This window comes from Gossypium hirsutum, chromosome A05 (assembly GCF_007990345.1).
Source record: "Gossypium hirsutum isolate 1008001.06 chromosome A05, Gossypium_hirsutum_v2.1, whole genome shotgun sequence".
NCBI lineage: Eukaryota > Viridiplantae > Streptophyta > Magnoliopsida > Malvales > Malvaceae > Gossypium > Gossypium hirsutum.
This window is the reverse complement of record NC_053428.1, coordinates 85,145,742-85,217,830: the sequence shown is the minus strand read 5'-3', so window position 1 is coordinate 85,217,830 and position 72,089 is coordinate 85,145,742. Positions and strand designations below refer to the sequence as shown.

The 72,089-nt window shown below is 35.7% G+C and overlaps 1 protein-coding gene, 2 non-coding genes and 1 pseudogene across 3 annotated transcripts; 2 read left to right on the top strand and 2 right to left on the bottom strand.

The window, feature by feature from the left end:
- Positions 1 to 24,537: 24,537 nt before the first annotated feature.
- Positions 24,538 to 24,644, bottom strand: LOC121229976 (small nucleolar RNA R71). Its single transcript, XR_005927927.1, has one exon. It is a non-coding gene; the product is annotated as a small nucleolar RNA R71 (small nucleolar RNA).
- Positions 24,645 to 41,623: 16,979 nt separating this feature from the next.
- On the top strand, positions 41,624 to 46,365 carry LOC107957021 (glucose-6-phosphate 1-dehydrogenase, cytoplasmic isoform-like; annotated as a pseudogene).
- A 1,572-nt stretch (positions 46,366 to 47,937) lies between these two features.
- Positions 47,938 to 51,423, top strand: LOC107957020 (F-box protein SKIP14). Its single transcript, XM_016892447.2, has 3 exons — positions 47,938 to 48,255; positions 48,499 to 49,441; positions 50,467 to 51,423. Exons 2-3 carry the CDS (start codon positions 48,527 to 48,529, stop codon positions 50,989 to 50,991), a joined length of 1,440 nt encoding a protein of 479 aa, XP_016747936.1. The 5' UTR covers positions 47,938 to 48,255; positions 48,499 to 48,526; the 3' UTR covers positions 50,992 to 51,423.
- An 8,738-nt stretch (positions 51,424 to 60,161) lies between these two features.
- LOC121229951 (small nucleolar RNA R71) lies at positions 60,162 to 60,267 on the bottom strand. The gene has a single exon (XR_005927902.1). It is a non-coding gene; the product is annotated as a small nucleolar RNA R71 (small nucleolar RNA).
- Positions 60,268 to 72,089: the final 11,822 nt, after the last annotated feature.

The window sequence follows — 72,089 nt, the reverse complement described above, 5'->3', positions numbered from 1 at the left end:
TTGCAGGATTTTTTATTCTAAATCTAAAGTTACAAGATTCTTTTAAGTTTTTTTATACATTTTAAACTGAAAAAAAAATAATTGTTTTGAAATCTTAACTGGACCCTCCTAATCAGAGCCGTCCATTGCTCTTTTTCATCACGTCTGTTGATTATAATTGATATTATTTGGATCTTGAAATACCTGATGTCATTTTTATTTTATTCCCAGCGAAGGTTAAAAAGTGAGAGAACCGTTTTCATGATTCGCAAATTTGTTAGCGCCATTGTGTTTTTCTACGGTCCTCTCCTTCGTATATTATTGTATTTGCAATATACACCCTTTGACTCTTCTATTTTAATGTTTAAGCTTATCCTTATCTACTCTCTTTGGATTTCAAGCTCATGCTATTTAGTTTTTGTTTTTAATTGCCATATGAAAATTATACACAATTTCAATATTTTTTTATTCTTGCATTTTAAGTATGAGTTTGGCTAACTAAAGCTCCATCAAACGAAAAGGAAGCAAACTATTTTCATAATTCAAAATGTAACAACCTTTTTTTTTTAAATGGCTTTCATTGAAAAAGAGAAAAAAAAACCACAGGGGCAAGGCCCAAGTTCAAAGATAAAGGCAACAGAATACAACAGGGCCCCAAAGCAACTCGAAAAACACAAAAGGGAAAAACAAAAAACATATAGAAAAAAACCCTAAAAACTGCCTCAAAATCAGTAGAAGGAAGCCAAAATCCCCAAAGCTAAAATTGTTGAACCTGCAAGCATGACAGTAGTGAAAAAAGAAAACAAAGCAAGGTCAAACAAAGTAAAGCTGTAACACTCCTTACTCGAGTTCAACGCCAGAACAGGATACGAGGTGTTACCGTACTAAAACACATGCTTACAAACATTTCCGTGCCATAAATCTTCATCTAAAGTAATTTTTTTTGAAAATCAAACATAAAGTCCCTAATATGAGCCCACGAGGCCCAAAACACACTTCAAAAAAGATTCGGGACTTAACTGAGTACTTTAAAAAACTTTGAAAAATTTCAAGGTAAATAGGGCACACGCCCATGTGTCGTCTTAACATGATTGTGCTGAAGGCCCGTGTAGCTCACAAGGCCTGGGCATATCTGCACACGCCTATGACCCTAACCCGTGTATATTTATTTTTCAATTCAAACCTACAGGGGTTTTTACACGGCCTGACACACGCTCATGTCTATGGCCCGTGTTCCTCACACGGCCATGACACGCCCGTGTCTCAGCCTGTGTACAAAAACTTTGGCATTCTGCTTCTGACGCCATCAACCCATTAAGGGCACACGGCCAAGGCACACGCCCGTGTGTTAGGCCGAGTCCTCTACACGACTAAACACATGGCCGTGTCTCTGCCCGTGTGTTTACTACCATGCATACTGACTTGTAAAATTGAGGTGCTGGGGACACACAACCAAACTACACACCCGTGGCGCAGACCGTGTGTCACACACGGTCTAGGAACACGCCCGTGTGTTTGTTTGTGTGGACAAAAATAAGGCTATTTACCAAGCCTTTTTGCCACCCTTACTTGCACCAACCTACACAACATCAACCAAAACCAATCCAAGCATAACACATATAACCAAAACAACCACAACCATGAGAAATTTGCATCAAATGCATTTAATAATAATCAATATTAGCCAACATTAATGGCCTATACAAAATAAATATCACATCCATCATATGAGCCAACTCTTGTGGCTAAACTAACAAGACACTAAACAAAAGATTCAAGTCCCTATACATGCCAAAATCAAAATATTAAACTAGCTATACCAAAGCTTCAAGTGATAGTGTGATCGGTGCCTCCGACGTCCCTTGATCCCCGATACTAGCTTGGAAGCACTATAAGAAAATGGAAAGGAGAGGGAGTAAACATAGAGCTTAGTAAGTTGCATGTAAATAAATAACAACGTCAACCACATATATTTAAAACACATAGTATATAATAAATCAACATAACATTCTTGAGTGCACAAAGGTAGATATCACCACATACTTATACATCACAAATATAAGCCAAAGATTTCAAAATCATTTTCATAGATAGAACTTACTCATGTTATTCTTACCATTAAGACATCATAACTAGACTCATATCTCATGAGTTTCAAATAAGAACCTGTACCACTCACAACATAATTATATCATTCCATATCATTGTCATAAGCTTTAAAATAACTTGTGAAACTATTTGGAATACTAAAGGATATCTGACAAGCTTTACACAAGAGGGTGAATTGCTGATGCCATGTTCCAAACATGGTCTTATACTGGCTCACATGTCGAGGTCGATGCCATGTCCTAGACATGGTCTTACACTAACTCTTGTCTCAATGCCGATGCCATGTCCCAGACATGGTCTTACACTGGCTCTCATAATGTGGTTAATGCTATGTCCCAGACATGGTCTTACACTAGTGCACATATCAATGTCTATACCATGTCCCAGACATGGTCTTACACTAGCTCTCATTACATTGCTGATACCATGTTCCAAACATGGTCTTACACTGGCTCTCATATCGTGGCCGATGCCATGTCCCAGACATGGTCTTACACTAGCACACATATGACCCAAATGTCATGGCATGGATATCTAATCTATTCCTATGCTCAACCAGGAATTTACCACATTAATTTCATCACTCATTATTCATAATCATATTCAACCATATTATGTAAAATCGGTCATTCAACATATAATAGTGATAAAGTTGTCTTACTTACATACAACTTACCTCGGTATACAAAAAGTGGGCGACTAGTTGAATTTAATCTACTTGCTTAGCCTCCCCTAGTCTAGGCCCGGATTTTGTATTTCTTGATCTAAAATGATAAAAATTTGCTAATTTAATCGTCATATTAATCAATGCATTTTGTAATTCATATTTTGGAAAAATAACCATTTTCCCCTAGACTTTCACAAAATTACGATTTTACCCTTCAGCTCGTAAATCAATTTTTATTGAATTTCCTCATTAACCAAGCTTAGCCAAAACTAATTTAAGCCTATAGCATCTTACAATTTCAATTATTTCACACATTTACCACATAATTATAACTTATGCAAAATGGTCCCTAGTTAGAGTTTTCATAAAAACTACTTCACAAATGTTGTTTATTTAACAACCAAGATTCATTTTCTTCCATAAAAATTCAGCAAACAACATGAATACTCTCATGGAAAAACCTTATAATTTCAACCATTTTGCAAAATAGTCCCCTCATTAGTTAGATTATGCTACAAGGGTCCCAAAAGTACAAAAATTATCAAGAAAGACCATCAAAATCACTTACTTGCAAAGGTAAAGAGTTGCTGTAATTTTAAGCTTCCAAAACCCTTATTTTACTGGTATTTTTCGGTGGAGAGGAGAAATATGAGAGTTGATAAATTTTTCTCCTTATTTTATTTTATTTCTAGTCAAATTAGTCACCAACATTTTACCTAACTTTGACTCTATAATATTTTTGTCTTCTTGATTAGCCACTAACATATTTATGGTATATTTTCTCAATAAAGACCCCTAATTTAATGTTCTATAGCTATTTGAAACCTTTAACTAGTAGAACAAAACTTTCGCACTTTATGCAATTTAGTTCATTTTTCAAAATTAAGCATACAATCGCTAAAATTATTTCACCAAAATTTCATGCACTCATATAAATATAATATAACACATAAAATAATATTAAAAATAAATTCTCTAATCTCGGGTTAGTCATTTTGAAACCACTGTTCTGACTAGGCCCAAAATCGGGCTGTTACAATTCTCCCCCCTTAGGGATTTTCGTTCCCGAAAATCTTCCCGTTAAAAAATTTTGGGTAGTGGCCTCTTATAATTCCTCGGGCTCTCATGTGGCCTCTTCTACCCAGTGTTTATGCCATAATACTTTCACAAGTGTATACTCTTATTTCTCAATTGTTTAAACTCCCGAGCTAAGATCTTAATCGGCTCTTCACCATAAGTCATGTCAGACTAAATCTCAATCTCTGTTGGCGAAAGAACATGCGAAGGGTTAGAACGGTAACGGCACAACATCAACACATGAAAAATGTTGTAGATCTTCTCTAATTCGGATGGCAAGGCTATTCGATAAGCTACCGGTCTGATTTTCTCAGTCACCTCATAAGGTCCAATAAAACTTGGACTTAATTTTCCTTTCTTACCGAGTCTGAGGACTTTTTTCCATAGAGATACTTTCAAAAACACCTTATCACCGACTTGAAACTTAATTTCTTTTCGTTTCAAATCCGCGTAGGATTTCTATCTATCTGAAGCAGCCTTCAAACAGTCACGAATCACCTTCACTTTCTCTTCAGTCTCTTTAACCAAGTCAACCCCGTGAATCTGATTCTTACTGAGTTCAGTCAAATACAAGGGCATTCGGCACTTACGCCAGTAGAAAACCTCATAAGGTGCCATTTTCAAACTCGACTGATATCAATTATTATAGGCAAACTCTACCAGCGGTATATTTTTCCCAACTGCCTTGGAATTCTAGGACGCAACACTGTAACATGTCTTCAAGAATCTAAATTACTCTTTACGACTGACCATCAGTTTGCGGATGGAAAACTGTGCTAAAATTCAACTTTGTCCCCAAAGTTTCTTGTAACTTTTTCCAAAACCTCGAAGTAAACCTCAGATCTCTATCTAAAATAATCAAAAAAGGTATTCCATGAAGTCTCACAATCTCAAAAATATATAACTTGGCTAGCTTATCGAGTGAGTAGTCGGTACGCACCAGAACAAAGTGAGTTGATTTCATTAGTTGATCAACTATGACCCAAACAACATCTTTCTTTCTGGGTGAGAACGGCAATCCCGTCACAAAGTCCATAGTAATTCGATCCCATTTCTATTCGGGAACCATCATAGGCAGAAGTAAACCCAAAGGTACTTGGTACTCAGTTTTCACTTGCTGACAAATTAAACATTTCGACACAAACTCTGAGATGTCTTTTGTCATGCCCGGCCATCAATACAATCTCTTCAAGTTATTATACATCTTAGTACTACCCGAATGGATTGACATACAATTACTATGTGCCTCGTGAAGAATTTTGCCAATAAGCTCATCATCTTTAGGTATAGAGACCTTATCTCAGAACATCAAATAGCTGTCGGTACTAATCCAAAAATCTGATTCGTCAACTGTCTCACATTAAGTCATCTTAGCTTACAAATCTTTATCACTCTTCTAAGCTTCACAAATTTCTTGAAGAAACATAGGTCTAACTCTCAACTCTGCTAGAATCCAACCATCCTCGATTACAGACAACTGAGTATTCATAGCTCTCAAGGCAAACAATGACTTCTTACTTAATGCATCAGCGACCACGTTCGCCGTTCCAGGGTGATAGTCAATTACTAATTCATAATCTTTAATCAATTCCAGCCACCTTCTTTGTCGTAAATTCAAATATTTTTGAGTAATCAAGTATTTTAGGCCTTTATGGTCAGTGAATACCCGACATTTCTTGCCATACAAGTGGTGTCTCCAAATGTTCAGGGCGAGCATTATGGCTGCTAACTCTAATTCGTGAGTCGGATAATTTTTCTCATGCGGTTTCAGTTGTCTCGAGGTATATGCTATCACTTTGCCTTCTTGCATGAGCACGAACCCTAATTCAATCAAGGATGCATCGCTATACACTACGAATTCTTTTCCCAGTTCTAGTTGCACTAAAATCAGGGCTTCAATCAACAACGTCTTAATTTTTTCAAAGCTCTATTGGCATTTTTCTGTCCACTCGAACTTGACATCCTTCTATAGCAACCTTGTCATCGGAGTAGCAATCATGGAGAATCCTTTAACGAGTCTTTTATAGTAACCTGCTAAGCTTAGGAAGCTTCTAATCTCTGATATATTCCTTGACGATTTCCACTCAACAATAGTCGAGATCTTACTCGGGTCAACTCTAATCCCATCACTCGACACAATCTGTTCTAAGAATCTGACCTCTTGGAGCCAAAAGTCGTTTTTACTAAATTTGGCATACAACTGTTTATCTCTTAAAGTCTGCAAAACAGTTCTCAAATGCTCCGCATGATCACTCTCATCACGAGAATAAATTAATAAATCATCAATAAAAACCACAACAAATTTATCCAAGTATGGCCGGAAAATACGATTCATTAAGTCCATAAACACGGTGGAAGCATTTGTTAAGCCAAAGGGCATGACAAAGAACTCATAGTGCCTGTATCTCGTCCGAAACACGATTTTCGACACATCTTGCTTCTTAACTCTTAGCTGGTAATAGCCAGATCTCAAGTCTATCTTAGAAAACACCGTGGATCACTTTAATTGATCAAACAAATCATCGATCCTTCGAAAGGGATACTTGTTCTCCACTATCACCTTGTTGAGTTATCTGTAGTCTATACATAACCACATCGACCCGTCTTTCTTTTTCACAAAAAGTACCGGAGCACCCCACAGGGAATAGCTTGGTCTCGCAAAACCCTTATCAATTAATTCTTGTAACTGTACTTTTAACTCCTTTTAACTCCATCGGATCCATCTTCTACAAAGCAATTGAGATATGTACCGTACTAGGGACTAACTCGATACCAAACTCAACTTCCCTAGTTGGAGGTAATCGGGGCAATTCTTCCGGAAACACATCCGAGTACTCACATACCACTGGCACTAACTCAATCTTTACTCCCGACTCTTGGGTATTCAACACAAATGCAAGATAGGACTCATACCCTTTTCTCATGTATTTCTTAGCAGTCATAAAAGAAATCAGTACTGGTAAGTTGTTCGATTCACCTGATTCAACCCGAATAATATCCCTATTTTCACATCTCAATTCAATAAACTTACTACACAGTTTACTAACACGTTTTGAACAGTCAGCCAATCCATGCCAAGAATTAGGTTAAATTCATCAAACGATAGTAGCATGAGTTAGCCGAAAAATAGTGGCCTCTAATTATTAAAGGACAGTTTCTACACATTTTGTTAACTAATACATGTTTGCCTAACAGGTTGGACACTTTTACCACAAATTCAATAGACTCCACTAGTATATTCGTACAAGGTATCAATTTCATGCAAATATAAGAGTGGGTAGACCCCAGGTCGATCAAAGTAACCACAGATATATCATAGATAGAAAAGGTACCCATAATCACATCGGGAGACGCAACATCTTTGCGGGTGCGAATGGCGTATGTCCTTGCAAGTGCACTACCCTCGGACCTCACAGTAGAATCTTTAGGTGTACCTCTGCTGCCAGCCTCACTCCCAGGGTTCTTCTGTGGTATACCCCTCGAGGGAGCATTACTCGCTCTCACATATTCCTTTTTGTCTTTCTCCTCCATCTCAGGTTAGTTTCGAATAAATTGGTCTAATGAACCATAAGTGAAGAAACCTCTATCATTACCTCAGCACTCACCGAAGTGTCGTCTACCACGCTGCGAACACTCTGGTCTATTCGGTCGAGCACTACCAATGCTTGCAATGGAAGTGGTCTGAGCTTTAGATGCCACATACTGCTTATTTTTATTTTTTCTCGAGAATCCTGTTGACGCATTTGTTCGAGTAGGAAACACCCTCGATTTCTTGGATGAGGTCTGAAATGATCTTCCCATTTGTCTTTTCTTTGAGTCACGTGCTCAATGTCAGTTCTCTTCTTCTCTTTGGCCAATTCTGTCAGTTTTACATGTTCTCTAAACAAGTACTACAAGTTTTCTTAACTCCAAAATGCCAACCAACAATCTGATATCTTCGTTCAAACCATCTTCAAACCTCTTACACATAGTGGTTTCGGTAGATACGCACTCCCTAGTGTATTTGCTAAGTCTCACGAACTCACGCTCATACTCTATTACCGTTATTCGGCCTTGCTTCAATTCTAAAAATTCTTTCCTCTTCTGGTCTATAAACCTCTGACTAATATACTTCTTTCGAAATTCCTCCTAGAAAAACTCCCATGTAATCCTTTCCCTTGGTACAACCGACACAAGGGTGTTCCACCATTGGTAGGCCGAGTCTCGCAGGAGCGACACAACACATTTCATGCACTCCTCAAGGTTGCAAGACAATTTATCGAATACCCTAATGGTATTTTCCAACTAGAACTCTACTCTCTTTGGGTCATCATCAATTTTAGCCAGAAATTCCTCAGCCCCATGCTTACTAATTCTATTTACAGGAGGTTTTTCTCTTCTAACCATTTCTAATCCTTAGGGAGCCATATGGGTAGGCAGAGGAATCAGAAAAGGTGGGGGAGGCGGAGTGTTTAGATTTGCACGAACGGACTCCGAGTACCAAGCATCCATCATATAGAGGTAAGCTCTTCTAGCCTCTCTACCCTGACTCAATGTCACAGGCCCATATTCGACTGGCACGGTTCCTTCAGCGGGAGCCGCCGCATTACTTTCCACATCATCCACCATAGCTCCGTCAGGATCTATTTACTATATGAAAACACAATTTAAATTTTTCAGAAGTCGTCACACTATCACAATATATTTATGGCATGTATAGCTAGACTCGTACTCATGCTAGGTTAGTCTGAGAATTGACTAAATCATAGCTCTAATACCACTAAATATAACACCCTTACCCGAGTTCAATGCCGGAACAGGATACGAGGTGTTACCGTACTAAAACACATGCTTACAAATATTTTCGTGCCAAAAATCTTCATCTAAAGTAAAATTCTTTGAAAACCGAACATAAAGTCCCTAATATGAGCCCACGAGGCCCAAAACATGCTTCGAAAAAGATTCAGGACTTAACTGAGTACTTTAGAAAACTTTTAAAAATTTCAAGGTAAATAGGGCACACGCCCGTATGTCATCTTAACATGATCCTGCTGAAAGCCCGTGCAGCTCACATGGCCTGCGCATATTTGGACAAGCCCGTGTCCCTAATCCGTGTGTATTAATTTTTTGATTTGAACCTATAGGGGTTTTCACGCGGCCTGGGACACGCCCGTGTCCATGGCCCGTGTCCCTCACACGGCCATGACACACCTGCGTCTTAGCCCATGTACAAAAACCTTGGCATTCTGTTTCTGACGTCATCAACCAATTAAAAGTACACGGCCAAGGCACAAGCCTGTGACTTATGCAATGTCCTCCACACGGCTGAGACACACGGTCGTGTCTCTGCTCGTGTGTTTACTACCATACATACTGGTTTGTAAAATTGAGGTGCAGGGGACACATGACCGGACTACGCACTCGTGTGTCTGTTCCTCTAGACAAAAACAAGGCTATTTACCAAGCCTTTTTGCCCCCTTACTTACACCAACCTACACAACATCAACCAAAACCAATCCAAGCATAACACATCTAACCAAAACAACCACAACCATGAGAAATTTACATCAAATTCATTTAATAATAATCAATATTAGCCAAAATTAATGGCCTATATAAAATAAATATCACATCCATCATATGAGCCAACTCTTGTGGCTAAACTAACAGGACACTAAACAAAAGATTCAAGTCCCTATACATGATAAAATCAAAATATTAAACTAGTTATACCAAAGCTTTAGGTGATAGTGTGGTCGATGCCTCCGACATCCCTTGATCCCTGATACTAGCTTGGCGGCACTATAAGAAAATAGAAAGGAGAGGGAGTAAGCATAAAGCTTGGTAAGTTGTATGTAAATAAATAACAACGTCAACCACGCATATTTAAAACACATAGCATATATAATAAATCAACACAACATTCTTGAGTGCACAAAGGTAGATATCAACATGTACTTATACATCACAAATATAAGCCAAAAATTTCAAAATAATTTTCATAGATAGAACTTACTCATGTTATTCTTACTATTAAGACATCATAACTAGACTCATATCTCATGAGTTTCGAATAAGAACTTTGCCACTCACAATATAATTATATCATTCATATCATTGTCATAAGCTTTAAAATAACCCGTGAAACCATTTGGAATACTAAAGGATATCTGACAAGCTTTACACAAGAGGGTGAATTGCCAATGCCATATTCTAAACATGGTCTTATATTGGCTCACACGTCGAGTCCGATGCCATATCCCAGACATGGTCTTACACTAACTCTAGTTTCAATGTCGATGCTATGTCTCAGACATGGTCTTACACTGGCTCTCATAATGTAGCTGGTGCTGTGTGTCAGACATGGTCTTACACTAGCGCACATATCAATACCGATGCCATATCCCAAACATGGTCTCACACTAGCTTTTATTATATTGCCAATGCCATGTTCCAACATGGTCTTACACTGGCTCTCATATCGTGGCCAATGTCATGTCCCAAACATGGTCTTACACTAGCACACATATCACCCAAATGCTATGGCTTGGATATCCAATCTATTCCTAGGCTCAATCGGGAATTTACTATATTAATTTCATCACGCATTATTCATAATCATATTCAACCATATTATGAAAAATCGATCATTCAACAAATAATAGTGATAAAGTTGTCTTACTTACGTACAACTTACCTCGGTATACAAAAAGTGGGCGACTAGTTAGATTTAATCTACTTGCTTGGCCTTCCTCCGGTCTAGGCCTAGATTTTGTATTTCTTAATCTAAAATGATAAAAATTTTCTAATTTAATCATCATATTAATCAATGCATTTCATAATTCATATTTTGGCAAAATGACCATTTTGCCCCTAGACTTTCACAAAATTATGATTTTATCCCTAGGCTCGTGAATCAATTTTTATCAAATTTCTCATTAACCAAGCTTATCCAAAACTAATTTAAGCCTATAGCATCTTACAATTTCAATTATTTCACACATTTACCACATAATTATAACTTATGCAAAATGGTCCCTAGTTAGAGTTTTCATAAAAACTACTTCACAAATGTTGTTTATTTAACAACCAAGATTCATTTTCTTCCATAAAAATTTAGCAAACAACATGAATACTCTCATGGAAAACCCTATAATTTCAAACAATTTACAAAATAGTCCCCTCATTAGCTAGATTATGCTACAAGGGTCCCAAAAGTACAAAAATTATCAAAAAAGACCATCAAAACCACTTACTTGCAATGGTAAAGAGTTGTTGTAATTTCAAGCTTCCAAAACCCTTATTTTTCTGGTATTTTTTGGTGGAGAGGAGGAAGATGAGAGTTGATATCTTTTTCTCCTTATTTTATTTTATTTATAATCAAACTAGTCACCAACATTTTACCTAACTTTGACCCTACAATATTTTTGTCTCCTTGATTAGCCACTAACATATTTATGGTCTATTTACTCAATAAAGACCCCTAATTTAATGTTCTATAGCTATTTGACACCTTCAACTAGTAGAACAAAACTTTCGCACTTTGTGTGATTTAGTTCATTTTTCAATATTAAGCATGCAATCGCTAAAATTATTTCACCAAAATTTTCACGCACTCATATAAATATACTATAACACATAAAATAATATTAAAAATAATTTCTTTGATCTCGGGTTGGTTGTTTCGAAACCACTATTCTGACTAAGTCTAAAATTGGGCTGTTACAAAAGCAGCTGCTTCAGCCCATGGCACACGACAAATTTAAGGTGAAAGAGGAGTCGACCCATTCTCCTCGGCCTTCGCTTGTTCCACCTGAAATGGAACCTCCTCTGTAACATCCTAATTTTAATGGTGTTGAAAATAGTGATTCGAGATCACTAAATCCGACGAGTGAGTTTAAAATTTTTTATTATTTAATTATTATTTATGAGTTAAGTATGATTTTAGAAGACTTTTGAATTAGTAATTTGTGATTTAGAAGAATTTATTATGTAAAATGGTTTTGAAAATGAGGAATCGAGACCTTAATTTCATAAACTGAGCCGTAAATATTTTTATAAATATTTACGGAGTGCCATTGAGTTAGTATTGAAGTTTCGTTATAAAATTTTAACGTTTTGATAGTTAATTAATTAAAAAGGACTGAATTGAAAAAGGTGTAAATTTTTCTAAAATGACTAAATAGTTCAAGTGTTAAATAAATGAGGACTTAAAAGGCAAATTAGCCCAAAGATGATGGCTTGGGTGACATAGGCAGAGAAAAATCAAAGAATCAAGTGAAATAAGGGAAAAATTGAAAGATTGAAAAAAATTTAGCTTACAAATTGAAATAAAAATAGAATTCTAGAGAATTTCTTCATAATTCTTAGCCAAGAACACCATTAAAGGACCCTTAAGAAGCTGGTTTTCATATTTTTCTATAAGTGAGTTCAATTCTTGCTCTTTTCTTGAAATTTTTATGTTTTTAATATTTTTACAACTAGGTCCAATTGTCTATTTCATTAATTTTTTATTTTATGGGTAATTTTGAAAGTTAGCATTGATGAGTGTTAAATTTTCATGATGAATTAAAATTGATTTGAAGCTTTAATTTTGTTATATGATGATTTTATCAAGTAATTTCAGTAGAAATTGATTTTAGGACTAAATTGAGAAAAAGATTAAATCTTAGGGTTTGATATTAAATTCTATTTATCAAAGGTTGTGTAATAGCTTAGAATATTTAGCTAAAGTGTTAATTGAGAATATTTAGCTCATTTGATGGGTTAATTGATGATGGACTAAATTGTAAAAAATTTTAAAAGTTAGGGTAATTGTGTAATTTTAAAAATTGAGGGGTATAAAGTGTGAAGTGAATTAGAATTGAAATATGTGCTAATGAATGAGTAATTTTATATATATTTTAGATTAAGAGCCTGTAGATCAACGAGAAAAAAAGAAATTAACAGAATAATATCTGAACTACTACAAATTCTACAAATTTAACTTAGGTAAGTTCATATAGTTAAACTTTCATGATTATTTGTTAATTTAGGAATGGTATAATGTATTTATTCATACTTTTTTGTTGAAAATAAGATTATTGTAAAAGTATGAAAATTGAATTGAATGTTTTAAATGAGTAAAACACAGGATTTAGTACGATCGTTCTGTGGCAAAGAATGAATTGACAGATAAGACCATGGTTGGACTATGGCAGTGTTTAAATGGAAGACCATAGCTGGGCTATGGCATTTTAATGAAAAGACCGTAACTGGGTTATGGCACCTTGAACGTAAGACCATGATTAGACCATGGTAGTATATATACATGTAAAAGACCATAGCTACGCTATGGCATTTTGATGATAAGACCATAATTGGGTTATAACACTACAAATGTAAGACGATGGCAGGACCATGGCAATGCACGTGTAAGACCATAGTTGGACTATGGCACAAAGAGAATGATGTACTCATATCCGTAAGTCATTCTTCGGTAGTAAGAAATGGTAAAAGACTTATGTGATTGAATTGAAAGATTTATAGATTATTATTGATATTGATCTGAAGGAAGTGTGTTTATTGATTTATATTGTATTTGACAGGGAAAATGTATGATTTATTTACAATTTAATTTATTATTTTAAGTTAGGTAAGATCAATGTTTAACCTATTGAACTTACTAAGCTTCATTAAGTTTACTCGTGCTGTCTAATGTTCTTGTAGATTAACGTGTAGTCAGAGATCGGATCAACACATCAAGCTACACTATTTAGTTTAATTCGGTAGTTTTTGCAATGTAAATTTTGGTTTATGTGCCATGTATAGGGTTGGTTTAGAAATGAAATAGTTTGAATTGTGGTTGTGAATCTTAAATGTTTGTATGTATGTAATTAATATTAGAATTTGATAAATCAGTGAAATGAGTTAAATAGGTAAGTATAAATAATTGAAATATTTTTGATGTTATATAATGTTGAGAGCATGTTTTAGCTTGTATTGATTGCTTGGTTGTGATATATTGGTGTATGTGAATGTTGTGTGTAGATTGATGTCAAAATTTGTGAGAAAAGTGGCCTTAAAATGGCCTATTTTCGTCCACACGGGTAGAGACACGGGCGTGTGTCTCAGCTGTATGTGAGACATTACTGCCTCTTAAAATTTCAAAATAGAATACCGAGGTTTTTGCAGATGGCCTAGCACACGGGTGTGTGACTTGACCGTGTGACCCCTGTACCTTGCACACGGCCTAGCACACTGGCGTGTGGATGATCGTGTGACCCAATTCAAAGAGTTACACGGGTACGGACACGAGCTAGGAAACGACCGTGTGCCTCACATTAAATGCCCACATGGCCTAAGACACAGGCATGTCTCCTAGCCGTGTGAGCCACACCGCTGACCACACGGGCGTGTGTCCCCTGCTTCTAAGAAAATTTTTAAAATTTTGGGAAAAATTTCCTATGTATCCAGTTTAGTCCCGAATCACTTCTAAGGTGTATTTTGGGTCTCGAGGGCCCATTTAAGGGACAATATAAGTAATATATAATTGATTCTTGATATGAATAATAAAGGTGGAAAAATGTTCATATTTAGTTCGTAAAGTCTGGTAATGCTCTGTAACCCTGTTTCGATGAAGGATAAGGGTTAGGGGTGTTACATCCTCGACCCAAAAATGATACGATGTCCAATGAAATCCCAATGTTGCTAGCTTTTGGGAAACCTGATTCTGCTATCTGTAGCAATGGTAGACTGTAACCGCTTCAAAAAATGTAAGTAATTACATTCTTCCCTCTGTAATCAGTTTCTGGATCTTTGACCTATCTTCTTGTGTGCTATTGAGTTTGTTTATCGCATGTAGAGAGTACCCTTCGAACACTACACAAGATAATCCCAAGTCCCGAGAAAAATCTATTGCCAATAAGAAAGCCAACGTTTCTACTGCAAAAGCTGAAAAGACCTGACCATGGGTCCCGCACCACAATCCCTGAGCAAAAAGAGTGTGTTCTCCCTCTGTATGTAGCATCGAAGTTGGCCTTAACCAGAGGTTTAGCTGCAGGTTGCTGCCGTGCAATACATAAGACCACAGGGGCCTTTTTTAGCAAGTCTAACACCGACAGCCCACCCAGGTAGGAACGAATGAAAGAAACCAACTCATAAGATGTTGAACCAAGGCCTCCATGATAAAATCTATTATGTGACCACCATAGTGCCCAAACTATGGTAAGGATGAGTGCTAAATTGTCCCAAGTATGTGCTTGACATAGATAACCCAACCAACTTACCAGATCTGAATCATTGTAGGTACCAGCCTAGGAGATGAGCAATTGCTTCCAAACTGAAATGACAAATGGACAATCTCGAAGTACGAATAAACGTCTCAGGTAAATTTAGACATCTAGGGCAGAATTGAGTAAAAGATATGGAATAGTTGAAGAGGTTATGTAATGTGGGTACATAGTTGCAAAGGAATCTCCAAACTATAATGTGAACTTTAGGAGGGACTCAACATTTCCATAACTTTGTAAACAACTCATGTAAACTCAATGAGTGGGAGGGATTAGAGGGTATAGGGGACTGTTGCATAGGCCAATAAAATAATCTATAGCCACTACAAACAGAATAACAACCTATCGAGTCACCTTTCTAGAAAACCACATCGTCACCGGCTGAACAAGAGAGAGGAATGTTAAGAATGCGATCAGCCTCAGCGGCCAAAAACAACTTGTCGACCAAGGTATGATTCCACTAGGCTGAATCCTGTTGTAACATCCCGAATTAGGGTTTAGTTAGAACAGTAGTATCAAGATCACAAATCCGAAATAGAAATAATTATTTTATGATTATTATGAGGTCTATGACATGATTGCATGCTTATGTGAAAATTTCATGGAGAAATTTTGTGGATAAAGTGTCTAATTTGACACTTGGGACTAAATTGCAAAAAATTGCCAAATGTGATTTCAAGAAGCTTTAAGTATGAAATAGCTTTGGATTATTAATTAGAGGTCCTTAAATATAAATTTTCCTAATTTCTATTTTTATGGAAAAAAAATGGGCATGCATGGATAAAATTTGAAAGAAAGGCTTTACGGGCATTTTTGTCATTTGGTTAATAAAAGAATTAAAAGGGGAAATGAAGTGAAAATCTTGTCCATCTTCTTCAAGGGTGTGCCAAAATTTCTAAGGACCATAGCTAGGGTTTTTCTTCAACTTTCAAGCTTGATTGTAAGTACATCCTAGCCCCGTTTTTATGTTCTTTATGTTTTTGAGATCCTTGAAGCATGATTTAGCTATTTCTACCATTATTTTGAGCTAGGGTTTAAGTTCAAAAACTTACCCATGTGTGACATGCATGTGTTTTTATGTTTAATGGAGGAATAGGAAAGTTTCATCCATGATAAACATCTTTTACTAAGTGATTTTTCATGGAAACCCCTAAAAAGACCTTTTTGTAAAAGTTGTAAAAATGAGTAGTAAAAATTAGAATTGAAGGAAAATATGGGTTTTTATGAGCATGTTTTAGGTTCGGTTAGGCTTGGGTAACAAAGAAAATGAGTACATTTTATTTTACGAGCCTAGGGACTAATTTGTAATTATGTAAAAGTTTAGGGGTAAAATTATAATTTTTCCAAAGTATGATTTATGGACCATTTTGAACAATGCAAAAATTAAATAAGTTAAATTTTCTATTATAGATCAAGAAAAATAGAGTTCGGGCCTAGACCGGGGAAAGAGCAAGATCTTGGACTAAATCGAATTAATTGTCCATATTTTGTACCGAGGTAAGTTTGTGTGTAAATAATTCAACATTATGTTATTATGTATTTAAATGCTTTAATATTGCATGAATTCTATGATTGTTTTTGTGGATTGATTAATGATGATTCGATGACGATTCGACGAAGAATTGGTACTATGATATCCCGGTTAAACTTTAGGAATAGTTGGGATACAAATGTCATAACATTAGGGATATGAGTGATCCCATGTAAGATCATGTCCAGGTCATTGTATTGGCATCGAAATGTGATCCCATGTAAGACCATGTCTGGGACATGGCATTGGTATCGAAATGTGATCCCATGTAAGACCGTGTCTGGGACATGGCATTGGCATCAATATGAGACATCGTGTAAGACCATAGCTGGGCTATCGGCTTCGGTATGCATGATCTCATGTAAGACCATGTCTGGGACATAGCATTGGCATTGACATTTGATCCCATGTAAGACCATATTTAGGATATGGCATTAGCATCCTACTATGTGAATGTGATTTCCCGAATATCCTTTAGTATTCCAAGTGGTTCAATGGGTAATCCCAAGATTTAGCCAACAAGATGACAAGGTATGATCATGTTGAAAGGGTACAGGAATGTACACCAAGCTCATAAACATTGAGCATTGAGATTATAATAAACGATGAGACCTCGGTAAGAAGTGGATAAATGAATTATGATAATGGGTTTTATTGTACACTATGTAAATGACATGTTTTAAAATGTATTTATGATACTTGATGACATTGTGATAAGTTATATTATGTTTATGTGTATAATAATGCTTGGTTAATGTTGTTAATTATTTACATGCAACTTACTGAGGTTTATGCTTACTCCCCTTTCTTTTTCCATTTTTCTTATAGTATCACCAAGCTAGCTCTGGGATCGAATGACGTTGGAGCTCAATTCACACTATCAAACTAACCTTTTGGGTATAGTGAATTTTAGTATTTTGAGTATGGCATGTATAGGGACTTGGTCTTTTTGTTATATGTCATATTGATTTAGCCAAATGTGTTGGCTTATCATGATATTTGATTCATTTTGTATAAAGCCATGTGATGTGGCTCATAATGAATAATGGGTTGTAAACCAATTCATTCATGCATGTATGTGCCAATGCCATTATGATATGGCTCATAGTTATTGATGTTTGAATGATGATGGTAGCTTGGTGTGTGAATACGTTAATATGATAATGCATGCATGCAATCTAGGAGATATTGTTTATTTGTATACATATGTGTTGGTAAAATTGGTTTCTCCATGATATGGAGTCTTAATTAAGTACAATGTGATGAGAAGTTGTCATGCATGAGCTATGTTTATGAAAGTTTAAGTACATGAAATTATGTCATGTGAGGTGCCATTGAAGACATATTTGTGTATGTACAATTAAGGGTGGCAATTGGCTTGGCAAATAGCCTAAAAAATTATCCATACAAATAGACACACGGGCATGTGTCTAGGCCGTGTGTGACACACGGTTTGCCCTATGGGCGTGTGGTCCGACCGTGTGTCCCCTGCACCCTAATTAATGTAAAACAGAATGTCGAGTAGTAAACACACAGGTAGAGACATGGCTGTATGTCTCAGCCGTGTGGAGGACATGGCCTTGGAACACGGGCGTGCGCCCTAGCTATGTGAAGTCTACATTTAATTTCGAGAATTTAATTCGCCACACGGCCTAAGCACACGAGCATGTGCTGTGGCCATGTGACCTCATTTTGCTGATGACGTCATAAACAGAGAGTTACACGGGCTGAGGACACGGGCGTGTGACTCTCTAAAACATGAAAGTTTTCTAAGTATGGTAAAAGTTTCGAAAGTTCTCGGTTTAGTCCCGAATCACGTCCGATGCATGTTTTGGGCCTCGTAGGCCCATAATAGAGACGATATGAATATAAATGAAAATTTTTAAATTTGGACAGAAATTCATGTCTCGGTCTTGTATGAATGCATGTGTTTAAGCCTGCTAATGCCTCGTACCCTATTCTGGCGTCGAATATGGGTAAGGGGTGTTACATTTAGTGGTAACAAATTGCTCACCCAAGTAACATTAGTAGCAATAGATGTGTACGATACGATAGGGAACATTGCCTAAGAGCCAATTGTCATTCCAAATGGGGATGGATTTTCCATTGCCCACCCACCAACCAAGGCCCATTTCCATCAAACCCCGAGAGCACCAGATACTACGCTAGGTATAAGAAGGGCGAGATCTTAAGCCCGATTTAATAAAAATCAACAGTAAGAAAGCAATGCGCTTTAAATACCCGACTCATAAGACAATCCAGATCTATTAATAAACGTTAATCCTACTTAGCTAGTAATGTAACATTAAACTGAGCCAAATCATGAAATCCCACACCCCCAACACACTCAGATGTGCATAACGAATACCAAGAACACCAATAATTCTGTGAAGACTCCCTGATTTCTACAACCAAAACCAATTCATAATACATTCAAGTGCTTGGTAAAGGGAAGAAGGAAATAAAAAAACATTGCATTGCAAACGTTGGGATTGCTTGCAAAACATAACATATAAAAACACCCTTACCTCCTTGAGGTAAGCAACGTAAGTTCCAACTATCAACACAGTGACGAAAGTGATTATTTTAATTTTGGAAAGTCTCTCGCTTACTCCTTCCAACCATTGGGGGAAGTATCAAATACTTATCCATATGATGGACAATGCGCACACCCAAGACTAACCTGATACTAAATCCGGTAGGATGCTCCACATTTGAACTAAAAGAAATAATTGATTTATCAAATTTATGTCTTGTCCAGTGCATCACCCATTTTCTTGTAAAATAGAATGGATCGTGGCAACACTCTCAGTAGATGTCGGACCGAAAATCATACAGTCTGTAACAACCTGTTTTTAGTAAAATCAAAACTGTGATTTCAGAACCAAAAATTTGAGATCAAAATATTTATTTTATTATTATTTTAATGTTTACAGCATGAGTATATGATTGTGTAAAAATTTCGTTAAGAAATTTTATAGTTTGGTTGGTTAATTCGATAAAAAGGACTAAATCGCGTAAAATGAAAAAGTGTTGTTCTATTAGTTAAAGGTTTCAAATAGATATAGAACCTTAAATTTAAGGTCCTTATGTTGTAATTAGACCATTATAATAGTGGTTGGAGAACTATAGGCAATTTTTAATTGATTTTTGTTTATTAATTAAAAGGTTAATATAGTAAATTGGTTAATAATTAAGATAAAATATGTTAAACAAAAGAAAAAGCTTCCATTTTAGCTTGTTATCACCAAAAATACAAAGTAAGAAGAAGTCATGGAAGTTGTTAGGGTTCGGCATTGTTGTGCTCAATTGTAAGTTCGTTTTTGCTCGATTTTTAATGATTTTTATGTTTTTGAGATCATTGCAGCTTAGTCTAGCTAGCCTAGGGACTATTTTGCAAAACTGCTAAAGATTTTGAAAGTTTCCATTGATGAATATGTATGAGTTTTGATGTTGATGATAAATTATGAATGCTTGTTGATAGATATACAAGTTTTGTTAAGTAATTTTAAAGAAAATGCAAAATAGGGATTTAATCGAGATATGTTGAAATTTTGTGGTTGAAATGTCAAATAAATGAAAAATATGGGCTGCTAGGGGCATTATGGTAATTCAGCTAGCATGGGCTTATTGTGAATTTCATTAATTTATGATTTTATGAAATAATGACTAAATTGTGAAAAATGTGAAATAGTGGGGCAAAAGTGTAAATGTGTTTTAAAGTGTGTTTTGGACTAAATTGAATGAATAGATGATTGAATAAGTCAATTTTGAATATATTTAGATCAAGATAGGAGAAATAGAGACTTGGATCGGGGAAAAGATAAAGTTATCGACTAGTCAACTCATTTCGTCGTTTACACATCCGAGGTAAGTTCGTATGTGATAAATTTCTATACAAATGTATTTAATATGCTTTAATATTGCATAAATTGCAAATATGAGACAGTGGATATGAACGATAGTAATTCGATGATGATTAGACATTCGAAATCCCGGTTGAACCTTAGGAATATTTTATGATGCTAGTGACATGTCATTAGGGGATATGTTGAGTTGGCTTCGGGCCATGATATAGCACTTTGGATGCGAGATACCGGTTTGGCTTCGGGCCATGGTATAGGTACTTATCATGCGAGATCCTTGAGTATCCGAATTCTATTCCGAATGGTTCAATAGGTAAATATAAGACAAGAATGTGTATGAGATTTGTAAGGGATGGTACAGGTATGTGTATAAAATATTTTAGCATTGAATCAAAGATATGATGATGAAATTATATAGTTTGTGAATGAGCATATGAAAGGTTTGTTCGTTAGTAAGCTTTATGTTGTTTTATTCAATCTATTGAATTATATTTGTGAGACTGTATTAAGTTTATTTCATACGAGCTTACTAAGCTTTATACCTTACTTTTTTTATTTTTCCCGTGTTTTACAGTGTTATCAAGCTAGGTTGGATTCGGGGATCATCAGAGATCGCATCACACTATCTACCTATCACTTGGTACCTTTGAACTTTGGTATATTAAGTATATGGATGTATAGGGATTTTGAGTCATTTTGGCTATGTTTTGGTAGTGATATTGGCCATTTGAATTGGCTTGTAAATGTTTATGTTTTGATTTGTAAATATAGCCATGAGAGTTGGCTTAATTTGGTGAATTTGGTTATGTGCATATTTGTGCATATATGTTGATGTTTGAGTTCATGGATGGATATGGGAATGGATTATATTATGAGGCTTGTGGTTATTAATATTATATATTTTAAATGGTTGATATTACATATGAATTATATTTGTGAATTGGTGCAAAATGTATATGTTAGGTAAATGTTAAGTTAGTTGGTTTGTATATGTGTTTTGGTGTGCTTTAATTGAGTAAGATTTGGGGTTATAAGAATGTTGGTTGCTAGAATTGGAAATGGTATGAATTAGATTTGATTGTGGCTAAATTTGATATTCATTTATGCTATTATTTGGTGTCATTTTGGTTGTGTAGGTATATGCATATTTGGGTGGCAAAATGGCTTGGTAAATAGCCTATTTTTGTCCAAATGGGCAGAGTCATGGGCGTGTGTCTCAGCCGTGTGTGACACACGGTCAAGTACACGGCCGTATGTCCCCTGGTGTGGTTTTAGAAATCCAGTCAGTATGCTCCATACAGTCTCACACGTGGGCGTGTGACTTGGCCGTGTGGCATAAGTCAGTATACCCTACAGGTTTGGCACGGCCTAGCACATGGCCTAGCACACAGTCGTGTGTGGCCATTTTTTTTAAACATATGGGTTAGCCACAAGGGCGTGTGAGTTGGCCGTGTGACTCAAGCCAGAGAGTTACACGAGGTTAGGCACAGGCTGGGACACGGCCATGTGCTCCCATTTTGAATGTCTACACAGCCTGTGACACGAGTGTGTCTTCTCACACGGCCTGGCCACACGGGCGTGTGTCCCCTATTTTGATAAAACATTTATAAGTTTCGTAAAAGTTTTATAAGTTAGCGGTTTAGTCCCGAATCACTCCCAAAGCATGTTTAGGGCCTCGTAGGCTTATATTAGGGAAAAATTGATTGAGATTGAATAATGAATGGTTGAATTGAGAAAATGTTTGCTAAATGATTACTTAATTATTTTTATAAGTTAGGTGATGCTCTGTAACCCTATTCCGGCACTGAATACGGGTGAAGGGTGTTACACAGTCGCCTAAAAAAAGAAGATGTGTCAGACGAGGGCTTGTACATCTAACATGCACACCCTTAAAAGTGCCCTCCCTTATGGCCAATCGAAACAAAGCAGAAAGTCCTTCTCCGTACAAAAGAAAGAGGAAAGGACTTAGGAGGTCCCCCTAGCGGAGTGATAAACCATAATATATACATATTTTTATACCATGCTTGGCATATTTTTGGATAATTTATCACAAGATTTAGTGAATTTGATGCTCCTAATCCTTTAAATTCATGTTTTATACTTAGGTGAGCATAAGAAGGTGAAAAGAGCAAGAAACGGGCCAAAAACGGACAAAACGGGCTTATCTCAGTATCTCACACGGCCTAGGCACTTTCACACGGGCAAACCACACGCCCGTGTGGGACACACAGGCAGGCCACACCCCCGGGTGTCATGGCCGTGTTGACTAAAAACCAACTCAGAATTACACACAGATTGAGCACCATCACACGGGCGTGCTACATGGTCGTGTCCTTGTTGAGCCCAAGTCTAATTCTACTCAAAAAATGCTAATTTTGAGGGTTTTGAAGCATTCTAAAGTCTATATAAACACCCTAAAAGAGGACTAAAGGGGGGACACAGAGTAGAAGGCAGAAAATACTCAAGGACAGCCATCGGAATTAGCTTGGAAGCAGAATCTACTTCAAGACTGAAGATCTCCATTCAATTTCCTTAGAAGTTCTTTAGGTTTCTTTATGTTTTGTTGTTTTCTCAGATTTGAGATGTTTTCCATTATTATGAACTAAACTCCCTAAATACCTAAGGGAGATGAAACCTAAGACAGATCTTATACTATTTGACTTATATGATAAATAGTTGTTCTTATTCTTAATTGTGAGTTTTCATTCTTGTTTTAATATTTCAGGATATTAATTCAGGTTTTGATGTGCTTATTCAGTGAAGCAAAAGTCCCTGTTTAAGAGTAGATCCTCCATAATTAAGCGGAGTTGTATGCAATCCTAGAAATAGGACGACATAAATCTGTCGGATTGGAGTCAAATCTAATAAAGGAATTCATAGATCAAGTTAATACGACAATAGGGGTTTTAATTAGAAAGATATTTCAATTAATCAACCTAGAGTCAGTTTTTCTTAGTCTCAAAAGAGATATTAACATAAATCAGAGATTTCTACGGATTAAGTCAAGTGAATAAATCGTCTAATTCAGAAGTGATAAGTGAAGTCTAGGTGGATTCTTCCTTGGGTATTGTCTTCTCAATCGGTTTTCCAAAGAATATTTTTCCAACTTTTATCTCTATCGCGTTCTTAGTTAATTAGTTAATTAAGTTTAGTTTAGAAAATATCCCTTCAATTCTTAGGCTAAATAATAAAAAGATAGTAATTAGTAGTACTTTTAGTCCTCGTGGATACGATATTTTCGGTCTCACCTCAACTATACTACTATTCAATAGGTGCGCTTGCCTTTGTCAAATTTTTAGTTAGTTTAGTGACCATCAAGTTTTTGGCGCCGTTGCCGGGGACTAAGATATTAGGAACGCTTGATTTTTATTACTTTAGCCATTTTTTTCTTTTATTACAATTTACTTTTTGTTTTTAAGTTTAATTTTTCTTTTCTAAAATTTTCTTTTTAATTGCTTCTGGCAGGTGTCTCTAGTTTATGACTAGGAGGAACCCGTTAGGACCTTTGCTTTTTGATAGTCAGATCGAGAGCACGGCTTGCAAAAACCGAAGAGAAATAAGGTGAAGTCTACAATACATAGAGGAAGAGCGAAAGGACGATATCCATACTACAATCGAGAAGATGGCTGATAATCAAAATAATCCGCTACCTCTTGTGGTTGCTGCAAATCCAGTAAATCAGGATCCTGCTCCTCATACTATGTATGATTATGCTAAACCTACTTTAACAGGAACTGAATCGAGTATAGTTAGAGTTGCTGTTGCTGGAAATAATTTTAAACTGAAACCTAACACGATTCAAATGATACAATAGTTTGTTCAGTTTGATGGTTTGCAAGACGAGGATCCAAACACTCATTTAGCAATTTTTTTAGAATTCTGCGACACCTTTAAGATCAATGGCATTTCTGACGATGCCATTCGCCTTCGGTTGTTTCCCTTTTCATTGAGGAATAAGGCTAAACAGTGGTTGAACTCGTTACCACGAGGGTCAATCACCACTTGGGAAAAAATGACCGAAAAATTTTACTTAAATATTTTCCGCCTGCTAAAATGGCTAAATTGAGGAATGATATCTCTTCTTTTGTACAGATAGATTTAGAAACTTTTTATGACGCATGGGAGATATACAAGGACTTATTGAGACGGTGCCCTCACCATGGGTTACCTCAGGTTTAGACTTTTTACAAACAGTGTGAACCCCTCAACAAGGCAACTGATCGATGCAGCCACCGGTGGAACTTTAAATAAAAAAACACCTCAAGAGGATTACGAGTTTATTGAAGAAATGTCACTGAATAATTATCAGTGGCAAGTCATTAGAACGAAGTCAACAAAAGCAGCTAGTATTTTCAGCCTCGACGCGGTCACTATGCTATCTAACCAGGTAGAACTTTTAAATAAAAAGATTGATGGTTTGTGTGGTTCTGCTTAGGTACATCTAATGATGAGGTGTGATTCAAATGGAGGAGGAGTGCACAGCATAGATTATCCGTCCTTCAACCTTAGCACCGAGGAGGAACAAGTCCACTTTATGGGAATAATTCTAGACCTCAAAAAAACCCGTATAGTAACACTTATACTGCAGGTTAGAGGAACCATCCTAATTTCTCGTGGGGTGGTCAAGGGAATCAAAAACCACAACATCCTCTAAGTTTCCAACAACCACCTTACCAACAAAATAAAAAACCGAACCTAGAAGAGATGCTCACAAAATTCATCTCGGTGTTAGAAACTCGTTTTCAGAATACCGAAACAGTGCTTAAGAATCAGCAAGTGTCAATTCAAGGGCTTGAAACTCAAATAGGAATGACCACAAGGTAGCATGCCCAGTAACACAGAAACTAACCCAAAGGAGCAACTTCATGCCATTACTGTGCACAATGATGAAGAGTTAGTTGAAGATGAGCCGAAACCGAGACAAGACAATAAGGTAGATAAATGTAAGGTTGATGTAAGCAATGATAAATAGAAACTGGTAAGCAGAGAATACACACCTCGTGTGTCATACCCTAAAGCGATAAAGAAAGACCGCATAGACGAACAATTCAGTAAATTTCTTAACATCTCAAAAAAATTACATATTAACTTACCGTTTATTGAAGCTCTTTCGTAGATGCCCAATTCATTAAAATTTTTAAAGGAGCTTCTAGCAAACAAACGAATTTAGATGATTCGTCGCATGTGGAATTAAATGTAGTTTGCTCAACAATTCTACAGAATAAACTACCTAACAAGTTAAAGGATCCAGGGAGTTTTACTATTCCTTATTTAATCGGTAGTTTAAATGTCGATAATGCTTTAGCCGATTTAGGGGCAAGTATAAATGTCATGCCCTATAAAATGTTTAAACAACTAGGTATTGGGAAACCTAAACAAACTAGGATGAATATACAACTGGCAGATAAAACTATTAGATTTCCAAGGGGTATTGTTGAGGACGTACTCGTTAAGATTGATAAATTCATATTCCGAGTAAACTTTGTTGTATTAGACATGGAAAAGAATGGTGACGCTCATTTTATATTAGGACGACCCTTTTTAGCAACTACTAGAACTATTATTGATATTGGTACAAGAGAATTAACGTTTCGTGTAGGTGGTGACACGATTAAACTTCAAGCTTGTGACTCTGTTAGACTATCTAGTGATCAAGATGATATTACGAGTTCTTCCCATGAGAACAACATGTTAGCTCAGATTGTTGTGTAAGAAATCCCTAAGGATAAAGTGATGGAGCCATGAACAACTCTTGAGGGATGAAGATTACAAATCAAGGAACTAGATGAATGGCGAACAACAGTTAAGAAGAAATCGGGGATACACGATAAATCAAGGCAGTGCCATGACAAACCTAAAGATGAATCAAATCAACTTAAGGTTGGAGACAAAGTACTGTTAGATCAAACAGACCCTCGTGTTTCCACTTCTGAACCCAATAGAGCAACTCTTTTTCGGTACTCAACGTTGTCCCATACGGTACAGTCGTGGTAACTTATCCTAAATTCGGCATTTTTAAGGTAAATAGTACTCATCTAAAACCTTATTTTGATAAGATTGATAGCAGGGATGAGGAGTTTCAACTCCTCGAACCACCATGACCGTACAAATATGAGCTAAGTCGAGCTTAGACTATAAAAAAGCACTTCTAGAAAGGCAACCCGAGCACTAACACCACTAACCTATTTATTTTATCTATTTTCTATGTTTTTTTTACAGGTACAATGACCCATATGGCCTGGACACACGAGCGTGTCCTTGGCCGTGTGGAAACAGGGCTGAAATTTCCCAAAAATCAATATGCACACGGCTTGCAATAAAGCAACACGGGCATGCGACACGGTCGTGTGAAACCTAGAGCTTACATTTTCAAATTTTAAACAAGTCAGAGAGTTACACAGGTAAGGCACACAATCGTGTGTTCAGACACACGGGCGTGTGGGATACCACACGGGCGTGGGAGAAGCGAAGGATATAGCACACGGCTATGTAACACGGCCGTGTGAACCACACGACAGGACAACACGGGCGTGTCATAGGCGGTGTGACGAATGAGCATTTAATTTTCACGATAAATACGGGCTAACTCTGAGCCACACAGGCGTGTGACACGGCCGTGTGGCCCAACACGGGCCTTACACGACCGTGTCCCATTTAAACACCCCAAAACCCTAAAATTTTATTTTTTTGTCTTTTTCTCCAAATTTTCCCAACTAGCCTCCGCCGCAAGTCCCTCCCCCTTCATCTCCGACCAACCGCCGGCCACCTCACTCCCCTTCCCTTTTTATTTTTCTTCCTTTCCTCCCTACCCCCATCCTTTCTCTCCCTTCTTCTTTCTTTCTTCCCATTTCCTTTCCCTTTTCCCCATTCTTCCTCTTCAACCAACCACCTACCATCTCGTCAACCCCCTCCTATCCTACACAAAACGCCAACCTCCGTTCGGCCCACACCACCCTAACCAGTCGCCACCGTCCGCACCTTCGATCACTGCCCGTGGTTTCCTCTTTTACATTCACAATTATTTTATTCCAGTTTTACTTATTTTTTTCTTTATTTCTTAATTGTTATTCCATTTTACTTTTAGTCAATTTTATTTATTTATTTATTTTTTATTAGTCTTCATTATTATTACTGTTATTCTTCATTATATTTGTTATTTATTATGATTATTATTTTTATTACTTTGTTTTGTTTTATTTTAGTTTTCTGATTCTTTCATTTTTTATCTTTGTTTTCTCCTATTTTATTATTTTTAGTATTTATATCATCCTTTATTTTACTTTATATTGTTTTCTCTGTGATCTTTTTCTTAATTTTTATTCCTTAGTGCTATTGTTATGTTCCTATATGTTTTTCTATTATTCTGGTCTTTGCTAGGATTATTGTTAGGGTATATTCTTTTTAGGACTATAGTTTTATTTTACTATTTAGATTCTTATTTTTTTCCTTTGACTTGTGGTTGAATATTTGGTACTGCTTCTGAGTTCTGTCATTTTCAGGAATACTATGACAAACACACGAGCAAGAAAACTACCTTCTCCGCTTCAAAAAAGTGGAAGGGTCCTGGTGCAACCTCCTCGAGCGCCTCAACCGAAGCTCGTCACCCTCTTCTTCGATTCTCGTCAGGCCCACAGGACGACTTATTTCAGCTTCTTCGAGTACGACCATTAGGAGTGGGCCTTTGCATAGATTGGACCGCCTTGGAACAGGTCCAACTTTCCCACATTGTTCGATTCCATCTCGTCACTTTCCCGTGGGGTTGATTTTTTGTGATTATCGAGCCCACCTATTCGGAGCTTACCTTGGAATTTTGCACTACTTTCCATCTTTAGCACGTGATGAATACCCACGACGAGGCCGATACTATCATTTTCAGACTTGGTGGACTCATAAGACACATGAGTGTACCAGAGTTTGGAGCTGCTTTGGGCCTCTACAGGGGGAGTTTATGGCTTCTGAGGCTTTTCTACATCTTCACCGACACATACACCACTCGCCTTCCTGCTGTTAGACTGACCTTACGACGAGTACTGTTCCCTATGACATAAGTCGCTCAAAGGCAACTTCTCTTCCTCCAGCACTACACTACATCCATGTCATCTTGGCTCACACCTTGACTAAGAGGAGAGAGAGCACCGGAGCCATTAGCACCATCGATGCTTACTTTTTATAGAGCATGACTACTAGTCATGTATTCGATTTGGAATACTTTATTGCCCTTGCTTTTCGCCACTAGATAGACCGCCTTAGGAGGGGCCCCATCTGCCTTAGTCCCTACGTGACTCGCCTAGCTCGACACTTCGACCTCTTCGACACTCCAGAGATGTCATCGACACTCACATTAGTAGGCCAGACAGCTCCTCAGGGAATTTCTAGTATGATCCACATGAGAATGATAGAACGATGTCGTGGATTCGACCCCCCTCAGTATAGACCTATTCACTCTGATGACTAGGATGAGCCAGAGGACATTACCGACGATGTCCCTTCCCCTCACGAGGACCCACACCCACTGCCACCATCGAGTCATCGACCTTCTGCTGCCACCGTGACCGATATATTCGAGCGACTTACTTGCTTCAAGCAACAGTGTTTTGCGAGGTTCGACAACATCGAGGCGACTCTGTAGCAGATCTGCCAGCACTTCAACATCTCGCCTCCACCACCACCACCACAAGATCCATCCATCGATGAGGACTTTTGAGTCCTTTTATTTTTATTTTTCTTTTTATCTTTTTCGCTTTTCTTTAATCTTCTCTTTTATTTTTGTTTTATGTTTATTTTGCAGACTTGTCATTTATACTTTTAAACTATTTTTATCTTTATGGCTATTATCGAGTAACCCTTTAATTCTCTTCACAGTTGTGTTTATTTTCTTCATAGTAGCTCAGACTCATGCATATCATTAGCCATATCTACAATTTTAACTTTCATTATTCCAAGGATTCCATCCAAAAATTCAGGGCAGTTTCGCTTCTCTCCCTTTCTTATGATATTATGCTTCTATTGTTATTATCTATCTTTGTGCATTGAGGACAATGTACATCTTAAGTGTGGGGAGGTTATTTTTATTATCCCTGAATTTTTATCTCGTTCTCAAATAATGTTCTCATATTACTATTAGAGAGAATTCTGATTGATTTATGATTTTTATTGATATGTTTTGAATTTAATCATAGGGAATTGTGCATTGATTGTTTAAACTTTAAAGGCATTAGAGAATCATACGTGATAATTTGACTTTTGAGAATTAAAATTGCTAAGTTGTTTCCCTGAATTGAGGTATTATCTTGAAGTTTTGAATTTACAGGATTGACATCAAATACCTATAATTTTCGTGAGATTTTGAGCCTTTTAGAGCATATATCTTTCTTGCTCACTGATTTTATTGGTTATGAGTGTGTCAACATTGAATTGTTATTCTAGAACTTGCTTCGATTATGCATGTCAAGACCACACCTTTGATTTGATATACTAAGATGATAAAGGCACTTAGGTTTTAACCCACTTACCCTGTAAAAAGCCTACCCACATAATTGACCCTTAGTGAACCCCTTTGAGCCTTAACCATTGTTTCTTGATTTCCTCCTTAATGTTAACCCACATCTTAACCCTTTTTGATTCGTTAAGAATTTCTCCCTTTTTTACTCCCTTTTTATCGAGATTTGATTTGATTAGTTACCTAACTATGTTTATTCATTTCAGTTGCTGAATTAGTCCTTATTATGCACTTTCCATTATTGTACTGTTCTTATTCTTAAAAAAAAAAATAATCTATATTTATATTCATATTCATATTTATATTATAAAGAGCTTGGATAAGTTAAAGTTATTATAGTAAGAAAAAGCTCACTTGACTAGTTCCAGATGGTTTTAATTTTGGCACTTGTTTGTAATCCAGTAATTAACTTTATTTTTTTAAGTTTGATAATTTATTAAATTAATCTCGATTCTAACCCTCTTTTTCAGCCTTTATCCACATATTTAACCCAAGCCCCATTACAACCTTGTTAAAGACCTTTTGATTTGTGTATCATCTCATTTATAGTGGCGGAGATTTTATTTTCATACAAGCTGAAAATAATAAATTTTCATGTTTGACTATTGAGTGCTTAATTATTGAACCTTAAACACTTTGAGTGATTTTAGTGAATCTTTATTGAGGATGTTGACCCTTGTCGATTTGGAATTAAAGATAATTACTTTGATAAAAGGGGATACCTATGATTTTATGATTAAAATGCTCAACTTGGATTGTGTGAAACTTTAATGTTCTTTTAGTTAAACATTCAATATATGATTACTTGTGAATTACTTTGAAACATTATTGATGAGAATTATAAGTTGAGAAGAATTTATTTTAATTGTAAGTTGAGGATTTTGCTTGAGGACAAGCAAATGTTTAAGTGTAGGGATATTTTGATAAACCATAATATATAGATATTTTTATCCCATGCTTGGCATATTTTTGGATGATTTATCACAAGATTTAGTGAATTTGATGCTCCTAATTCTTTAAATTCATGTTTTATACTTAGTTGAGCGTAAGAAGGTGAAAAGAGCAAGAAACGGGCCAAAAACGGACAAAATGGGCTTATCTCAGTATCTCACACGGCCTAGGCACTTTCACACGGGCAAACTATACGCCCGTGTGGGACACACGGGCAGGACACACGCCCGTGTGTCATGGCCGTGTCTACTAAAAACCAACTCAAAATTACACATGGATTGAGCACAATCACACGGCCGTGTCCCTGTCGAGCCCAAGTCTAATTCTACTCGGAAAAGGCTAATTTTGATGGTTTTGAAGCATTCTAAAGTCTATATGAACACCCTAAAAGAGGACCAAAGGGGGACGCAGGGTAGAAGGGAAAATACTCAAGAACAACCATCGGAATCAGCTCAGAAGCAGGATCTACTTCAAGACTGAAGATCTATATTCAATTTTATTAGAAGTTCTTTGGGTTTCTTTATGTTTTGTTATTTTCCCAATTTTGAAATGTTTTCCATTATTATGAACTAAACTCCCTAAATACCTAAGGGAGATGAAACCTAAGACAGATCTTAGTACTATTTGAATTATATGATAAATAGTTGTTCTTATTCTTAATTGTAAGTTTTAATTCTTGTTTTAATATTTCAGAATATTAATTCAGGTTTTGATGTGCTTATTCAATAGAGCAAAAGTCCCTGTTTAAGAGTAGATCCTCCATAATTAAGCGGAGTTGCATGCAATCCTAGAGATAGGACGACATAATCTGCCAAATTAGAGTCAAATCTAATAAGGGGATCCATAAATCAAATTAATGCGACAATAGGGGTTTTAATTAGAAAGAGATTTCAATTAATCAACCTAGAGTCAGTTGTTGTTCGATAGGTGCGCTAGCCTTAGTCGAATTTTTAGTTAGTTTAGCGACCATCATGGAGTCCTCGAGTCAGCTGAAAAAGTTCTCCCCAATGTCCATTAAGATCAATTGAATAAGAAACCGTACTAATACAATTCATAATCAAATAAACCCAATCTAAACAGAATCCCATACGAATATGATAGCCTTCAGAAAAGCCCACTCAACCTGGTCGTAAGCCTTGCTCATGTCAAGTGAGAGCAAAAAAATCGAATCTCCCATTTCTCTTATGTTTAAAGGAATAAAGCACCTCATAAGTGGTAAGGAAATTGTCAGTGATAAAATAGCCAGGGACAAACGCACTCTGCACCTTGTCAATATAGACATGCAAAATCCTCTTAAACATGTTCACCAGAACTGTAGAGATAATCTTGTAGAGAATAGAATAGAGACTAATTGAACAGAATTGTGACATTTACCTAGGGTTACGTACCTTAAAAAGGAGAATAAGATTCGTGACATTTATATCAGAAAGAGAAAGCTCCCTTTGAAGCACTCGTAAATAGTAATCCGTGACATTAGCGCTAATAATATGCCAGTATTTCTGATAAAACAAAGCTAAGAACCCATCCTGCCTGAGGCCTTTAAAGGAGACATACTGTCAATAGCTGATTGAATCTCTTGAGATAAAAAATCAGAGAGCAAAACCCCATTCATTGAGGGAGTAACACACACATTTATGCCTGCCAGCAAATTATCAAAATTCTCCAGCCTAAAAGAAGTAAACAAGCTTTTAAAATATTTAGTGGCAACCCCAAACATAGTATCTATGTCTGTACAATTACGACCATTAGCATCCACTAAGGAAGTTGTCATATTCATATGTTTCTGAAAAGTGGTAAACTTGTGGTAGAACTATATGTTGTGACCACCATAGCGCATCCAATTCACTCGTGCCCGTTGGCCTCAAAACAATTCCTCTTTATCAGCCTCCCGATTGAAAGTTAATTTTACCTCAGTGATATCAGCCAAGATGTCATCGGAAGGTTTGGCCTGATGCAATCATTCTAATCGAGCCGTAGCCTATTGAACTAATCGGCGCCTATATCTATGAAGTGTTAGACCCCAAGTAGACAAAGCAACCCCAACAAAAGAATAACAACACAACGATCCAAACGTTCTCGAATGTTAGTGTCCAAAAACTGAACCCATTCCCAAGTGAACCAATGCCCCTCAAAACCCAGAACATGAAGCTCACAATCGACCAACACTAAATGGAAGGCCTCCATCTATCGATCAGAGCGAAGACGACCCCCTAGCTTCTCAAAAGCATATGCTATCTCGTTGAAATCACCAGCCACCATCCACGAAAAAGTAGAATTACTCCCTAAATCTCAAAGCAAACGCCATGAGTCAGTGCTTGCCTATTCTACCGGAGACCCATAAAACCCCATGAATCTCCAACTTATCCCAGTAACATCATCAACAACCACATCGATATGGTAACCCAAATAAATCAGATGCAAATGAACCTGATATCTAGTTTCCAACCCAACAAAATGCCACCCTACTACCAAAAGTTGAAATATCTATACCACAAAGGAAGCCAAACTGGCGACACACTTGATCCATCCCCTGAGCGTCAATTTTTGTCTCTATAAGAAAAAGCATCCGAGGATTATATTTACACAACGAATACTGTACATGCCGAACATTCCATGGATTCTCCAAACCACGGACATTCCAACTAAATAGATTCATTTAGAAAATATAAAATTATATGCTTCCATTCTTAAATAATTATTTTGTTCACTCAGAAAAAAATTATTTCGTTAAAAATATAAAAACCCAAATAATAGACATACTTCAAAAATTATCTAACATACAAAAGTCAATATCTTTTATTAACATTTCAAAATGTTTATCTTTTATTATAATTATAAATTAAAATCAACTAGTACAATGTAAAATAAAATTACAATTACAATCAATACATGAAGTAAATAAAGGAAAAAAATTGATGGTTAAACGAGGAAAGGAGTGAAGATTGAGAAGTGGTTTCAGTTTAGGAGATTAGGAAATTAGGATAGAGTGTCTATATGAGACTGTGTGGGTTATTTATATGACCCTTTTATAGTAGGAATAAACTTAGTCACATGATGGAAATGACGGTAATGTGACGTCCTATGATGAGACATGTTAGAATGATTAACAATCAATTACCTTAAACCTTTACTTGATTTTCATATAACCTTAGTAAAGGTGCATAGTTTGTCAGGTTGAGGTTTGCGAACTAACTATAGGTTCGCGGTGTGACAGCTCGATTTAAACCCTAGTCAGAATAGTGGTTTTGGGACCACAAATCTAAGTTAGAATAGTATTTTAATATTATTTTCCATGTTTAAAGCATGTTGTTAAGCATGTGTGAAAGTTTCGTATGAAAATTTGATCATTTGTGTGCTCAATTTGATAAAATGACTAAATAGCAGAAAATACAAAAGTTGTGTGCTACATGAATAAGTGTCGAATTGACATGGCTTATTAATTTTGAGGTCCTTATGTTGATATTAGACCATTGAATTTATGAATGGACATATATGTCAAGAGTTAGTGGATTTTAAATGTATATAATAAGGTTATTTTGGTAAATGATGAATTAATGTTTATTAACTAAACAAAACATGATTTTTGCTTCATATTTTCATCATTTTGCCAAAAATACAAAAAAAAATAAGAAATGAATAAAAGCTTTTAGGGTTCGACTCCTTTTGATTGTGATTAAGGTATGTTCTTTGATCTGTTTTAGATAATTTTTACGTTTTTGTGATCGTTATTTTATGTTCTATTAAGGTTATGCCTAAATTTCTAAAATTATTGATTATTTCATGAGATGCCATTGTTGATTTTGTGAGCTTTGTGATGTTAATTGATGAAAAATGAAAGACATGTGTTAGATTAATATGTTTTGTATTTGAATTTTTGATGAATTTGAGTAATTTGGGCTAAATTGTGAAAATGAGATTTTGAGGGACTAAAATGTGAAAATAAATTAAATATGTGGCTTTATATGAGCTAAAGGAATATTCGCCCAAGCATGTGTAATATGAAATTATGTGTATTTTGTGATTTTATGAATTAGGGACTAAAGTGTTAAAATATAAAAATGTGAGGGTTAATTTGTAAAATGCCCTAAATATGTGATTATGGATTAATTTCAATGAATGTGAGATTGAATAAGTCAAATTTGAATGTGTTTAGATAAAGAACCAAAGAAAACAGAATTAGATCGAGGAAAGTCAAAAGTAGTTGAATAACCGTTCGTTTCAATTCATTCTTGTACGAGGTAAGTCTATATACAAATAAATGTGTTTGAATTGATTATTCATGCTTATATGATATTGAATTGTGATAAATGGTTATAGAAGCTGAATATGTGAAATTAAGAAAGTCTCAATAATGTTACGATGTCCAAAAGCTCGTACAAACCATAGGAATAGTTAGGATACATATGTCATGACATAGGATTCCGATATGTGATTTCGTGTAAGACCACGTCTGGAACATTGGCATCGATTTGAGATTTACGTGTAAGACCATGTCTGGGACATCGGCATCATATTTGATTTCGTGTAAGACCCTGTCTGGGACAAAGACATCAATATTTGATTACATGTAAGACCACGTCTAGGACGTTGGCATTGTACGTGTAATAGCCCAAAATTGGGTCTAGTTGGAACAGAGGTTTCAGGACCACAAAATCTGAGATATAAATAATTATTTTATGATTATTTTGAGGTCTATGATATGATTGCATGATTGTGTGAAAATTTCGTGAAGAAATTCTATGCATAAAGTGCTTAATTCGAAGTTAGGGACTAAATTGAATAAGTTGCAAAACTTGCATTCTAGAAGTTTTTAGTATGAAATTGATTTGAAATATTAATTAGGAGGTCTTAAATAGCAATTTGACCAATTTCTAAGTTATGGACAAAAATTGGACATGGATGGAATTTTTGGAAAGTTTAGTGGTAAGGGTATTTTGGTCATTTAGGGGTAAAATGAATTAAAATACAAAATTAAAAGCCAATTTTGCTCATCTTCTTCACCATGGACGTGTATACCAAGGGAGACTCCATGGATAGGGTTTTCAAGCTTCCCAAGCTCAATTGTAAGTTCGTTCTAACCCAGTTTTTCAAGTTCTTTACGTTTTTGGAGTCCTGGTAACTTGATTTAGCTTATGCTAGCAATAATTCAACCTAGGGTTCATATTTGGAAAAATACCCATAGGTAAAATTTGTGTATTCTGGTGTTTTATGATACAATATGAGGTTTTAAATTATTTTAGACAACTTGTGCTACTCGGTTTTAAGTGAAAACGAGCAAAAGTGTTTAATCGGTAAAAATACCTAATAGTCATAAGTATATGTTAGAGTGAGAATTTGATGTTGCCATAGAAGGGAAAAGTGATCATCATGTCATAAAACATAATAATAAGGGATGAAGTTTAATTCCCGAGCCTAGGGGCAAAAGTGTAAATATGCAAAAGTTTAGGGGCAAAATTGTAATTTTTCCAAAGTTTGAGTTAAGGACTGTTTTGAATAGTACATTAATTAAATAAGTAAAATATGATGTTTTAGATCCCGAAAAACGAGATTTTAACCTAGAATGAGAGAAAAATCAAAAATTGGGAAAGTTGGTAAAATGGCCGTTTTAATATCAAGGTAAGTTCATATGTATAATAAGCATTAATTTATGCATGTTTCAATGTAAAATTGATATATTTACTGTGATCTCCGAGGTGTTGAAAGTATGTAAGTTGGTATGATAATAATACAACAATAATGCTGTAATTTATATTTGAAAGTTAAATTTAGTGAATTAATTGAATTATGTTAAATTAAATGATTATGGTGCCAATTTTATGAATTGATTTAAAAATATGTCTATGGTACATGAAGTGCATTGAATTATCATACATAAATGTGATTTCTATGATTATGGATATTATGGGAAATTGTAAGTTCATATGATTTTTAATAAGACAATGTGTAATTTAATGTTATTGCGTTGATATTAAATGAGATGTAAGTTTATATGTAAGTAATACATCACTATTACTTGTATTATGATATTTTATAAAAATACTGGAAATATGTTTGTGGATAATTACTTGATTGGTGAAATTGTTGGAAAAAAGAAAGAAATCCCGGTTGAACCTTCGAAAAGATTGGATGATACAGATGGTATGTAGCTAGGTCACATGTATAGTGTTGAGTGCACATCATGTGTACAAGAGAGCTACAAGACATTATGATGTAGCTAGGTCGCATGGGTGATACTATGTGTACACCATGTAGACAAGAGAGCTACGGGATATATGTAGCTAGGTCGCATGCTTGGTTCCAAGTGAAGGACACCATGTAGACAAGAGAGCTACGAAATAAACTGGCTAGGTCACATGGGTGGTACTAAGTGTTCACCATGTGTACAAGAGAGCCGAACTATATGATGGGTGGAGCTATGTGCTGAAACCACCAAGTATCGAGGATTGATCCGAAGTGTTCAACGGGAGACTCTCTATGTATTGCTCTGTGAGTTTTGTGATGAATATGTGTAGGAACTTGGTTATGTGAATGATGTGTTCATTAAGTGACCCGGATGTGGTAAGGTTATAAACAAGTAAGTTATACATGAGGATGATTTTATGGTGACCTTGTGATCATGGGCCTATACTTGTGATGTATGAAATGTGGTGAAAATGATTTGTGATATGTATGTTAAAATGAGATTAATACAAAGAAAGTGTGAAAGAGTGAATTAGCAATAAAACTGTTTTGGACAGTAGCAATGACGTAATTTTGAAAAATCACCAAAAATAGTATAAATTGAATCAGAGACTGAATGAGATATAAAATTAAAGCTTAATAAGTCTATTTTCATATAAAAGAAATATAGAAAGCAAAGGAGTTCTATATTTTGAGATATTTATGTTTTCGTGAGACTGATTCAGAATGATTACGTGATCCCCTGTTCTGACTTTGGAAAATCACAAAAATTTGGAGAAAAATAATTAGAGGCTTAAAATTATATTTTTAAAATCCATAATGAGTCTATTTTCAAGATAAATCAACAAGAACATTATACGAGTTATGTACTGTGAGATAATTATTTTTTAGTGAAGAGAGGTCAGAACTGTCAGAAAGTGAAACAGGGGAAATTTTAATGAATAAACTGTACTAATTGGCTAAACCAAAAATTATAAAAATTTTATGGTGTAACGATATGTGAGTCTAGTTTCAGGGGAAATTTACGGATCTTAATTTGGAGCTCTGTAGCTCGAATTATAAACAATTAAGTGACTATGACTCGTGTGGACAGTTTGATGTGAACATTTATTAATAAATTGTGAAATCGTACTTACAAGAATGCTATGTACATTAAGGATGTGGAATGGAGAGGAGGAGGAGAAAAATAAATATATGTGGAATACATGGAAACTATGGTATATGAAATATTGATATAATGAAATAAATGATATGTGTTTATAAGAAAACAAAAAGAGAATGTTATGTATCATGACATGTATATATATGACTAGTCTCAATGTAATGTTTGTTGGGTATGGAATTGAATTGAAATGTTTCAGACAAACATGTTATTCTGCGCATCTGAATCGTGGTATTTTATAAAAATATGATCTAGCTTTAAATATGAATGCTTGATGATTAAGCTGAAGATATTTGGTAAGATGATAATCTTGGTATAAATGTATAAGTGGTACTATAATAAACAAGGTAAAATTAGTATGAGAGACACATGTATGATGACATACAAATGCTATGTTTGTGGTTTAATTGAGGATGTTTAATCATTAAATGAATACCATGTTATATGCTTTTGATTTTGTATAAGTGTGTAAGAGATCAAGGTTGACCAAAGCTTGGAAAATAGCCTAGGTATATTCCACACAGGCAGAGACACGACCATGTGTCTCAGCCGTGTATGGAACACGACTTTGGGACACGGGCGTGTGGAGCCTTAAAGCATGAAATTTCCAAGATTTTTGTAAGTTCTCGGTTTAGTCCCAAACCCTTTCTAAAGTATGTTTTGGGCTCCGTAGACTCAAATAAGGGACTATGTGTAAGAGAATGAACGCTTTGAAATATGAATAAAATTTTATGGCTCGTATTTTAGTTTAATGTTTGTATGTTTGTCTGGTAACGCCTCATACCTTAGCCCGACCTCGGATATGGGTAAAGGGTGTTACAGTACGAGCTTTTCGAGCTATCCGCGTATCCTATTTGATTTTGTACGATTCAACAAACATTTCGAGAAATGAATAACTATGTGAATGTATATCTGATTCAAGTACGTATGAACTGTATCTGGAATTTGGCAATGAAAGGTGAGTATGAATATGATCTTTTGATATATGAGTTACATGGAAATGTGATGTACTTATAAGTAAGTGATTATGAACGATTGAGCTAAATGAGAAACATGAACTTACTATTGTGTTATGCCATGATTCATATGAATGAATTTGGCTTATAATTGTGTTATGTGATAAGTTTATTTGTATATGGCTTTCTAAGCTTTTGAAATCTTACTTTGTGTGTTTTCCAATTGTTTTATAGATTACCGAAGCTACCGGAAACTCGGGGATCGTTGAGGATCATCACCACACTATCAAATATTATTTTGATACCTTTTGAAAATGTATATATCAAAGTATGGCATGTATAGGCTAGGAATAATGTGGTATGTTTTGAGATGGATATATCATGCCATGATATATGGCTTGATTATGGTTGAACTTATGGTTTGATTTTGGTATATGATGTGTGATGCAAAAATGGTAAATTTGGTGTATATATATGGCCTAGTGAAATGGTCTTTTTGGTAAGTTTGTTTGTGGTTGAAATGGTTATAAATGTGATATGAATCATGTGTTCATGGTATGAATTAGTTACATGGAATTAGTATGTTTGAGTTGGAATTATGTATGGAAATGATTAATGATATTGAAGTATAAATGATGCTTGTTTTGGAAATGTTTTGTTTGCATATTGGGTTATGAAATGTAGGGGTGTTCAATCGGTTAATCGACTGGTTAACTGACCCGAAATAACATTAATCGAATTAACCGACCTTTCAAAATTTTTAACCATTAATCGAACCAAAATTTTTTCAAAAAAATTAACCGAACTGAAAATTTTTCGGTTAATTTGATCAGTTAACCGAATTAACCAAAAATTATATATTTTTTTAATTTTTGGTTAAAATAAGTATAAAATTAACCGAATTAACCGAATTAATCGAATTAACCGAATTACCCGAATTACCCAAATTAACCGAATTAACCGAATTAACCGAATTATTTGTATAAAATTATATGTTTTTTATTTTTATTTTTATTTTTAGATTTTTATTTTATTTTTATTTGTTAAATTATTTGTAATTTTTATGGTTGGGTTGGGTAATTGGGTTGGGTTGGGTACTTGAGTTAATATATATTAGATTAGGTATTTGAGTGTATGTTGGATTGGGTTTGAATGAATAGTGGGCTATTTATATATTATAATTTTTTTATTAATTTTTTTCGGTTAACTGAATTTTTTTGGTTAACTGACCGGTTTCGAACCGAATTAACCGTTAACCGAAAACTCAAAAAAATTTTAACCGACCCCAACCAAATTAATTCGGTTAACCGACCGATTAACCGAATTCGGTCGGTTAACCTAATTTTTTCGGTTTTACCCGAATTTCGCACTCCTAATGAAATGTGATCTTAAAAGCTTATGTATATAGGGTGGCAAAATGGCTTTTCAAGTAGCCTATTTTGTCCACACAAGTTGAGACACAGGCATGTGTCTCAGCCGTGTGTGGCACACGATCATGTAACACAGCCGTGTGTCCCCTAGGGTAGTCCTACAATTTAAAGTCAGTCTCGAGCACGACTTAGACACACGGGCGTGTATGGTGGCCGTGTGAAGCACACAGCCTTGGCATATGGGCATGTGTAGCCATTTCGAAGGGTACACGAGCTATACACACGAGCGTGTGGTTAGCCATGTGACCCAAGTCAGTTTCGGCCATGACCAACGCATACGGGCATGTCTCGGTCGTGTGAATAAGTCAGTATGTATGACCTGTTTTGACACGGCTTAAACATACGGGCGTGTCTAATGCCGTGTGACGCACACAGCCTATTCACACGGGTGTGCGACCTTTGTAACTTGGAAAAAATTGTATAAATTTGAGAGATTTTGTATGTATTTGGATTAGTTCCGATTCCTTTCTAAAGCATGTTTAAGGTCTCATTGACCTAAGAAAGGTACTTTGTGTATGACTTGCTATGAAATGATGTTATATGATTGATGTTTGTGAATTGATCGTAAAATGTTCTGAAATGTCCACTAATACCTCTTAACTCTAGTCCGGCGACGGATACGGGTTATGAGTGTTACACTCGGTGTTTGTTGATTCTATTGGAATATATGTGTTAAGCTCTCTGCAAGTAGTCTATGAGATTTACAGATTACACTGTAAGGTCCGCTATACAAGGCATAACACATTCTTATAACTACAGCCAAAATTAATCATTAAGATATAACACATTCTTATAACTACATCCAAAATCAATCATTACAACATACAAACAGACCTAAAATAGAATAAACTTAAATTGATACACAAGATAAGACTTAGAGCTGAGATCTCAAAATTGGCTTGGAATTAACAAAAATACGGTGAAATAAATGTGCTTAGTGTGACAGAACCTAAAATATCTTATAAACTTCGGCGGCTAAGATCAGAGGCAGATAAGACAGTTGGTAGAACAAATACTGCTTTAAAACCAGAAATTTGCTTCCCCACAATTTGAAACATTAACTCTACATCAAGCCAAACTCTCTCTATCTTCAAACCCCAGGTTTCAGTTTTATATGAATTGTGCAGTAAGGTTTGTTTCACTTGGTTTATATGATCCGGGGTCTTGATTCTTGCTTTCAAGAGAGTGTTTTTATTGAGTTTCTTTTGATTGGTCGTTTCATTTCATTTCAACTGTGTGTTGGGTAGTGAGTTTTTCAAGCATTAACTCAAACATCAAAACCGAACTCTACTCTGTCTTTGTTCTTGCCTTTCAGAAAGTTTTTTTCTTTACTTCTTTTTGATTTGTTGTTTCATTTTGAATTTTGCGTTGGGTTTTGAGTTTTTATGGAAAGTTTGTTTCTTTCTGGGTGGGGATCCATGCTATAAAAGTTTGCATTTTTTATATAAGTTTCTTTTGCATGTTTTTGGTAAATCCAAGAGAAGCTAAAGGAATCTTAATTTCTTGTTTTTATAAGCATTACAACTTGAGAATTGAATATTAGTGTTGAGAGCTTGGGCAAGCTAAATCATGATAAAAAAAGAGGCAAATTCACTATTTTTTTGTATATAGATGACATTTCTTTGAATACAGATCATACAAAGCTTAGAGGATGAGATCGAGTGAATGGAGTTACAAGAGTGACTCGTTTTGGAGCAATGATAATGTGGCAGAAACAGGATGCCTCTCAATCATTGTTCTTGGTGCCTCTGGTGATCTTGCCAAGGAGAAGACTTTCCCTGCTCTCTTTCATCTTTATTGCCAGGTCAAGTGCTAAATATTCATTCATATTCTTTATTAAAACTGAAATGAAATTGATCTACGTCTCACTTCCTGTGAAGTTGAAGGTTGGCTTTGCCGAAGGGTCGAACATGATGCAATTGGATGCTAACTGCGACACGGGATTGTGTATATGCAGGGCTTTCTACCACCTAGTGAGGTGCACATTTTAGGCTATGCAAGGACTAAGATTTCAGATGATGAATTGAGAAACCGCATCGCGGGTGAGACATGGATCCTCTCCTTCAAAAAGAACAAATCTACTTCTACAGTTCACTCTTTGGCCCATAAATGTCGCTCACTCTTTGGCCCATAAATGTCGCTCATTGTTGTTTTACTTTATGATGAATGATGCAAAATCACAAATGATAGGTTTGACTGACATTTTAATTGAACCCGCAGATATCTTCTCGGTGAGAGAAGCAGTTCACCCTCGGAAGATGTGTCAGAGTCCTTGAAGCTTGTCAGTACAGCGCTCTAGCCATATGTTTACCACACTTCAATCCTATATTTGCATGTTAATTTTATCAAGCAATTGCAATTATATGTAGGTTAAATATGTAAGTGGGTCATATGATTCTGCTGAGGGCTTTCAACTGTTAGACAAGGAAATTGCAATGCATGAAATCTCAAAAAGTAGTCAAGAAGTGTCATCTCGGAGACTCTTTTATCTCGCACTTCCACCATCGGTATATCCACCCGTTTACAGGATGATCAGGAAATACTGCATGAACAAATGTACGTACTTCTGTTCCAAGACCAACAGTGCTTGAATGTATCATTATAGATTACTTCTTGGGATTATGAATATAGTTCTCGCTTGCTTCACATTTGTTTCATATTTCAATGGATTTGATAACAAGATATAAGATATTTTCCAGCTGATCTTAGTGGATGGACTCGGGTGGTTGTTGAAAAACCATTTGGAAAAGATTTGGACTCTGCCGAGCTACTGGGTTCCCAGATCGGAGAGTTGTTTGATGAACCTCAAATTTACCGTATCGATCACTATTTGGGAAAGGAATTGGTCCAGAATCTGGTAATAAACATGTAAATAGGTGCTTGTATTTCTTGATTTCTTTAGCAGCTCTGGTCGTTTTGCTAATCGCTTTTTCTTGCCTCTTTGGAATTGTGACAACATTGATAATGTACGGGTGAGGATCCTCCTTTGTGGATGTTTAAACATCTGAAGATGCTATGGCGAAGGTTTGATTGGTTTAGGATATGCTTCTTAGGCAACAAGTTTCATCAGTATATGCTGATTTTCACTTTGAAAAGGGAAAAATGTTAAAAACCATTGCTAAGCTGAAAGAGCTTTGCTAATTGTCAAGTTATAATATTGCTTTGATATTAATCCCTATGTTCTTTGTTTCTTTTGGCAGATTGTGTTCAGGGAGGATTTCGGAACTGAAGGTCGTGGTGGATATTTTGGTGAATATGGGTATGCTTCATAGCACTTATTTCGGATCCTTATGGTATTAGAAAATGTATGAAGAACCATGAACCTCAGCTAGGCGTATCTGCACTCTTAGTTCTTTTTCCTTTTGCGCTCTTTGTGCAGAATCATCCGTGATATTATCCAAAACCATCTGTTGCAGGTAAGGTCATTGCTAACCTCAACTAGATATCATATGGTTAAAATAAGCCTAACAAGTTGGCAAGAACATGCTATGCACCATTAGCCTACTTCCCGTATTAATCGAGTTCATAATGACTGCAGGTGTTTTGTCTTGTGGCTATGGAGAAGCCTGTCTCTCTCAAACCCGAACACATTCGTGATGAGAAAGTGAAGGTGCACTTTTTTTCCCCTCTCTCCGGACTCTAGGAATTGCATATACTTAACAGACCGATGAAGTTTTGAGAATCCATTAAAAAATATATGGTTGAGATTCTCGAAACTTCGAGTTTAGGTACTCTTAAGTCAGTGCTTTCTTTATCATAGATGCTTATTATCATATAAAATCCAGGTTCTTCAATCCGTACTCCCAATTAAAGATGAAGAGGTTGTACTCGGACAATATGAAGGTTACCGAGATGATGTGACAGTCCCTGACCACTCAAATACCCCAACATTTGCTACTGTTATCCTCCGTATACACAATGAAAGATGGGAAGGTAGCATAATTACATCTTTTCATTACTGTTGTTTGTTTTACGTGCTTCTTCATTGAGTTGCTAATTTCACTCATTGATGTGTTTCAGGTATTCCATTTATACTAAAGGCAGGGAAAGCATTGAAGAAAGGCAGATATACATGTTCAATTTAAGGATGTTCCTGGTGATATATTCAAATGTATGATAATTGGCATATAAGATTCTTTATAATTCCACTTATGGATTACTTGTTTATCATTGGCCTCCAACCCTTTTCTTTATTAACTCTTTTCAAGTATCCTGACATTTTAACAAGCTTGTTGCTGGAATTGACTTCTTTATTTAGGTGAAAAGCAAGGGAGAAATGAGTTTGTCATACGGCTGCAACCTTCTGAAGCGATGTACATGAAGCTAACAATGAGTTTGCTAATCTTATTGTGTCCATCTGAAAGGCTATGATCAAAGCTATTGTTTCTATGAATGCTGTTTTCACGTTTGTAGACTTTCCTTCATGCTTCAACATGTATAGTTCCGGATTATTTCAATTTAAGCTTGAAAACCGGTTGCAACATCTTTGCGCCCCTGATTTGCATTTTGTCTATAATGCAGGTGAAGCAGCCCGGTTTGGAGATGTCAGCAGTGCAAAGTGAACTAGACCTGTCTGTTATGCGCCTTGGCGTAGGATCTAGTCACAGGTCTAGACGAGAAAGAATTCTTGCTTCGACCTATGGTTACTCAAAAGGCAGATTCGTCCTTGACTGAACTCTCTCTCAAAATAACATTTCTTTTGATAGAATAATTGCTTACCTCTTTATTTCATATTGACAGCCTTTTATAGACTGTTAATGACAAAAGAAAGAGTCCTAATTGACATAAAGTAGAATTCCTAGCTTAGAGTTTATGAAGGAAATAAAAACCTAATATAATAGATAAAATAAGTAAAACTAAAGTTCTTAGTAAAGCCTGATATATAATAAATAAATAAAACTAAAGACTCCTACTGCAATTAAAGTGTCCATATCACTGTCATACAAGCAACGCTATCAAGGTGTTATGATCCGAGAGGCTTATGAACGTCTTGTTCTTGACACGTATGGTCCTTGCCCCTCCTAATTCTCAAAATATTATTATTCGGGATCCTTTAATCTTTCTGCTTTCAAATGAAGTGCTTCAATTTTCATTCGAGCTTTAAAGGCTAGTAGGTTTAGGATTAGAAACCATGATAACCAGTTAAATACACTTGAGAATTAAGAATACAGTTTTAAGGTTCCCATGTAATGAACAATGGATCTACCTTTGGTTATACAGGATCCGAGGCGATCAGCAGCATTTTGTTCGCAGAGATGAATTAAAGGTAAGAACTTGTGCACACTCCTTGCAGAAATTCAAACCGATATTCATATTGCTTCAATTTGACAGGCGGCATGGAAGATATTCACACCTTTTCTACACCGAATTGACAATGGTGAAATGAAGCTGACTCCATACCAGCGAGGCAGCCTGGTCCTACAGAAGCAGATGAGCTTTCGGCTAAAGCCGGTTATGTTCAAACACATGGATACATTTGGGCCCTTCCACCTCATAGAAACTTGCTATAACTTGGTGTTTCATCACCATTCCCATATAAGCGAGGTATTGGTTTGTAACACATCCAATAAAAACGCAGCCATGTAACCCTATCCCAGCCAAGCCTAGGAACATTTTACCTTGCCTATTTGAAGTGTGTACCTTACATATTTTGTGTATAGAATAGGATCCTATATCCCTTTTTGAATCCAATTTGGAACATTTTATGAAGGATGTTTCCTTGTGATGGGGGGAAGTAATGTGCGTCTCATTTTAGGGTATGGCATCAGGTTGGCTTGACCATAGAAATATACAACTGTTCCAAACCTGTTTACTTGAGCAACCCTTTGCCGTTTGCAAGAAATCAATAGCTCCACATTCAAACAACTTTTATCCTTAAAAGAGTTTTTCACCTTGGAAAAATATAGGGGAGAAAGGTAGGATGGGCAAGGCAAAGAAAACCTAGAAAGGCAGGTAAACAAGATGTGAAGCCTTAAGTGTGTGTGATGAAAGTTTTCTTTTATTAGCCACACATCTCTCCCAAATTCCCTCAAATTGAACCTTTTTCACTTTACTTGTGCCACCCAATATACCAAAACAACCTTTATACACTAACCCCTCTTTTTGCTCATGTAAACATCAAAAATACCATTTCAATAAATCATGATTGATGACCAAAATGGATTTTATATCCCAACGGGATTATGAAAGTAATTAAAAACCAAAAAGAAACCATGTTTCTAACATAAGACTAATTAATGCTTTAGAGATTGTAAAAATAAATTCAACCAATCTTAATTTTTATTTTTATTTTTATTTTTGAATTTCGTGAACAGAAAATCAAAAGTGGATTAGATAAAATGTCGATGTCTTTGTGTACCTTTCTCGTTTTCCTTTACCTTTGTTTTTAAAAAATTTTCAAATAATGGAAATAGTATTTTTAATTATAATTAAAAAGTTAAACATTATTTATTTACACTAACTATTCATACAATTTTTAAATAATAAATTCTCATAAAACTAAAACTGGCCATCGCAATCCCTTTTTTTTCTTTTCAAACCAACCACGCTTTTTTTTAACACTTCAATTTTTTTTAAAATTATTTTAATCATTCGTTTATTTTTTTCCTTCTTTTTAAACTTAAATTTTATTTTTTTATCAAATCATCTAAAAATAAATTAAAATATCAACTTTGTTGATGTAAATATACGCGTGAATTGCCACACTAACAATTAATTGAGCCTTTTAAAAATTCAAAGAATTTAAATAATATAGAAAGTCATTAAAATTATTTACTTTTTTTGTAAAAATATTAAAAATTAATTAATTCTTGATGTGACAATTTATGTCAACAAAGTTAACATTTGTTAACTCTTTTTATCCATTTTGGGTAAATGCGAACCCAATTTTTTTTTGAGATGTCGGAATTAAATTATAAAATTTTTAATGGATTAAAATATAATTTTATTATGTATTAATTTATAATTCTAATATTTTTTAAGACACTAAATAGAATTTTTTTATTTAAGAGATTAAAATGTAATTTTATCGTATATTAATTTATTCTTGTATTATTTTTAAAGTGGTGAAATTTTTTATTTTTAAGGACCAAACTCAAAGCCGTAAATAAATCATAAATCATTATTTTTTTTAATTGCAAAAAGGTTTGTCTTACTAATTAATAATAGCAAATTTTAATTTTCTCATTATCTAACAATTCATTAAAATTTATAAAAAACTCCAATTCACTAAAAAAAATTATATACACTTCTAAAAAAAAGAATTTGAAAGTCACCACCTAAATAAACTCCTCCAATTGGCCTGGAATCTTGTTTCCCATTCCTTCTTGCTCTCCTTTGTCCCCTATTTTTGGCCAACTCTGTTTATTTTCCTCTGTTCTTTGCCCTTTTAACTTTTCTTCCCCATTCTCTTTCTTTCTGCATTGCTCTTTGCATGAACCAAAAAAATAAAGTTTGGTCAAAAACCTTTTGATTCTTTTATCTCCTCGGTTAGATTCTTTCACATTAAGATATTTTTTCCCTTTCAGGTCCCTTGTCCTTCTTTACTTCTTTGCCATTCTTTCAAAGTTTCAACTTTTGCCTCCAAATTCACAAAACAAGGTAAAAAAAAAAAAAATCTTTTTTGAGCTTAATTTGGCTCCTTTCATTTTTTTTTACAAGAAACTCTATAGAATTTCTGGTGTATTTTACTTTTTTTAGGTCTGGTTTGACACCTGAAATAATGGGTTATCTTGTTTTTCCTTGTTTAACTTATATATATACATATATATAGTTTGGTTTAGAATCATGTTATTTGTTTCAATTGTTGGCTGAGTTCAGGGTTCTTTTTTTTTTTTTCCTTAGATGTGTTGGTGATTGAAGACAATAAAAAATGGCATTGAAGTGGGATGATATTGGGAACTCGTTGAGTTATTGGAGTTGCAATTGGGATGTGGAAAATGATCATTTTAGTGGAAGTGAATCAAAAGGCTTTTCTGAGGCTGTTAATGATGATATTGTTGATAGACTGCCTGCAGATCCATTTGGGATGGAAATAAGGTCTACTTTTGCTGCAGCAATCACAGGTTGGATTCATGATGTTGAGAATGAATTGGGGTCAGATTTATGTGTGTTTGGCATGCAAGATGGTGATGAAAATAAGATTACTGATCATCACCGTTTGTTGAAGGGTCTAAATTGGGTTTGGAATGGGACCATGAGTTTCCAACAGGAAGAAGGCAATTCAAGTTTTTCTGGATTTGGTTCAGAAGATGATGATAAAAACATTGATGATGATCAATCATCTTTCTTTAAAGGTAATCATCGAGTTCGAAATGGAACCCTGAGTTTCCAACAGGAGGAAGGTACCTTTCAAGTCGATGAAATATCAATCCCAAATGAATTTATTGATGGATTTGGGATTGGTAATGGACTTCCCAATGGAGGTTTTATATTCAATGATGAAGGTAATAGGTTGGAGGGCTGCAATGGAGTTTCTTGTGATGATAGTGAAGGAGATGCTCCAAATAATGCTTTGTTTTTCACCCTTGGTTATCTTGGTGTTAAGGATCTCCTTGTAATGGAAAGGGTCTGTATATCTTTAAGGGATGCTGTTAGAAATGATCCTCTCCTTTGGAGGAACATTCATATTGAAGATTCGTTGAGTAAGAGAATTACCGATGATGCTCTTTTAAAATTAACTAGCAGGGCTCAAGGCACTATTGAATGCTTGAGTCTGGTGGGGTGCAAAATGATCACTGATGACGGTTTGAAACGCGTGCTTGAAAGCAATTCCAAGCTCAGTAAGGTTAGTATTGCAGTGCAAGTTGATGTTATTAAGTCAATATAGTTTAACTTTTTATATACATTAGTCAATTTGTTATATAATTCGTATGTATACATACATCTTAAGGAAGGCCACTGACACTTTTTTTTTTTTAATTTAATTGATTTAGTATTGTTTTGACTCTTTTGGTATCCGCTAATGATGTTTGTATTTAAGGTTATAAAGTCTATTTTCACTTTGGTTAGAATTGTTGGCAAAATTACTCTATTATATGTTATGTGTTTAGATAGCGAGTTAAGATTGTTAGCATGTAAAGCAGTTGATGGATTCTAGCACGTGGATTTTATGTTTTGTGTTTAGATAGCGCGTTAAGGTTGTTAGCATGTAAAGAAGTTGATGAATTCTAGCATGTGGATTGCATGTTGTGTGTTTAGATAGCAAGTTAAGATTGTTAGCATGTAAAGCAGTTGATGAATTCTAACACGTGGATTGTATGTTGTGGTTTAGATAGCTAGTTAAGATTGTTAGCATGTAAAGCAGTTGATGAATTCTAGCATGTGGATTGTATGTTGTGGTTTAGATAGTGCGTTAAGGTTGTTAGCATGTAAAGCAGTTGATGATTTCTAACATGTGGATAGTATGTTGTGTGTTTAGATAGCGAGTTAATATTGTTAGCATGTAAAGCAGTTGATGTATTCTAACACGTGGATTGTTGCCTTTGTTTTTTATGACATCGATGATATAAGTATTTTTTGGAATGGTCTTCTGGATGCTCTAGGATTTCAACGATGATAGTAGTCCGGTTATTTTATTGATGTCTCTTATTGCCATTAAAACTTAGAATTGAGTTATTGCTACTCTTGATGTGATGAAACTTTCGATATTAGTTTCGGTTCTTGCTCCGTGGCCCTTTATTGACATTGATTGTTTTAAGAAAATGTCATATTTTAATGTACTTGAAGGTTTGGTACTGGAATTTAGTGAAGTTAGATTTGACACAATTTATGTTCTCTATGAGGTCACCAAGTTGATCAATTTTCATGCAGTTAAGTGTGCCAGAATGTACGAGACTTAATGTCGAGGGCATTTTGTTGAATTTAAGAGCTTTCAAGGCTGCTGGGTTCCCAGAAATAAAACATTTAAGAATAGGTGGAAGTTTTAGCGTAACAGAAGAGCAATTCAAAGAGTTGAAGTTATTACTCGGGATAAATAATTCAATGCAACTGCAAGAGCAAAAACCACAGTTTTTCGGACAGGGGCAATCACATCTCATGTCTGATGATGATAGGGCAATCGATATTGAAGTTTGTCCTAGATGTCAGAAATTGAAACTAGTTTATGATTGCCCATCGGAGAGTTGCAGAACATATCATGCTGCTCAGTTGTGTAGGGCTTGCATTCTCTGCATTGCACGTTGTATTCATTGTGGTTGCTGCTTTAAGGACTGCGATTATGAGGAAACATTTACCCTTGATTTGCTTTGTTTCAATTGTTGGAAGCAAATAGGTGGCCCTTCTTCTAAGCACAACGTGTTGCACGAGACGAGGAATCAGTTATGTTTTCATGGGTAGCTCAGAAGATGTGATATAATATTCCCTTTGGATACAGATTGTGGACAAGACACTTATTGTTGCACAATGGCAAAACTTAGAAAGTGGTAAGAGATGCCTAGCATCTTAAGCCTCGTCTAATGGCTGCCATGATGAGTATTCCTGCTTTGTTGGATGGGAACATAGAGGTCACTAGGTTGGCAGGAATGAGATATGCAGGTAAATCTTATGAAAGATCCTTCCATTGATTGCGTTGATGAAAGCATTGGTGATTTGTTCCACCATTGGGAAGAAGGAAGAATGGCGTGGAGTGAGGATGGTGGATGACCAGGACTTTCTTTCATAGGGAGCTTTGTTGTTGGGATAATTGTAATTTAATCCATGGAGTTCTATGTATTGGCCTTGACCGAAATTCATTTGTTTTTAATACGAAAGGTGAATATAGTTAGTCAATTTCCTACTTGGACTTGGATGATCCCATACACAGTTTTTTTTTTTTTTTTTTTTTTGCATTCTAAAAATATAATCAACGTCCGCCTAAAATTTTAATTAACAACTTTTGATTAGGTTTTGTGAATGCTCATCAAGAAAATGGAGAGAGGTTTGGGCCCTCCCAAAATTTTATATATGGATGGGCATATCTCAATTAGATTTGTAATTTGGGGGGGTTGACTTTTATTCTAGAAACTTCATTCAGATTGAAGCCCAATCTCTATTTGTTTATTTCTTCACTTTTATTCTAGAAACTTTACACAGCCTCATTTTTTAGGAGAAAGAAAACAGTTGTTTCGATTTTCAAACCTTCCCAATTCACATTAATGTATGTGATTTATTTGTGGATATGGTTTTAAAATTTATTAATTAAGATATTTTTGTAAACGAAAAAAGTGACCCAAAAGAGATGCAAATTTTAGTTAGTGTTGTTGCAAGTTTGGATTAAAATCAAAAGTCCTGCTAAGACAAAAACAAATTGCAAAGGTAGGGGTACCATTCATGGGAAATGCTGCTTTTTCACTCAAACAGAAGATGAAGCGCTCCTACGTTGAAGAATGTTAAGATAGAGAGAAATTGATATCCTTGGATGAACAACAGGTAATCAACTCAGTCATCATATCATTGAAATCCACATCACAATGTTTCTTTTCTGTCTTTTTTAATAGATATTATGTGTTTGTGAACCACATTTACCTCAACATCTTATTCCAATTAAGTAGTGGGTTGGTGGTCCCTTATGCAGATGTTTTTCTTTTTGTTAGATGTAACATCTTATTCAGTTTACGCCATTTCTTCATATGCCCAAACTAATGAACACGTTGACTTCTGTTTTTGTGGTTAAGAATTATCTTTATTACTTTCTTGTCCACCATTTTTTAATACCATTTTAAGTAAAGAATGAGATTTTAATCCCATTTCCTACGAACATTTCTATCCCTTTTATTATTGATTTACCATTTCTTTCAATATAAAATCATTCATTCCATCAAAAAGTCAAAAGGCATACACACAAAAGTTTCATAGAGGACAAAACTGTGTCTCATTTTTACCATTAATAAAATGGCCACTTGTTGAAACAACAATTCAAGAGGAGAGGGTGATAAGGAGCTATCTTTGGATGATTTCAACAAAGTATCAACCTAAGAAGAAGAGTTTTGCCTCTATGGTGTAAGAGAAGGTATTTATAGGTAAAAAGGTCTTTAGCCTTGTGCCATGACACATGCCTACATGGTAAAATCTTGGTATGCCTCTTAGTTAAGCAACAATTAGATTGATGAGTTTGGTGACCAAGCGACCATTAGACTTGAATGACTTGGCAAAGCCCTACGTGTTGTCCATGTTTAAAGGAGCTTGACACCTGTCCTAACGATATTTGAAGGGAAAGGTTCCATCGGTTGGACATGTTATGCGCCAACAAAGTCTATAATTTGGTAAGGTAGCCATTAGGCAAGGAAGGTTTAGGCGCGAGTAGCAAGGCATGTATAATAATTGTCCCAGTCGAAGGGAAGGTTATTAAGTGACCTTCCTTGAGGCGTAATTTTGACGATTTGCATTCTTCAACTAAGATGGGGATCACCTACATAATTTATACGCATGAACATTATGTGCGGAGGGGAAACATTGTGTTTTGTGTACATGTCTCGTATGTGTAGCGCTTTTTATTTTGGCACAGGGGAATGACTTTTGAATTTTTCTTAATTGATGAGGGTGTGGCGTGTCTACTTGCGATAGGTTATAAGATTTAGTGCTTGATGATGTTGATACTTGTGAAGATCCTTCAGTGAGCTCTAATGAAAATAAAAATGAGAATAATATTGATACTAATGTTGTTGATTATGTATGCATCGTTGGAGTTCACACTGCTATTGAAGGTGAGGTCTTTCAAAATTATAGAAGAAAATTTGAACATTTCTATGATAGATTTAACTATTTCAAATAATGGGAATGTTTTAGAAATACATTTGTTGAATAGTTATTTTGGATTTTGGGGAACTTAGAAGACATTGTGGTTTTAATACTAATAGTTTCGGTGTATGTTAGAAGTTTGTTATCCATTATTTCTTTGTTTTCTAGCTAGTAAGTTTTTATTTCATTCTTGTAAAAAGCTCTTCTAATAAAGGATTGTTAGGCAACCCATCAAAAGATAACCCTTTAAAAAGTAACATGGATATACTTGACTTAGCAAAAGTATATTAGAGGATAAGAGGTCCAAGAACAGTGACTTAAATATTTCAGCAAACCCTCCCAAAAAAAAAAAGACTTCAACTAGGGTTGAAAGTCAAGTAAATCTTGCCAAAGACTTAGTTTGCAAAAAAAATGAGGCCATTCAAAGAAGTAAGAAATCTTACACCATTCAAAGAAGTAAGAAATCTTACTCCCAGGATAAAAGTGATTCTCGTTATAAAAAGGATAAGGGTTGTAACACCCCTTGCCCAGTCCGGTCGTCGGAATTGAGCTACAGAAGGCTACTATATGAAGCTCACATAACATACACATATTTTAAACATACATAGAGGACCATGCCGCAGACTAATAGGTGGCGGATTTTTCATCTAGACCTTGAAATTCATATGACTAAACTGTGGATTATTTCGCGGACATAATTATTGCGGAAAGTAAAGCAGACATCTAAATTGGTAAATTTCCTGCGGATACTTAAAATGGCAGACTGGTCCGCGAATACCCCACATTGTGGCAGGTCTCGCAAAACTTAAAACGTGGAACATAACAGAACTGAATTCATTTATTTATTCACATACATCACAAAAGTCTATAGTAATCACCTTTTAAAATTAACAAATGACCAAATAACTATATACATGCCATTTAGATCAACTTAAATAAAATCAAGAGTCTACCACAACTTCGGCAAATAGTTTGAACTTCTTGTTGATCCAATTGTCACGCTCTGAACGTTCAAAATCTACAAGATAAAAGCAATCTAAGCATAAGTATTAAGAATACTTAGTAAGCTCAAATAAATTCTATAGTTAACTTACCTCACATAATAATTATATGATAATTTAATACACAAACTCAGTTTACCTATTAGCTAACACAATTCGCCAACAATGTAAGTGTATATACTTCATCACATATAATATATTGAGTACACAATATGATACAATAACACTCATCATACCAAATTCATTCTAATACCTTTCACTAGTACGAACTCCAATTATAACGGTCAATTCTTTCATTTCTCTTCATTCCTTAACTTGCAAATTTCATATTTTACATGTTTTACATTACCCAATAAACATTGTAAAAGAACTCAAAACACAGGTAAGCTTCACATCAGAGGCTCTTCTGAGCTACTCGCGTACAGAGGTGTAAGGTTACCCGTCCAAGCTGTAACACCCCTAACCCATATCTGACACCGAAATAGGGTTACGAGGCATTACTGGACTTATACACTAGCATTTGTACAAAACCGAGTCATAAATTTGCTTTCCAAATCAAAACTTTTAAATTTTACGATAAAGACCTAATAGGGCCTACGGGGCCCAATACATGCTTTAGAAGTGATTTGAAACTAAACCGGTAACTTTGGAAAATTTTTAAAAAAATTTTAAAGTAGTTAGGGGCACATGCCCATGTAGCCAACCTGTGTGGCTCCCATGGCCGTGTAGCCAGCTCGTGGGCAATTCTGACTTGCAATTTCTTAAGCATCAAAGGGGCACACGGCCTGGGCACACGCCCATGTGGCTAGGCCGTGTGTTAAACTGCTTTTTCACCATTTTTAAGAATTTTTCACACGATTTTGACACACTACCATGCCTGAAACCTGTGTCCTTCACACGACCGTGTCTTTTGCCCGTGTACTATCCTGACTTCACATTTAAGGATGTAGGATACACGATCATATCACACGCCCGTAAACTTACAGTGTGTCACACACGGCTTGATCACACGCCAGTGTGCTAGGCCGTGTGGACTCAAAATGAGCCTTTTGTCTCAAGTTTACCAACCCTGCATAACTTAAACTTCAAGCTAATAATTTCCTCAACTCTTAACTCAACTAGAACTCGATTAAATACACCTAATACATGTCCAATTAAACACTAAATCATCCAACCAATTTACCCTCATTGGTACCATAATTCATATCGAAATTATACTATATTATCATACTGATCAAATTCATATAAATTTAACTTCCAAAATATGTATATTTCATACCATGCTTCAACATCTTTCATGTTCATTCACGATCATTTACAAAATAACATCTTAACAACTTAGGTACATGTCATTTTACCAAAAGAAAAGTATTTCACCACTTTGAGTCCGGGATTGGCTTGGATGCTGAGTCCTTAGCTTTCTTTCGTACCTAGTCCTGTGCACGGACAATAAATCGTACGCTGAGTATGCACTTAGTGGTATTCTATAAACTAACACTTAAACAAATATTAACATCAAAATGCATTTAAGTTAATTAATTCAAATCTATTGGCACTAGTTATATTTAAAGTTCTTTTCCGATGAAATGTTCAGTTCAATTATATCAGTCAGAAACAGTCGATTTTCAGTACAGTGGTACAATCATTCAATAGTTCAATACATTAAATTACCCATATTAACATAACTCAAACCTGGACGGATACACGAATCCAACCTACACACCGGGATAGTATATAGTGTTTCATCGGTCGAAGCCGGAATACACTGTAACAGTAACAGTAACAGTAGCGGTACATAGAGTACCTCATCGGAACGAATCTAAAATAGTAATAGTAGTAGACACTTATAGTGCCTCATCGACACAAAGTCGGAATATCCCTGAACACTTCCAATCCTATGGCATGCCAACTATATCCGACTAGCCCGACACTGTTAATAGGGTTTTCACTTTCAAATTTTCGTATAAAAGTTAATACATTTCAAATTTAACAATACTTACCTTTAATTTACTTACCATACATAATAAAGCAATACATACAACATTTAACTTAAAAACTCAGTTTATAGAAATACAAACCGTAGTTTTCTCGAATTACTCTTCGTCAACCTTCTCTTTTCCTTTCTTGGTCCATGTCTCCGGTACTACGTTAGCTACGGAAATTAAATAATTTATACTATTAATACATAAACAATTTACAATAATTAATTAAATTTCTATTCAATTCAATTCTCAATTTCAATTTGATTCAAACTAATTCATTGATTTTTACTACTCAATTCATACTCCATACCTACTAAATTTTCCTATCACATTCACCTCATCCATTAATGTTCATAGAAAAACCCTACTCTCATATTTCTTTTAATTTAGCCCCTCAAATATAAAACTTATAGCTTCCTTTACAATTTAATCCCTTAATCATTTCTAATTAACCACACTACTAACTTCGTAAATATTTCTAATAAATATTTAAGAATTCATTTTGCGGAAATAATGACCTGAAAATTTAATTTTTCTGATACCTATAAACTTTGTGTTGTTACACAAGCTAAACCTTTATGGAAAAAAATGAAAGTCTGGCTACGGTTGTATATACATGTAAGGTTACCAGTCCAGGCTAAATCTGTGTCATATGTATCTTCGAGTCTGCAACAAATGCTGAATTTCGGAAACATCAGGAAATAACATGTAATTATGTGTATGAATCTTTTACTAAGTTCATTGAGACACTTTTATTTTATACTCTCATTCTCATTTCCTTGATGTGATAGTTCAATATTTCCCTTTTATATCCAACAAACCAAATCATACTTACCGAGCCTTTAACTATACAAATAAAGAATAAAGAAAATAAAGTTAAATAATGTTTATATTGTATGAACTTACCTGGCGATGTAACACCATTTACATGACCCAATTGTCAAGTCCGAGTACTGGATGCCACAACTATCCGAATAATTTAACATTTTCCTATTTCGAATTTAATAGATATATATACTTAGATAACTTAAACCTTCAATTTTTTTCCTAACATTTATACACTTATCGTATTAGTTCTACTTTCTTACAACCCGACAAATTTAATAATTCAATTGTTGTTAACAATTTACAATCTGACTTCGAGTAGACTTAGTCAACTTCAACCTTGAGCCATGGCCTCGGAGGGTGCCCCTCTATATGCATGAATAGCTATCGCGCCCTACATAACTCCGATGGATTCTGGCTTAGTGAGATCTTCAAGTCTTTATCTATCTTGCATTCGAGCAGCAATTTGTTAAGTTCGAAATAACTTAGTGAGATCTATACATAAAATTCATGAACGACCACATAAATCTTTAAGAAAGTGAGATTTTTGGTTCAGAATTAAATTCCCTGAATTTCATAGGAGAATTCATGAACTTGGTTGGCAAGGCCTACACCTTAAGCTCTTTAAGTCATTGTTGGTGGACATAAACCCTAGTCTGGTCATACCCATGTTCTCTTATAGGTCCCATCCCATTTATCGTTGTTCCACATCTTTGACACTTGTATGCATTACTTTTGGCTAGTGACACTTGGAGTTTTTCCAAAATAATTATCGATACTGCAGTCTTTGTAAAATATGATCATTTTCTAGTATACCCTTTCTCCTTGAAGAATTTGGGCCTACAAAGTAACTCTATAGTACCTACTCTTTCAGCCCCTTTCTTTAAGATGCCTCATGATAAACCATAAATTATACATATTTTTATCCCATGTTTAATGTATTTTATGGATGATTTCTCATTAGAATTGGTGAATTTGATGCTCCCAATGCTTTAATTTCATGTTTTATACTTAGGAGAGCATAGGAGAGCGAAAGGAACGAGAAACGGGCCAAAAACAGAGAAAATGGGCCAAAGTACGAAATCGACAGGGCCTGGACCTCCTCACACAGGCAGACCACATGGCCGTGTCAATTTGGCAGGCTCAAGCACGGCCTGAAGTAATCGAACAATGGCGTGTGCCAAGGGCGTGTCCCTGTCGAGCCCAAGTTGAATCCAATTCGGAAAAGGCTAATTTTGAGGGCTTCTAGGCATTCCAAAGCCTATAAATACACTCTAGAGAAGGAAAAAAAGGGGGCGGAGAAGGGGGAGTAAGGAATTACTCCAAGGAAGCCGATTGACCCATCTAAGGAATTACTCTAAGGAAGCCGATTGACCCATCTCAGCAACTGGATTCATCATCAAGACTGAAGATCTCTCCTCAATTTCCCTTCAAGAGTTTTAAGTTTTTTTTATGTTTTGTATTCTTTATTCTTCTGAGATGTTTTCTTATTTAGTTATGAACTAAAACCCTTAAATACCTAAGGGGAATGAAACCTAAGACGAATCTTGTTATTATTTTCTGAATCGTATGATAAATATTTAACTTGTTCTTAATTATGTGTTCTTAATTCTTATTTTGATATCCCAGGATACAGATTCAAGACATGCTCTTATTCAGAGGAGGAATAGACCCTGTCTAAGAGTACATTTGTCATAATTAAACGGAGTTGATTGCGCGCCTAGACATAGGGTGACAAGATTTTGCCAAATTAGGGTGAAACCTAATAAGGGGATCCATAGATTGAGTTAATGCAACCCTAGAGCATTAATTAGAGAAAAGTCTCGGTTATTAAATCTAGGGATTAGACGTTATTAGTCTTGAATAGGGATAATAACATAACTTAGGGATCTCTACGGAACAAGTTGAATGAATAAATCGTCAGATTCGGAGCCAGAATAACAAGTAAATTCTAGGTGGATTTTTTCCTTAGGTATTGTCTTAAGTCAATCGATTTTTCCCAAAAGCAATTCCCCAATTCTTTTCTCTGTGCGTTCTTAGTTTAGATAATTAATTAATTAAAACAAAACCTCTTTATTCTTAGGCTAGATAATAAAAAGACAGTCATTACTAGTACTTTTAGTTCCTTTGGGTTCGACAATCCCGTCTTGTTAAAACTATACTACTGTTCGATAGGTACACTTGCCTACATTGTAATAATAGTTAGTTTAAGAATGAGTAATTATAAATATCTAAAACCTATCACGAAATCACACGATCAAGTTTTTGGCGTCGTTACCGGGGAACTGAAATATAGGAACGCTCAATTTTTATTACTTTAGCCATTTATTTTTCTTGCAATTTAATTTAATTTAATTTTTATTATTTATTGACTTATTTTTTTCTTTCTCTTAGTAGGTTTTTATAGTTTATGACTAGAAGAAACCCGTCAAGACCATTACTTTTTTACGAAGAAATCGATCTTACAGTTCGTAGAAACCAAAGAGAAATAAGGCGAAGCTTAACATACACGGAGAACGAGCAAGAAAACGATACTCAACCCCCAACCGAAGAGATGGCTGAAAACCAAGGCAATCAGCTACCTCCTGCAATTACGGTTAATCAAAATCCTGCTCCACACACTATATATGATTATACTAAACCTTCTTTAACCGAAACTGAATCAAGCATAGTTAGACCTGCTATAGCTGCAAATACTTTAGAAATAAAACCTAACACTATTCAAATGAAACAATAATTTGTTCAGTTTGATGGTTTGCAGGATGAAGATCCCAACGCTCATTTAGCCAACTTCTTAGAACTATGCGATACATTTAAAATTAATGGTGTTTCTGATGATGCCATACGTCTTCGGTTGTTTCCCTTTTCATTGAGGAACAAAGCTGAACAGTGGTTGAACTCGCTACCACAAGGGTCAATTACTACTTGGGAACAAATGACCGAAAAATTCTTACTAAAATATTTTCCACCGGCTAAAACGTCTAAATTACGTAATGATATCTCTTCTTTTATGCAGATGGATTTAGAAACCCTCTACGATGCATGGAGAGATACAAGGACTTACTGAGAAGGTGCCCCCACCATGGGTTACCACTTTCGCTCCAATTTCAAACATTCCACAATGGTTTGAATCCTTCGACTCGGTAAATGGTTGACGTAGCTGCTGGCCGAATCATCAATAATAAAACACCTAAAGATGCCTATGAGTTTATTGAAGAGATGCCACTGAATAACTATCAGTGGCAAGTCATGAGGACAAAGCCAACAAAAATAGCCGGCGTTTATAACGTCAATTCGGTCACCATACTGTCAAATCAGGTAGAACTCTTGAATAAAAAAATTGATGGTTTTCTTAGTTCTTCACAGGTTCACCCAGTAATGCAGTGCGAAGCAATTAGCGGTGGAACAAACCATTCGGAATACCAACCTTATGGCCACAGCATGGATAACGAGCAATTAAACTACATGGTTAATAATCCTCGACCTTAAAACAATCCATATAGTGACACTTATAATGCAAGTTGGAGGAACCACCCCAATTTCTTGTGGGGTGGTCAAGGAAATCAAAGACCACAACATCCTCCGGGCTATCAATGACCACCCTACTAATAGGAAAAGAAGCCAAACCTTGAAGAGATGCTCTCAAAGTTCATATTAGTGTCAGAAACCCGTTTTCAGAACACCGAGACAGCACTTAAAAGTCAACAAGCGTCGATCCAAAGCCTCGAAACTCAGATAGGCCAGCTTTCCAAACTAATCTTCGAACGACCATAAGGTAGTTTGCCAAGTAATACCGAACCTAACCCAAGGGAACAACTCAACGCAATTAATATTCAAGATGACGAATGAGTCGTTGAGCCTGAACCAAAACCGAGGCAAGAAACTGTGGTAGGCAAAGGTCAAGGTGAGGTAGATCAAAATACAAGCAAACCAGTGACTGTCGAATATAAACCTAGTGTGCCATACCCCAACGCGATAAGGAAAGACCGCTCAGATGAACAATTTGGTAAATTCCTTAAACTCTTAAAAAAATTACATATTAACTTACCGCTTATTGAAGCTCTATTGCTGATGCTAAATGCAATAAAATTTTTAAAAGAGCTTTTAGCAAATAAGCGGAAGTTGGACGAGGCGTCGTATGTGGAGCTGAACGCAGTTTGCTCAGCCATTCTCCAAAATAAACTACCCAACAAACTAAAAGATCCAGGGAGCTTTACTATTCCTTGCTTAATTTGTAGTTTAAATGTTAATCATGCATTAGCTGATCTAGGGGCTAGTATCAACGTCATGCCTTACAAAATGTTTAAGCAACTAGGTCTCGGGAAACCCAAACAGACTAGGATAAGCATTCAATTAGCAGATAAAACTATAAGATTCCCTAGAGGTATTATTGAAGATGTGCTAGTTAAAATCGATAAATTTATATTTCCCGTTGACTTTATTGTTCTAGACATAGAAGAGGATAGCAACACTCTCTTAATTCTAAGAAGACGCTTTTTAGCAACTGCTAAAACCATTATTGATGTTGGCACAGGTGATCTCACACTCTGGGTGGAACACGAAACAATCACCCTTCAAGCTCGCAATTCTGGTAACACATCATGAATTGAAGGTGATCATTTAAACCATTATACTAAAACTAACAATATGGTGCAACCTATTTTGCAGAACATGAGTCTGAAAGAAGCACATGAGTCGTTCTCAACCACCAGTAAAGGACCTGTTCATGAAGATCGAAGATTACAAATTAAGGAACTCAATGAATGGTGGACGCACAAACCAAGAACACCCGACAAACCAAAACTACGCCAAAACGAGCCCGATACCTCTCCAAATCAACTTAAGGTTGGTGATAAGGTCTTATTAGATACCGCAAATCCCCACATTGTCACTGACACACTGAATGAGGAAATCTCTCTTACGGTACTCAGTATTTTTCCATTCGGTATGGTAGAGGTAAGTCATCCCAAGTTTGACACTTTTAAGGTAAACAATACCTGATTAAAACCTTATTTTGATGAGATTTATAGCAAGAATAAGAAATATAAACTCCTCAAACCACCATGACCATTCACTAAAGAGGTAAGTTGAGCTTAGACTATAAATAAGCGCTTCTCAGGAGGCAACCCAGCACTAACAATATTAATTTCTTTAAATTTTGGTATTTAACTCCTAACTTATTAATAAAAATCTTGAATACAGGTGTTTCCACAGAGACACCGCCAAGCACACGGGCATGCTTAAGGCCGTGTGAAAACAGGGCAAAAGATTTCCCCAACACGGGCTACGATTAAACGCCACGGCCGTGTGATATGACCGTGGTCGAGCCTGCCAAAACAACACGGGCGTACGACATGCCCGTGTGGAAGAACCGTAGGAAAACCTGTTAAAACAACACGGGCATTCGACACACCCGGGTGGAACACCCGTGGTCGAACCTGTTAAATTAACACGGGCGTGGGGCTTGCACACACGGGCGTGGGAGAAGCGAATGAAGCTAGACTCGGACGTGTACTAAATGTCAGACTCGCCCAAATTTGAAATTCGTGAATCACACGGGTTGAAATTGAGGAACACTGGCGTGTGCCCCGGCCGTGTGGCCCAAAATCTATAAATACCCTACACTATTCACTTTCTTCCCCATTCAAAAACCCTAACCCTAGCCGCTGCAACTCCATACGGCCTCCCTGCCACGCCCGTGCGCTGCTTCCCACTTTATTTTTGACGCTCAATCTCTTTCCCTTAGCGTTTGTTTACTTCTTTCACTTCTATTTTACTTATTTCTAATGCTTATTATCAACATACTCTTCATATATTTTGAACTATCTTTCATTTTTCTATCATTTAATTTGCATTCTTAGGTTAGTTATCATACATTTTGTGTTAAATCAAGTTACTAGGAACATCTTATACCCATGACATTACTATGTTTATTCTCATACTATTACCATGCCAATGTATATCATTTAATTTGCATTCCTAAGTTAGTTATCATACATTCCGTGTTAAATTGAGATTAGGAAAACCTCATACCCATTACATTTCTTTTCTCATTTTCATTGTTATTGTGGTTGAGTTTACTTCATATTAACAGTATTGGCTGAAATAATTAGTTCCAAATTCATGCCTTTTATTTTTTCGAATTCATTTACCTATTATTATTATTATTATTTATATTACAGGCTTTTAATGTCGTCTTCACGAAGAAAGAAAATCATCGTACCTGCTTCAAAGAAGAGGAAGGGAGCATCCTCTTTCGCGGATCCAACCGCGAAAATTCGCCACCCTCTCCTACAGTTCCCCCGAGGGCCCCAGGAAGAACTGTTACAAATACTTCAGGCCCGACCTTTAATTGCGGGTCGCTGCATCGACTGGTTACTTTAGAACATGTTCAGTTGGCTAATTCGATTCGAGCCCTCCTAACCATCGACCCTTGGGAGCTATTCTTTGGGATTATCGAGCTGACATACCTTGAGCTCACGATGGAACTATGCTCAACGTTCCATCTTCAGACCGTAATGACGTACTACAATGATCCCGGCACGATTCAATTTCGCCTAGGCCGATTAATCTGCCAGCTAAGCGTTCCAGAGTTTGGTGCTGTACTAGACTTATATACGGAGGAGTTTAAGGAGGAGAATGAACTACATGCTCTCAGTCACCACATACATTTCTCTCCCTCAAAGTGCTGGCACACTTTGGACCCTAGTGCGGCCTCCTACAATCCTAGCTGCTCCAAGGCATCAATTCCCCCACCATCCCTAAGGTACTTATACGCTATTTTAGCTCACACGATTACAGGGAGGCGAGAGAGCACTGGCGTCGTCAACACCCACGACGCCTACTTCTTATGGTGCATGTCGCATGGGCACGTCATCGACCTTGCATATTTCATAAACCTCGCGATTCAGCACCAGACAGAGCGGCATAGGAAGGGAGTTATCTCCATTGGCCCTTATGTGACTCAAATGGCACGACACTTCGGGCTCTTCAACACCGCAGCCCAAGAATCATCCCTCACCCTCATTGGCCAGATGTCTCCACAAGGCATCTCGGGCATGCTTAGCATGAGGATGATCGAGAGGTGCCAATGAATCTACCCTCCCCAGTATCGTCTCGCCCAATGTACCGAGGAGGAGGCCTATGAGGACATTCCTGATGATGTCCCCCCATAGCACGAGGACCCACCGACTCAGCCACCACCGCCCTCTCGTCCAGTTCATGCGGCGACTTCATACGCTGACATCTCTGAGCATCTCACTCGATTTGAGCAACAATGTTTTCAACTATTTGACAACATTAATGCTACTCTACAGCAGATTTGTAAGCACCTCCACATCTCATTGTCAGTCCCACATCGCGAACCATCCAGCGATGAAGATGTTTAAAAATATTTTTTTATTATTTTATATATTTAATTTTTATTACAACTACTTTTTATTTTTATTTTTATTTTTTAGTAGATTTTAGAATTTTATTTTTAATTATCAAATTCGGTTTTTCTTTATGAGTAATTATCCTTCCTAATATCTCCTAAAAAGTTCCTGATTTCATCACAGTTATATAGAGCTTTTAAGCTCATCATCACATAGGAACTAAACCTCTACCGAGAAAGGTTCTCCACGACTGCCATGTCCTGCTCGCCCACAACCATAGCTACCACTAGAGATAATATCCTTTTGGCGCAGGACTTATGGCCTAATAAACCTCTACGACCACCGGAGTATCCTTCTCCACTCTCGAACCGATCCCTCTCCAGAACTCCAGTTCGAGGAATTCATCATACAGGAAGTTTCACTTCTCTCCCTATCTTATTTTTACACTCTAATATCTATCTTTGTACATTGAGGGCAATGTACATCTTAAGTGTTGGGGGTATTTATTTCATTATCAGAAAAATCCCTGAATGATTGCCTTGTTCTCTTGAAAAGCTTTCATATCATATTTAGGATAAATTTTAATTGATTTATGATTTTGATTGATATATCTTGAATTAAAACATAGGCCTTTATTCATTGATTGTTTAAACTTTAAGACATTAGAGAATCAAGCATGATAAGTTGATTTTTAAGAATTTAAAATTATAGGTTGTTTCCCCAAGTCTAGGTATTACTTTGAATTGGAATTCACGAGTCTAAACATCAAAAAGCCATAATTTTTGTGAGATTTTTAAGCCTTTTGAGCATCTATTAATCCTTTCATGCTCACTTTTATTATTGCTTTGAGTGCGTCAGTATTGAACTGTTATTCTAGAACTTGCTTGATTATGCATGTTGAGACCACACCATTTGATTTGATATATCAAAATGATTAAGGCACTTAGGATTAACCCACTCATGCCATGAAAAGCCTACCTCCACGATTAACCCTGGTAAACCCCCTTAAGCCTAACAAGCCATTCCCTGTATTAACTTCAATATTAACCCTTAACCCATTATTATTAAAATCCCCTAAATTAATCCCTATTCTTGTCGAGATTTGAGTTGAATGGATTGCTTAGCTATGTTTTATTCTTAATAGTTAGTCTATATTATTTTAACTTGTTCTTAAAAAAAAAACATGTATACACATTAGTAGTTATCTTCTGTTTATAAGCTTCAAAAGTTAAATTCCATAGTCTAAGAAGAAGCTCTATTGTATGCAAGTAATGATTAACTCTTTTTCTAGTTAGGTAATTTTTCAATTCAATCTCGATTCTAACCCTTTCTTTTAGCTTGTGACCACACCCCCTAACCAAGCCTCATTACAACCCTCCAAAGACCTTTTGATTGATGTATCATTTAAATTATAGTGGTGGAGATTTGATTTTCATACAAGCCTATGGTAATGACTTTTCATTATTGACTATTGAGTGCTTCATTTATTGTCCTTAAACACCTCGAGTGATTTGAGTGAATCTTTAGTGAGGATGTGAAACTCTATGATATTTTGAATTAAAGGTAATTACTTAGATGCGGAGAGACACCTATGTTTGCATGATTAAACACTCAACTTGGAATGTTTGAAACTTTTATGTTCTTGTAGTTGAATTCTCAATGTATGATTACTTATGGATTAATGTGAGATATTATCGATAAGAATTATAAGTTGAGAAGAATTTATTTTGATTATGAGTTGAGAATTTTGCTTGAGGACAAGCAAATGCTTAAGTGTGGGAGTATTTGATAAACCATAAATTATACATATTTTTACCCCATGTTTAATGCATTTTATGGATGATTTCTCATTAGAATCGATAAATTCGATGCTCCTAATGCTTTAATTTCATGTTTTATACTTAAGAGAGCGAAAGGAACGAGAAACGGGCCAAAAACAGAAAAAATGGGCCAAAGTAAGAAATCGACACGGCCTGGACCTCCTCACACGGGCAGAACATACGGCCGTGTCAATTTGGCAGGCTCGAGCACAGCCTGAAGTAATCGAACACGGGCGTGTGCCACGGGCGTGTCCCTGCCGAGCCCAAGTTGAGTCCAATTCGGAAAAAGCTAATTTTGAGGGCTTCTAAGCATTCCAAAGCCTATAAATACACCCTAAAGAAGGAAGAAAAAGGGGGCAGAGAAGGGGGAGTAAGGAATTACTACAAGGAAGCCGATTGACCCATCTCAGAAGTCGGATTCATCATCAAGACTGAAGATCTCTCCTCAATTTCCCTTCAGGAGTTTTGGGTTTTCTTTATGTTTTGTATTCTTTATTCTTCTGAGATGTTTTCTTATTTAGTTATGAACTAAAACCCTTAAATACCTAAGGGGAATGAAACCTAAGACGAATCTTGTTATTATTTTCTGAATCGTATGATAAATATTTAACTTGTTCTTAATTATGTGTTCTTAATTCTTATTTTGATATCCCAGGATACTGATTCAAGACATGCTCTTATTCAGAGGAGGAATAGACCCTGTCTAAGAGTACATTTATCATAATTAAGCGGAGTTGATTATGCGCCTAGACATAGGGTGACAAGATTTTTCAGGATTAGGGTGAAACCTAATAAGGGGATCCATAGATCAAGTTAATGCAAACCTAGAGCGTTAATTAGAGAAAAGTCTCGGTTATTCAATCTAGGGATTAGATGTTATTAGTCTTGAATAGGGATAATAACATAACGTATGGATATCTATGGAATAAGTTGAATGAATAAATCGTCCGATTTGGAGCCAGAATAACAAGTAAAGTCTAGGTGGATTTTTCCCTTAGGTATTGTCTTAAGTCAATCGATTTTTCCCAAAAGCAATTCCCCAATTCTTTTCTCTGTGCGTTCTTAGTTTAGATAATTAGTTAATTAAAACAAAACCCCTTTATTCTTAGGCTAGATAATAAAAAGACAGTCATTACTAGTACTTTTAGTTCCTTTGGGTTCGACAATCTGGTCTTGCTAAAACTATACTACTGTTCGATAGGTACACTTGCCTACATCGCAATAATAGTTAGTTTAAGAACGAGTAATTATAAATATTTAAAACCTATCACGAAATCACACGATCACCTCACTTGACATGTGATTCCCAAGTATTATCTCCTCCTTAAGTATTTCGTAAAGGTATCTATATTATATAGGTCCGCACAATCTTTTGTCATGTTTCATGGTCATAGTGGACTTCCGCTTCTCGTTATTCTCTAGTGGACTTTATTCACCATTCAGCGTAGAGCAGACGTTCCTTCGATGCTGACTCTTGTTGGTATTCCCATTAGGATCTATTCTATTACGCTTTATTCCTCAACTACTTGACACCTAAAGGATCTGTAACTTCTCTGGCGGGTTCTTGTTGGTAAACACTCAATTTACCATCTCATTTGATGAGTCACCTCTCCTTTTACACATGGCTGAGTTATGATGCTCTCTAGGCTCCAATCATCGTTGCCCTTAATGAATCTCCAAGTTATCCCATTTGACCCGTCTCTCAAATGCACCCTGTTCTTCCTATCTAGTGATTGGATGCTCAATCATCACTCATCTTATTCTTTATACCTTGGTGGGTCTTCTGGTTTTCTGAATTGCAAACTTCACATGCCGCCCTTGCCAAGCTAGGGCCTTACATATATAACCCTATGTTTTTCATCCCAGCGGACTCTCTATGTTGTCATAGTCAAGCTATGGTCTTACACATGTAACCTGATGTTTAATGTCCTAGTGAACTACCCCATGTTTAATATCCCGACAGACTTTCTATGCTATCATAGTCAAGTTATGGTATTACACTTGTAACCACATGTTTAATGTTCTAGCAGACTACCCCGTGTTTAATATCTCGACAGACTTTCTATATTGTTATAACTGAGCTATGGTCTTACACAGGTAACCCCATGTTTAATGTTTTAGCAGACTACCACGTGTTTAATGCCTCGACAAACACTCTATATTGTTATAGTCGAGTCAAATAAAACAAATAAAAATAAATAATTAAGATAAATAAATAGAAAAATAAATCAAATATTGAAACAATAAAGAAGAAAAATAAAGAAGATAGATGGAAAAGATAGAACATGATATGTAAAAGTCCTAAGAAGTATTGGAAACACGAAGAACCTACAACCCCCTTCAAGCGACTCTAGTTTCCCCTCTAAGATAGAAAACTTGGCAAGAAAAAGTTTGAAAATGATCCCCAGAATCTGAATAGGTTGTTAAACTCTTTTAAAAGAAAACTTAAGAGAAATTCTTGAAAAGAACAACTCAAAGAGAATTTATTAACTCAAAAGAGAAGTTGAATAATAATGAATTGTTTGATTTGTGTACAATGCAAAGGCCTATATATAACCTAGCCAAATAAGTCTAAATAAAACTCTTAAAGATACTAGAACTCTAATTAATCTAAACAAAAGTAGTTTTAAACTAAACTTTCCTATTGACATAAAATTCCTAAATAACTTAAACTACTTAATAATTATTAAAAATTTAGAATATTAAAACAATAAGAGTTGATAAATACAATATTGGACTCAAATATAATAAAAATTAAGCCAAAAACTCGAACCCAATATAATTTAAACTCGAATTACAAGCCTAAAACTCGTAATTCCCGTCATAATCCCATCCAAAAATTATGTTCATATAATCTTCACTAAAACTGTCATAACTTAAGCTCTCGAACTCAAAATCAAGTGATTTAAATTGCGTTTTAAAGCTAAGAGATAGATCTTCAAATTCCATGGGACATCTTAACCCAAAAATGCTTGGATCATATCCAAAAAGTTATTACAAGTATACTAATTTCCCAAACTTAAAAATTGGCAGCTTCGGTGAATGGAATTTAATAAATTTCACCCCATCCGTGCATGTATCGTTCCCCATTTCCTCGAAAAGATTCATCCTCAAATATTTCCTTTGATCAAATCTTAGATTGATTTGCTTAGCCTTTGACATTGTTGTTGGGCATTGAGGTACTGTGAACCCATCACATCCATGGGTCTAAAATTGGGCCTTGAGACTCGCATCACATACTATGACATTAAATACCCATACAAGGTACACTACATAATCAAACAACGAGATATATTCTAAACAAACAACAATATTTCTTACAACATTTGTACACTTCTACCAGTCTATGCACTCATAGCATACCTGTTCATCACTATTCATGACTAATCAAATTCTAGGCAAAATACATATTAGTCATAAAGGTGTTCCAATCAAGAGACAAAACACCATAGAGAACCTAAAGATAGGTTACAGATTCTCACATTGCTTCTTTTGTCCTTAATAGTTTAGCTTGTCCAAACACTAGAGCCTCTTTTGTCATAGCAGCTAAGCATGACAATTATTTATCAGTTAAACTAAAGGTGTTCAACCTTTAAAACCCATAATCTTAAATTATACAAAAGCTTTGAGAGCCCTTATTCCACTCTTTCCTTTAATCCACGAGTTTAGAGAGGTAAGGAAGCTTATCGTTTCCTCGATTTCTCTACAATAATACTTTGATTCGCACGACTACTACGACATGCAGAGCTTCCTTCGGCCACACCCTTTTTTTCTTCAAAGTGATTGAAGAAGATAATGTTATGGAGAGAAAAAATTATAAACAGAATTGAGAAAGTTATGTCTCCACACACACTTATATATATACTTCTTAGGCACGATCCTCACTGACCCTCTCAACCATCCATCCTTAGTCATTGTCTCCCACTATAGAACCAGTTGGTTCTTATCTAACTAAACCAAATTTGAAATCTAATTAATCACAATTCAACCACCAAAATTTCTGAATTCCTCGGATGAGTTTGATAATTTTCTAACCCTTTCAATTTAATCTTATATTTTCTTAAATTTCGTGTCAATAAAGATAGGCGGGTGTTATAGGCAAAATGATAACTTTGTTATAGGCAAAATGATAACTTGCCATAACAAAGTCTACTCAATAACCTTTGCTTTCCCGTAATCTACTCTTGGCTTATTCGAATCTTGATCTATTACATAATTTAAACCAATTTTTATCAACCAACCTCATTTATTAGCTTATAAAGCATATAGTTAGTTCAGTTCTATCACTCGATATTTTCTTAAGCCTAGCACGTTATATAGTTGAGCCCTTTTATAACAAAATTTATAGAAATCTCAAACTAGTTTCAAAATGTCTACACTTTAGCCCTGATATCCAGAACTAGCAAATTTTCATTTTTATCAAGTGATCCTTTTACACAATTCCACTTCTAACCTAATCATTTAACATTGCAATTTCAAGCATTCAACAAGGGTAATCTCATGAGATCTTTAACAGTTAGAAATGAAAACCAACATTAGCTAGATTGAAACACAACAACTTCAAAAACATAAAATTCGTGCACAATAAGTTCGATTTAGATTACCATTCAAAATCACAAAGCTTAATCGACTTTCCTAGCTTAACAAAGAAGAAAAACAGTGATGGAGAGGATGAAGGAAAGAAAAATAAACTACCTCTTACCACCCATCATGATACGATATATATGTCTAATCTAATTATTAATTAAGATTAGCATCATAATAAGTAATACCAACACTTGTCAGGCCACTATGTATAAAAGTGGCTAAATTATCATTTTAGACCCTAATAAATTAACTTATTAATATTAGCAAAAGAAATCTGTAATGGTCACTTCTACCACCTTTACGATTTCATCCCTATACCATGATCAACTTTCTAATCTTTCAAATTACCAAACCAGGTTTTCATTTAACAACATAATAGACTAATAATTATTAAATATTAAAACTTACAGACTCAATTATTGGTAAATGGGGTTCTAAAACCACCGTTTTTGGTACCATTAAAAACGGGTTATTATAAAGGTTGCCAATATAGGGAGGAGCCTGGCAATATGAGGGAAGATGCTTATCAAAAGAGGGATTATTCTCACAGAAGCTAAGAGTTTTCTAGATTTAAAAGCTCTTAATCACTTTAAGATGTTTTTGAAAGGAGGGGAAGTGATAGTGCTGTTGGTGCAGAAGGAGCTATAAATAAAGCACCATTAGAAGTAGGAATATGTATGCACCCACAATTATTTCAAGTGCTTATTTTGTCCTTTTTATTTCATCTAGTGTAGAGAGTGAGGTTAGGGGTAAACTCATAAATGCCTTAAATAGAAGTCCCTCTAATATTCAAGTTCACATTTTAAGAAGGCAAGGATTTGCTAAGGACGTTAAAAATCCATCATATAATTATTTTACCTAGAGGTATAAGATTACAATTGGGGAGTTCCTTTGTACTTCCATTAGGGTGTTCCCCAACTAGGACATGAGTTTACTCAGCATAGCTAGCAAAGCCATACTTCCTTTTGGGGTAGCTAATATAAAAGGCTTATTGGTGATGTTGTACACTAAAAAGGACCTAGTAGTTCATAGTTTGCAGATAATAACATGTGAGGAAAATGTTACTCCAAATTAGACAAAGTAAGAATATGAGGGTTTGAATATCTTTTATGATTTTCTAAAAAAAAT

Excerpts from the sequence above, each read along its gene's own strand:
- LOC107957020 (XM_016892447.2), top strand. The coding sequence starts at position 48,527 with ATGGCATTGAAGTGGGATGATATTGGGAACTCGTTGAGTTATTGGAGT. Across the intron at positions 49,442-50,466 it reads GCAATTCCAAGCTCAGTAAG|TTAAGTGTGCCAGAATGTAC; the intron begins GTTAGTATTGCA and ends ATTTTCATGCAG.